This window comes from Erythrolamprus reginae, chromosome 1, assembly GCF_031021105.1.
Source record: "Erythrolamprus reginae isolate rEryReg1 chromosome 1, rEryReg1.hap1, whole genome shotgun sequence".
Classification (NCBI taxonomy): domain Eukaryota; kingdom Metazoa; phylum Chordata; class Lepidosauria; order Squamata; family Dipsadidae; genus Erythrolamprus; species Erythrolamprus reginae.
The window spans coordinates 129,288,778-129,360,866 of record NC_091950.1 but is presented as its reverse complement, the minus strand read 5'-3'; the positions used below and the strand labels follow the sequence as shown (position 1 = coordinate 129,360,866).

The 72,089-nt window shown below is 38.3% G+C and overlaps 1 protein-coding gene across 1 annotated transcript; it reads right to left on the bottom strand.

Moving 5' to 3' along the window:
- Window positions 1-12,858: 12,858 nt before the first annotated feature.
- Window positions 12,859-50,558, bottom strand: TH (tyrosine hydroxylase). Its single transcript, XM_070735653.1, has 13 exons — window positions 50,457-50,558; window positions 41,016-41,222; window positions 36,014-36,188; window positions 33,562-33,650; window positions 32,818-32,885; window positions 30,965-31,015; window positions 30,023-30,168; window positions 27,427-27,562; window positions 27,260-27,329; window positions 24,484-24,540; window positions 23,928-24,023; window positions 23,661-23,794; window positions 12,859-16,446 (listed from the first exon to the last, which is right to left on the bottom strand). The coding sequence occupies exons 1-13, from the start codon at window positions 50,544-50,546 to the stop codon at window positions 16,287-16,289; spliced, it is 1,479 nt and encodes a 492-aa protein (XP_070591754.1). The 5' UTR covers window positions 50,547-50,558; the 3' UTR covers window positions 12,859-16,286.
- Between the last annotated feature and the right edge of the window lie 21,531 nt (window positions 50,559-72,089).

Below are 72,089 nucleotides of genomic sequence, written 5' to 3'. Positions count from 1 at the left end.
AGTGACTTATTAGAATCAATGAGTTTGGGGGAACATATGTTGCTTATGACAGTGGTTCTCAACCTGGGGATCGGGACCTTTTTGGGGGTCAAACGACTATTTCACAGGGGTCACCTAGGACCATGGGAAAAGACAAATTTCCCATGCTGTTAGGAACTAAAGCTTCTATTTTGGCGCCTTGGAACATATTTTTACAATCTGACCAATCAGGCATTTACAGTGGGGATATCCTTGTGAGGTGGGTAAAATGACCCAAATTGTTGAGGGCAATATGCTAAATCTGTAAACTGCTTAGAGAGTGCTGTAAAGCACTGTAAAGTGATATATAACTCCAAGTGGCATTATTGATACAGAAAAACTGGCATTGAAAAAAAAAGCCTGTTTTGTCCCATTTGCAGGAAAATCTTGAGAAATCAGAAAATCAAAAAGAAGCTCCCAAAGTATGCCATTTTAAATTTCTGAGGATGGACTTGAACAGGTACCAAGCTGTTCTGGGGAGATGCCCTATCTTTCCCAGAGCTGAGGAGTGGCTGAGTTGGTACCTCTGTAATCAAGAAGATAGTTTCTGCCATCTGTGGATATGAATCCAAGAGACGTGTCCTTAGTGAGAACCCATCATTCCGCCTCAAGATTTCTAGAAGTACTCTGCTGCTCATAATTGTATATTTTTGGAAAGCTTCATCCTAAGAGGGAGAGGAATAGAACACTGGTGGATAGATCCATTGAAGCACACATATCATTTTTTTCTCTCTACCCAGCCTGTAATTCCCTCTTATTGATGCACATTCAACCTTTAGGAGGCCCTGAATAACCCTGCAGCGTTAGGGGTTTGTTCTTCAAAAGTTAAATATGATCTCTACTGGCCTGGGCTGTTGGGTCACTTAATTGTATGCAGGTTTCAAAATATCCCTCAGAGGCGTTCTGCAGATGTTTATTACTTCCAGCATTCACTCTGCAGTCTCTTAAACTCAAGCCTCCCCATCTGAGCTTTCTAATCCCCCTTTAAACAATATGAGCAGGCTGCAAAATCTCTTCACATATGTATCTAAGTGTGTGTGATTAATCTTTCCTGTTTTCTTGATCTCTTAGAAAAATAGCAATTTCCTAACAAACTGACACTTCTACTTTTTGCACCTAGAGAAAATGATTTAACAGCTGCCCCGTTCAAAGAAAAGACCAAGTACAACATTCATTCAACTCCTCTACTCCTCCTCTCAAAAAAATAATAATCATGTGAATCTGTGTTATTTATTTTCAAAGATAAACTTGGTTTGGAGTGAGTTCTATGTGAAAGTTTAGGTCTATTCTTGTGTATTTACAATTACGCAAAAAAAAAAAAAAGAGGGGGCACCCTTCCTTCAGGTGGCCTTTTCCCACTTGACCAAAGCTGCAATTGGAATTTTGAACACATATTAAGGCAGCCAAACTTTTGAACATTTTGATAACTAATATCTGCTTGCATCCTAAAGTATGTTTGAATCCCTGTGATCCACCAATGCCTCTTTCTCATTCCAGCCGCCTCTCCCACTTACGGTACTAAGCCTACTGCAGGCTCATTACACATCCTTTACAAATATTAGTGAAGCCCAAATATGTTTTGTGGTACATTAATAGTTCTAAATGAAATGTAGTGTAAACATTTTGGAAAACAAGGGCCATCAATCTTCCTGGTCTTGTTTTTATATTTTTACCACCTGTTTTCAACTATTCACAATTCATTTGACCATTTTCCTAAATGTTTTACTAACAATTTATCGTTATGTTATCCCTAATTCCTGCAATATTATTATGCTATTGCATTAGTCTCATTCCCAGTGCTTATCTAAAGCAAGGTAAAATCATGCATCTGTTTCTTCTGATTGTTTAGGCCATGGATTACGATCTAATGTGCTTTGTTAGCAATGTGGTTACTGAGGCGATCATGGAAGAGATTTAATTGGCATCTTTGGCTTCTATAGATACACCTTTCACTTCTGGCACTTTCTTCCTCAGAGGCTTAAGTTGTGGGAAAAAGCAGGTGCCTAATTTTCATGGAGACACTAATAGCAAGAGGCACTTAGATCTATATATTGCTTCACAGTGCTTTACTGCCCTCTCTAAGTGGTTTACAGAGTCAGCATATTGCCCCCAGCAAACCCCTGTAATGCCTTACTGGTGGTTTCTTCAGCTTTTTTCAAGCATTATGTGGACATGCTAGACACATATATTTAGTGGTCTTCTGAAAAAAACCATCAAACTTACATTTAAAAGTACTTGTAAACACGGATTGAAGTAGCACTAAAGATTGAATTAAACCAAGAAAGAGTCAGATTTTGTCAGACATACCTTGCTGGTTCTGTCATCAATGAATTGCAAATTCTCTGCCCCCTCTGAAAACAGAGGGGTCTAACCATATTTTTAAACCATTTTTACCACTTAGATGGGATAGTGACATTGCTTTGACATTATTTCATAGGTTACTTCGGAGAGGGGCAGCATACAAATCTAATAATAAATTATTACTTCCAGGTAGAGCACAATTACACTTTTGAAGCATCATAGAGCTTTCTTGTTGACAGTAGCTCACTTCTATTTCACCCTATACTCTTCTTCCACACCTGTGTCGTGTCAGTGAGGTCATTTTGGGACACAGAGTGAAGACTCTTATAGAAGACCTCTGTTTAGAAATAGCCTGAATAGTCATTGGTACAGAGCACAACTGTAAGCCAGGCAGTATGACAAGTAGCTAACCATACAGGAACAAGCACCCACTTACATTTACTCATCTCACTGCATCTTAGGGAGGTTTATTGGTTGTTTTCAAAATGAAAAATTATGCTTGGCTTAGGGAGTGGAGACAAATTGGACAGAATCCAGCAACTTCCACATCAGAACCGGAAGGGGAACATCAATCATCAGAATTCTCCAGCCAGCATAGCTTAAAGTCTTAATGTTGCCAAATTTGAAGACCTCTGCTCTAACATCAGCAGGATCTCCACTGGTAACATTAGCATCTCTATCAACTGTCCAATCATTCTTTTGCTGACATTAAGGTAATGAGGACATGTTTCATATCGGCTCAGTAATGACATTAGAAGATGCTATAATTGGCGAAATAAGAAAAAATGTCCATGGAATTCTGATAGATTCGAGACTAATATTCCACCAGATTTTTGTTTCTTTTTAGTTAGTTATGACATTTATTTATTATTTATTTATTACTTAGATTTGTATGCCGCCCCTCTCCGAAGACTCGGGGCGGCTCACAACATGTAAAAACATGATCAATTCAATGTCCTTCACTATCATTTCTTAAACTGTTACCCAAGCAGAAGATTCCTCCATTTCCACATCTCTGAAATATTCCAATGGAATATTGGAATATAATAACTTACCCAGGCTTCATGCTCTGGGGAATCCAGAGCATGATACCATGGTCTTTCGATACTGAAGGATATTCAATTGGAGAATACAAAAACGGCATTGAATCCCCATCCTCTCACTCCACTTTATAACTTCATGTTGAGTTGCTACAGAAAAGAGTTGCCAAGCAGCTAAAGCCCTATCAAATGGATGTGAAATAATACTTGGGAAGATCCTCTGATAGCTGAGTCAACACAGTAGAGGAATAAAGGAATAAGATGACATAAGAGTCAGAGCCCAGTCAATTAAAAGATCTCCAGAGCTTCAATGTTCTGAAAAGGAAATTGCTTCAACTGTGATTTGAAATGCAAATCCAATAGATGAACAGAGATTATAGTATGGATCACACAGGGTAGCACCATGTGCAGAGTGTTGCAAAAACTATGCACTGAAATACCCAGTGCAAATTACCAGCATACTCTACCATCTTGTGGTGAATAACTAAATACAATAGCACTTAGACTCATATACCACTTCACAGTGGTTTATAGCCCACTCTAAATGGTTTTACAGAGTCAACATATTATCCCCAACAATGTGGGTCCCCATTTTACCCACCTCAAAAGGATGGAAGGCTGAGTCAATCTTGAGCCTGGTGAGATTCGAACTGCCAAATTGCAGGCAGCTGGCAGTCAGCAGAAGTAGACTGCTGTACTGCACTCTAAACACTGATATTTTGTAGTTATCTTATCAATAACTGCAGACCAATATCACTATGCTGCGTCCCATGCAAAGTCATAGAATCAATTATAAACAAATCAATTACTCTCCATCTAAAAACTAATAATTTGCTCTCTAACAAACAATTTGGATTCAGTAAAAAACTATCCTGCAACCTGCAGCTCTTCCACTGCAAAAATATATGGACAACTCATCTGGATCAAGGGAAATCTATAGATGCAATTTATATCGAATTCTGCAAAGTGTTTAATTCAGTGGTCCACAACAAACTACTCCTAAAACTCAAATCCTATGGCATCTCAGGATCCCTCCACAGCTGGATTACAGCATTCCTGTCAAACAGACAACAAGTGGTCAAAATAGGAAGCACTTTCATCATGTATTTTACTATGTGTATACCCACTAAAACCCTCATTGTGTATTGGATAAAATCAATCAATAAACCACCACAACTCTTAGTGCTCATAAATGCCACAAGAATAAATTCTCAACAATTCTAAGAATGAGATAGACAAACAGATAGGCAAAATTAGAAGGCAAATCGTAAATAGCATTTTCCTAATTTGCTTAATAATTGACACTTCTTGGTTTTTTTCTGTACTTCTTATCAGTACTAGCAAATGATATTAGTGATGAATCCTTGGTACAGTAATGTCCTTTTTCTCAATGACATATGCACAGAATTGCTGCCCAACATGCTGGTGTAGCAGACATCTGTGATGAGAACAACTGCTTCTTCTAACATCCCTTTAAAGCAGCCACTGAACATGATGTGGGGAAATTGAACTGATTTAAATGTCAACTGGAGCCAACCTGATCCAGATCTGTACAAGCCTTTCCATGTGGGCAGGCACCAAACTCACAGCACCTTGGCTCCCCACCTGTTCTGCCTTTCCTTACTCACCTCAGGTGACACATCCTAAGAGTTGATGATGTCTGCACATAAAGGGCTGGGTGTGCATTTTGCTGCTCATTGCTGTACACCTCACAGGCATTTTCAGGAGGTTTACGAAAAGCAGCTGAAACTTTATCACTTTTGTAAATATCTGTAAATGCCAAGATCTTGTGTTCATAAATAGTTCACAGGAAGTGTGTTAAAATGCCAAGAAGGACTGAAGACCAGGCACTTAAGCTGCTGAAAAGCCTTTAAAGCCCGATGGTAAAGTTCATTGTTCATTGTCAACTATCTTTATCATTAGTATTGTTACTATTTAGTGAATCCCTGGCTCTTATTATGTAACAAGAGTCACTTTTGCAGCAGATAGTTAATGAATTCATGAAAATAAACTTTTGCTGAGGAAATCACTGAACTCTATCTCTAAGAGCTTAGTCATATTTCCTTTAAAAGCTTGTGACTTTTTTCCTTAGAGACTTAGGGCCTTAGGGCCCTTTTATACCAGAAATTGTTGTGTTGAGATAGGGACTGAGCCAACAGACATATTCTTATGTATGGTTGATCGTACAGGTAGCCAGATGCTTAGACTGGATTTGGCATTTTTTAGCCATCTATCATCCAAAGACCTGGGATAGCCAGAAGTTGTTTGAAGGATATCATTGCAGGATATAAACTGTTTTGCAATTGACTGGTGGTGATTTTATTATTATTTATTAGATTTGTATGCCGCCCTTCTCCGTAGACTCGGGGCGGCTCACAACAGTGATAAAAACAATATATGGTAACAATTAAATCTAATAATTAAAATCTAAAATAACAGATTTTGTCCATCATGTTGGTGTTGAAGTGGTGCTGCAGATATTTTTGGATTGCATCCAAGTCACTTATTATTATTATTATTATTATTATTATTATTATTATTATTATTATTATTATTATGTCAATACAACACAGCATCACTATGCTGGATTTTATATTTCATCACCAGTCGGGTGCTTCATGAGCACCTAGGACTGTGTGATGTAGCAGCGAGTTATGTTTGCCAATCCCAGTAAAGCGGCCTTTTGCAATTGACAGATGGAGATTTTGTCAATTCTGATGGTTTTCAAATGTCCGCTGAGATCCTTTGGCACTGCACCCAGCGTGCCAAGTACCACTGGGAACACTTTCACTGACATATGCCACAGTCGTTGCAGCTCGATTTTTAGATCTTCGTATTTTACTAATTTCTCTAGCTGCTTCTCCTCAATTCTGCTGTCTCCTGGGATTGCGATGTCGATGATCCATGCTTTCTTTTTCTCCACAATCAGGATGTCTGGTGTGTTATGCTTCAGAATTCGGTCAGTTGGAAGTCAGAAGTCCCACAGTAGTTTGGCTTGCTCATTTTTGACCACTTTTTTGGGCTTATGATCCCACCAGTACTTTGCCACTGGTAGATGGTAGTTCTGGCACAAGTTCCAGTGGATCATCTGTGCCACAGCATCGTGTCTATGCTTGTAGTCAGTCTGTGCAATCTTTTTGCAGCAGCTGAGTATGTGATCGATTGTTTCATCTGTATCTTTACAGAGTCTGCACTTTGGATTGTCTGTTGATTTTTCAATTCTGGCTTTGACAGCATTTGTTCTAATGGCCTGTTCTTGTGCCGCCAGTATTAGTCTTTCTGTCTCCTTTTTGAGTGTTCCACTTGTAAGCCATGACCAGGTCTTTTCTTTATCCACTTTGCCTTCAATCTTCTCCAAGAACTGACCATGCAATGCTTTGTTCCGCCAACTGTCCATACGACATTGAGTTACAGTTTTGGTCCTTAGTTTGCTTCACCTTGAGAAGCTTCCTATTGTTGACCTCCATCAACACTGACTCTTTGCTCTCCTTCACATAGTCAGCTAATGCATGCTTCTCTTCTTCCACTGCCTGCTTCACTTGCAAAAGTCCTCTGCCACCTATTTTCCTTGGTAAATACAGCCTGTCAACGTCACTGCGGGGATGTAGTGCATGATGGATCGTCATTAATTTTCTGGTTTTCCTGTCCAAGTTGTCCAGCTCTGCTTGAGTCCAGTTCACTATGCCAGCTGTGTATCTAATGACAGGTATGGCCCAAGTATTTATAGCCTTGATAGCGTTGCCACCATTCAGTTTGCCCTTCAAAATTTTTCTGGTCCTCTGGATGTACTCTTTGCTGATCACAGTTTTCACATGACCATGCTTGATATTATCCAGTTGCAAGATGCCTAAGTATCTGTAGGCTTCTGGCTATGGCACTTGATGGTTTGACCATTTGGCATTTCAATGCCCTCACTTTCAGTGATTTTCCCCTTTTTCAGTGCCACTGTGGCACATTTATCCAGGCCAAACTCCATGCTGATGTCATTATTATTATTATTATTATTATTATTATTATTATTATTAGTAGTAGTAGTAGTAGTAGTAGTAGTAATAGTAGTAGTAGTAGTACTATTTTTGCTTTCATTATTAATAATTATTAATAATAATAATAATAATAATAATAATTTATTAGATTTGTATGCCGCCCCTCTCCAAAGACTCAGGGCGGCTCACAACACAATACACAATGTACAAATCCAATATTAAAAGCAGATTAAAACCCTTATCATAAAAAATTAATCACACAACTGAAACAAACCATACATAAATTGTATTAGCTAAGGGGCATATCAACTTCCCCAAGCCTGGTGACATAGGTGGTTTTTAGGAGCTTGTGAAAGGCAAGGAGGGTGGGGGCAGTACTAACCTCTGGGGGGAGTTGATTCCCGAGGGCTAGGGCCGCCACAAAGAAGGCTCTTTCCCTTGGTCCATCCAGACGGCATTGCTTAGTCAACGGGACCCGGAGAAAGCCAAATCTATTAAATTAGATTTAGTGTAGCCACATTTTTCAGTGGACTCTGGGCAGCTTATAAAATGTAATACTAAATTAGCTCATTTAAAATAATAAACACACAAACAGCCAAAACCTCCTGGAACAAAAGCATTAAAACAAACTATGACAGACACACAAACACATGAAACACATTAGATCAGGGATCAAAGAAGGTTTTAACTGTTTTTCAGAACTCCAGGAGAAAGAGTGCTGTCCATCTTTCTAGGGAGTGCTGTTCCAGGAGATGAGAACCTAGACAGAAAGACAGGTCCATAAGGTGACCCTGTTTAATAGAAGGGACCTGAAGCTCACCAATTCTTCCTGAATGTACTGAGTGGACAGAAACAATGGGGGAAAGGTGTTCCTCCAGATAATAAAAGGGATACCTGAACCAAAAATTAATGTTTGAAAAAAAATGTGACCTTTTTGCAGGCGTGCTCAGCAAATAACGTCTTCTAATGATCTGGATGGACGATATGGTTAAATACTCAGTCTAATGAAGTAGATCCACTCCCTGCAAACAGGTGGATGGAAGTTCCATGACAAGATATGGGGACCTAAAATAATGATGTGACAAAGATTAGGACCAGATTACGAATATGAATATTGGGATATTACCAAGGAAGTGCACTTCTAAGATTTAGAACTGCTGAAGAAGAAATAGACCTGACTTCTAGATTGCAACAATATTATGTGACAACACTAAAGAAACCAAGTTGGTCAGATAGGAGACAAAGAGAATCTCTAAAGGCCTGAAGGTTGTGTGCAGAGTATAAAGTCTTTTCCATTCCCTAGTTGCCATTTTATTTTCTTCTTTTTATCTATTATTTCTTCTGCTAGTTTTTCATACTAGGAAATATTTAGATTTAAATTTTTAGAGAATGATAATGCCACAACACAACTTCAGTAACTGTTTAGTAATTTAGATAACCTATTTATTTTCATTGGTTGACAAAATTGTGTTGATCAGCACCGTGAATCTATAATTAGTCACACTAGCACTAGAAAATATATTAAAGCAACAATTGTAGTCAAGATTTGATTAAACAGGACTGTGCAATTTTTGTATAGTAGTGTATACTCTTGTCTACTATAGAGATTGTTGCCATTTGAACACAATATTTTCTCCTTCCCAAGAACACTGGAAAATCCAGGCAATCATCAGCAAAGAACACGGTGAAGATTATACTTTGGGAGATTTTTTTTAAAAATTGAGATTATTTTTAGGACTCAGAGGTTTCGAATTTTGAGGAAATTTTGAGAGCTTTAAAAAACATTTGAGATTTTGTGTTGACAGCATGGTATGGAGTATGTGTAATAGACTTTGGTGTGGGAAAAATATGCATACATTTTGAGAAGATTATGGTACTGTACGAAGGGTGATAATGGCAGTGGTTCAGGAGGAGAACACTTCTTCAATCAGTTTCTAAAAGTTTCATGAAACTGTGGGGAGAGAAGCTGTTGAATCTTCTGATCATGTTGGATCCATGAATGATGTGCTTGAGAAGTAAAAAAGGCTCACATTACCCAAAACCATTTCAAATCCAAGGTGGAGCAATCTGATTGGTGGCATAAACTATAGACTGTATTTAATAAGCTTCACATAATTAAGAAAGCCACTGTTGAGATGAAACAGTGGTGTAGGGTTTTTCTGCTTAGGAAGGGGGTTGGATTACAAGACCTCCAAGCTCCCTTCCAACTCTGTTTGTTTGTTTGTTTGCTTGTTTGTTTGTTTGTTTGTTTGTTCGTTCGTTCGTTCGTTCGTTCGTTCGTTCGTTCGTTCATTCATTCATTCATTCATTTATGTATTGGATTTATATGCCGCCCCTCTCCGTGGACTCAGGGCGGCTAACAACAGTGATAAAAACAATATATAGCAATCCAATAATAAAACAACTAAAAACCCTTATTTATAAAACCAAACATACATACAAACATGTTATTCTATTCTATTCTAAACAGAAATTCAAGAATATGGGACACGGGCAAGGAGATTGGATTGTAACCTCCACCTAGCAGGGCAACTGAAGCAGATTTTATTTTTCATAATAGACATGGAGAAACCAAACTCAGCACATTTGAAGATGAACACTTGGAGGAAGAGTCAGGAAAGACCAATAGCTGAAGGCTGAGCTTATTTACAGGCCAAAGGAAATAGAAACATCCATAGGAATCTGCATAGAGCAGAACAAAGATAAACTCCCTCCCCCACACACTTTCTCTCACAATGCCCCTGTCTTATTTGTGGGATATTCTTGTTACAGGTTGATATGTATAAATAGTAATCAGCTGCAGCACACATCTCTCTCTCTCTCTCTTGATTAATCAATGTTTTTGTACCACTGCTAATATGAATGGGTGGAATTTGGGTTTATTTATTTATTTTTATTTGTTTGTTTTGTCAAGTACGTATTGGTAGTATACAAAGATATAACAATATTTATAAACATGATACTAGTAAGAGAGAAACATTAGGTCAGGGATGGAAGGCACTATGGTGCACTTATGCACACCCCTTACTTAGTAATTGGGAGAGGTCAACAGTGGGTAGTCTAAGAGTAAAGTGTTTTTTTTATTCATTCATTCATTCATTCATTCATTCATTCATTCATTTATTTATTTATTTATTTATTTTGTCCAATACACAATGAGGGTTTTAGTGGGTATATATCTATATACACATAGTAAAATACATAATGAAGGTTATAGAGGAGATACTCATGGTAAAATATATATAATAAATAATAGAAAAGAAGGTATAGTAATAGAACATATCAATGAAAGAATAGAAGAAGAGATATAGGAATAGAAGAAAGGTATAGGAGATATAGCAGAGCAATAGGACAGGAGACAGAAGGCACTCTAGTGCACTTGTACTCGCCCCTTACTGACCTCTTAGGAATCTGGATAGGTCAACTGCAGATAATCTAAGGGTAAAGTGTTGGGGGATTGGTGTTCTGGTGATGATACTACAGAGTCAGGTAGTGAGTTCCATTCATCAATTACTCGGTTACTAAAGATGTATTTCTTGCAGTTGAGTTTAGAATGGTTTACTTTAAGTTTATATCTGTTGTGTGCTCGTGTGTTGTTGTGGTTGAAGCTGAAGTAGTTATTGCCAGGAAGGACATTGTAGCAGATGATTTTATGGGCTATGCTTAGGTCATGTTTAAGGTGACATAGTTTTAAGCTTTCTAAACCTAGGGTTGTAAGTCTAGTCTTATGTGGTTAGTTGTTCAGTTTTGAAGTTCCTACAGTTATATCAACTTTCCCCCCAACCATACTGAGAATGAATTTGACTTTGCACAACAAGCTTCTGTTTTTCTCTGAATCCACAAGCACTGGAACGTCTTGTAGAACAGAAAGAATGAAGCATGAATCAAAGTGCAATAAGACCATTCAGACTTTTGGCACTTTCCCACGAAACAGCAACTATAGATCAATACCATTTGTAGGATTCTCTTTTACAATGTAGCCCTACTGCTGAGAAAGTAATAGAACTGATGATTCATCCAATTGTGATAATAGTGGGAATACAAGTAATTGTACTATAAGTTACTGTTGGAGTGTATTGGGGAAATAGACTCTGGCCAATAAAACAACCAAGAAAAATATCCTGTTGTTGCTGCTATGAATATGCAGAAAGATTTTGGTCTCATAATAGTGATGTGGGGAATATTGGTAACTACTATAGAATATTCTATGCAACATGTAAAATGTATACGTCATTGATCAACATATAAGAACATAAGAAGAGCCATGCTGAATCAGGCCAAAGCCCATCGAGTTCAGCATTCTGTTTTACACAGTGGCCCACCAATTGTACATGGGGATCTTAAGCAGAAAGAGAAGGCAAGACCCTCCCTTTCCCCTGACCCCCCAACAAATGGTACTCAAGGGAATCCTGCCTGCCTCACCCAACATAGAGGCGGCACATAGACATCCGTTTCAATAACCACTGATACACTTGGCATCCATGAATCTGTCTAATCCTGCCTTGAAGCTATCCAGGCTGACAGCTGTCACGACCTCTTCTGGAAGTGAATTCCATAAACCAACGACCCTCTGGGTGAATAAATATTTCCCTTTATTTGTTCTCACTTTCCTACCTATGAGCTTTAGGGAGTGCCCCCTCGACCTAGTATTGTGTGATAGAGAAAAGAATTTTTCTCTATCCACCTTTTCTATCCCATGCATGATTTTATATACTTGGATAAAGTCACCCCTTAAATGCCGTCTTTCAAGGCAGAAGAGACCGAGGCATGCATATGTTTCATTGGAAGATTAATTAGTGTGCAATATCACAGTTTGTGTTTCACACTTGGGTATTCAGAACGGAGGAATTGGCGGGACTATCAGAAGGCAGTTTTGGACATACAGAAACAAAAGTCTAGTGGAACCAGAGTGACTTTTCCTTTTAATTGAATGTCATTTAAGTTCTCTGAAAGTTTGCACAGCAAATAAACCTTTTTATGGATCATATTGGATATAGAGCTTAGTGAATTATATGATGAATGCAGTGTACTGCAATCTGCACAGTCCATCTGAATGTATAGGTCCGAAGACCCCTTCCAACACTGGACAGTTGAAAAAAGTAATGAACTAATGGCTACTGTTCAAGAAAAATTGAATTAAAACCACTGTGATTTATGAAACTTTATGCAATAATAAACCACTTAGTTTCAGAAGGTGCTTTTGTTATTTTGCTGCTTCTCTAAGTATACAACTGTGTCAGAAACAGCCATTCTGAAATCAGCGCATTCTTTTCTTTCATTGATATGTTCTATTACTATATATTCTTTTCTATTATTTCTTAAATAGATTTTACTATGAGTATCTCCTCTATAACCTTCACCATGTATTTTACTATGTGTATATAGATATATACCCACTAAAACCCTCATTGTGTATTGGACAAAATAAATAAATAAAATAAATAAATAAAATAAAATAAGACAGTCATGGCAGGTGAGTTCAGGAAGACAAATAAAAACGGCAAGGCCATAAATATGATTTTATTCATAGCAAATCAGCAACAGCTTCATGAGAAACAAATATATTCTTTATGGAGCAAGAGAAACCGATCCACTTCACATAGCAGCAGCAATAGCAGCAATAATATTGGCGCCTGTTCTTTCAAGCTGTATGGTGAACGCACACAAAAGTACCATGAAATATTCCCAAGCAAGACAAAAAAAGGAAGCATCTCTTCATTGTCCTTTTGAGTCTCACCCTCAACAAGAAGAAATTCAAGCAGTGACTTTCCTCACTAGGAAGAATGTTAACTACTTTTGCCATCTCTTCAGGACATTTCAAGGCATCCTCTTTCCACATAGCTTCCTAGAATTTATAGTCCCTTTTCAGATATATTCATTTTCAGATTTGTGGATTTTATCTGCTATCATTATCAGTCACTATTGCAGTTGTTAGCTTAAGATTTTGTGAGCTATCCAAGAAATCTGGATTGAATAAATTGGGGGGGGGGAGGGAATAGGTAGCAAGACTTTGGTCACATTCATGTAGTTATCTATTATCATAAGCAAAACCAAACCAAAGTGAAACATTCTAAAATTTTGTGAAATCATAATATGCATTCAACCAATGTGGTGCTGTAAATGCCATAGAATGTTTATGAGACCTGAACTATCTTGCAAGTACCACAATACACCCAAGTCCATTGCAATTAATGAAGGCTTCCACTCCCTTGAATAGTTAGCCACTGAGAATTTAACTAAGTGTATGCATTCCTAACAAGGTTACTATAAACGATTCCCTGTTCGCATTGAAAGGATGTTTTTTTTAAAAAAAATAACTTTTATTGTGTGCAAAATGAAAACAAAAACCCTACAACCAATCCTGGTTAAATTTTGTTTCTTTTTCAAAAAATAATAATAATGCCTGTTTAGTTTCTCAAGTGACCCAGCTTCTTTTTTTCATCCACTCTAATAGAGAGAACCTTAGAACAGGAAGTGTCTTAGAATGAAAAGTTTTATGTCTTGATAGTGCCAAGACATATCTGAGCATCGGGTCTTCGGAGAGGGTCTGCATAAAAGTCTAATTTATTATTATTATTATTATTATTATTATTATTATTCATCATCATCATCATCATCATCTCTTGCTCCCTTTACAGAATGTTGTCAGCACCTTTCAGCACTATTAAAGTCTGTATAGGGCAGTGGTGGCAAACCCATGGCACGTATGGGTTAGGGTGAGGGTGAGGGTGAGGGTTAGGGTGAGGGTTAGGGTTAGGGTTAGGGTTAGGGTTAGTTAGGGTTAGGGTTAGGGTGACATAACTCTGTGGAAATGCACACTGTCATCCCAGCTCTTGGAGTTTTGCTGCTCATGCACCCACATCTTGAAGTTTGGTTAGGGCGTGAGTGCATGCGCAGTGTGGGCGCATGCATGGGTGCAATCACATGCGCTGGATGCATGCACATTCATGGGACATACACATCTGCACCTGTACCTTGCAGTTTGGGCACCGGAGCACATTTTGACCATTCAGTGCCTAAAAGGTTTGCCATCACTGGTATAGGGTGACAGAAGGCTTATAACCTACTGGAATAATATCATCCTGAAGTGTTGAAATGCCCATTCAGTCCTGAGTCTAATGCAAGCCATATTGACACACACGCACACAAAATGATAAAATGTGCAACGTGACATCTCGCTCCGAAGCCCTTGCTGCAAGTACATAAGTCAAACACCTGGTGCCAAGATATCATGCCACACATTTCATCACTTCATCCTCAGAGGAGGAAAAGAAACCAGAAGAGCGAGATCAGCACTTTTAATATGGAGAATTATTATCCATTAGCCATTTCCTGCTATTCATTCTACCCAACGCAGCACTCTAGGTCTGTGGACAGACGGTTGCTGCCAAGGGTCTAAGAGTTCAGAAGACTTCATTCTCAATTCTGTGGATTCTTCTGCCTTTAGCAGAAATCACTTATTTCATATAGGCTTCCCAAGGGGCCTCCTTCTTACTGTAACTTGCACTAAGGAGAACAGAATCTGAATCTGGACTTGATTCTAATCCACGGTCCCTATTGGCCAAGTAGTACCTATCTGGTAACACAGTATGATGGGCTGCAGAGTTAAAAGTGCTGCTGTAACATGGTAGCATGAGCAGCATTGCACATGTGATTCTGACCTGGGTCAGCTCAGTTTTGTTGATAGGTCTTGGGCTTCATTTTGATCTGAGAAGCCCGTGCTTCTCTACACCACATGCTTGGCAAGAGATCCCACTGAGTTTCATAGGGCCACCAAACAAGCCTCCCGACCACTGTGCATTAGTCAAAACTTTGCTCATTCTGGAAGGTTTTTTTTTCCCAGATGGAAAGATTAGAGATGATGAGAAAGATGTTCCAGTCAGATGCAAAAAGTTCATTGGGCCTTGTTCTGAGTCATCCCTTGGAATTCTTCAGAGCTCTTGTTACCAGTACAATCTTAGTGTGGGGCAGACCCCTGAGGCTTGTACCTGTCTGAAACCATTTAAGCAAAAGCGCTGAGAGAATTCTGGTCATAACAGAGAATTACTAATGGAATGTTTGGTCTTTCTGGGAAAAACAAAGTCATGGAAGATGTTGCAAAATTACAAAGGGAGGGGAGGGGGGAGTAGAAAAACATGAAAAATATAATAAACTAGTAAGTCGTCCAAGTTCTTTAATGGAAGCCTTCCTCGGAGATGCAAAAATTACAATCTATCTCTCTCTCTCTCTCTCCCTCTCTCTCCCTCTCTGTCTCTCTCTGTCTCTCTCTCTCTGTCTCTCTCTGTCTCTCTCTCTGTCTCTCTCTGTCTCTCTCTGTCTCTTTCTGTCTCTCTCTGTCTCTGTCTCTCCCTCCCTCCCTCTCTTTCTCTCTCTCTTGATTTGGGTGTTTTGTTCTCTTTTCCAACGCAGCAGAATTGAGCACAGCCAAGTTTCAGAAAGTGGAGTTAAACTGTTTCAAACCTGGTAATGTGAGTTGGCCTCTTCTGTGATTATCTCTCATATTTTAAATAGTTTTAAAAATATAATTTTGGGGAACAATTGCTGTTTGGGGGACACATTGCTTTTCTTTTTCTTTAAAGTGGAGTTTACAGTATTCTGTGCAATTATTTCTTACAGCATCTGTCCAATCCAGATCCCTCACTATTAATAAATTTAAAAAGATACCCAAGGGATTCAGGATTAAGTTCCTAAGCATCATTTACTTTCCTTCCTTCAACTACTAAAATGCCTGCATACCAAGGGCACATGGAACACAATTCACACCGTAGGTATTATTGTGGTTTGAGACAGCAACACAAAATCCTTTAAAAAAAATCATAGTGATGTTATTGGCCCAAACAGTGCAGTAAATAGTAGCCATGGCAGGAAACCAAGTTTGCAGGTACAGAAAAAAACATTGGCTTGGAGAGGCTGGAGGGAAAAGGCTCATCCAAATCTTGTGTTAGCTGATAATATTGAGCGCATCGATTAGTGAGTGAAGCTCATCACACACATTTGCCAGGGAGCGACAGATCTTCTGTGGCTGGTCCAAGAGCTCAATACTGTAGGTGTAAGGATCATATTTCACAGAAAATGGCCGCCTGATATGTGCTGCGTACACCCTGAAAAGAACAGGACAGACATCAAAGATGGTAATGTAGGTGGGCTCCTGAAAATGTTAAGAGATAAGGAAGCAACGTAATAAGGAAGCTGTCTGCAAACCAGCTCTCCTTATCCTGGACCTTGGAAAACAACATAGCCAGGGAAGGGTTGCAAAAAAATTTATTACCACACTGTGGGCGTGGCTCATTATGTGGGTGTGGCTTGATGGCCATGTGACCAGGTAGGAGTGGCTTGACAACCATGTGGCCGGGGTGGCTTAAAGGTCATGTGACCGGTGGCAGTGGCTTACCGACCAAGATAAGTTTTCAAAAAGGTGTTTGGACTCCTTGAAACTGAAAAAGTTGATTAAGTCACATTATTTGAATAGCCACAAAAGGACAAATGATAGACAGCATTATTTGTTGAGGAGCACAGTAACATTTTAAAGTTTGTACCCGAGTCCACAAGGTTCAGTATGATAACAGATTAGGCAAGTAGCACAATTTTCTTCAATTGCTATAAAAGTTCAGCTCTATATAATGATTAAAGCGTTTATCGTATAGTATCGTTATAGTACCTATCTGGTAACACAGTATGATGGGCTGCAGAGTTAAAAGTGGTAGCATGAGCATAATTGCAGATGTGATATTATTAAACATATTATTTAATTATTTCCTATTTTAAAAGTAATTAAGGATCATGCTAGAGAAGGAAGGACAATAAAAAAGTATACTTTATTAAATATTCAATAAATATTGCATAAACTTATTAACCCCACTGCGTCCCACCCATGGGGACAGCAGCCTATCACTGAACATAGCCATTGACTATCTAGGAATATGGTAGCTCTGTTTGATGTTCTCTAGGATTATGGGAATTAATCTGGGATCAGAAGCTTAATATTGTCAAGAATCATTAAATACATGCGGTCCAATTCAATTTAGTCGATTCATTTTTAGTCTAAAAATATACAAGAGTATCTAAACTTATCCCTGCCCTTTGCCTGAATATAAATTCATTCTAAGGAAGTTGACATGTCTACCAGCCATAACAGAATTTCCCCCTACTTTTTGTTCAATAAATTTCACCACTTAATTTCTTTCTACTCTTTTGATTATATCATAGGGTTTGTTTTTTTAAAAAAATCCACATTGTGCTTAGGTAAATTAAATATGCAACAGGTCTCTTGCTTGCTGAAGTTCAACCAATAATATAAATGATATATTGGCAATGTATTTCAATGGCAGCAAAAGTTGCTATTGAAAATAGCTGGTTTCTTTGCCACCAAAGATGGAAGACACTGAACTGTTGAAGGACTGAAACTAATTGCGATAGCAAATAGCAAAAAGTCTGTAAGCCTTATAAGCCAGCTCGACAGGGGTGTGGTGGCCCGTGGGCCATGATGCATCATGCGTAGGCCACACCTACCATCATGCGCAGGTGAGAAAAACTGTCTCAAAATGTCACATGATGGCAATGTCACATGACAGGTTTGACACCCGTGAGCTAGAGTTTTCTGTCACACACAAAGTAAATATTAAGTCACCAGACTGAACTGGAAATTTTATCCCATGTTGCACACATGCGTAGCGTTACAATCATTCATATTGTAAAAAAAAAACCCCTAAACCAACATTTTAGTTAAAATGATATTGTAGGCCACGGGTGTCAAACATGCGGTGTCACATTGCCATTATGTGATGTTTTGTGATATTTTTCCCCTTCACGAAGCTAGGGGTGGGCGTCTGCCCCACGCACCACCAGTTTGACAGCCCTGTTGTATGCCCCTTTTCTTCTTCATCTAATGATGAAGAAAATATCTATAATTGTTGCAGTTGTAACCCACATAACCTAATGTAGTAATGAAGGAATCTCTACAAGGCTCAATAATTCCAGATCATTTATGTTATGGCCCCATCTAGTGGCTTTGAGAAATATTAATTTGTTCCCCCCCAAAAAACCAGCCAGGCAAAATATTAATTCCTTCTCTTGTGTTACTGTGTGACTGACTTTGATCACTAGTTCATACTGATATTTAGATTTATCTAGGGGATGCTGTGGGCAAATTTTCTCTTCAGAAGAAATTATGAGAATGATCTTTGAAAAATCTGGCTCCAGTTAGGGTCCCTTTACAACTTAAAATTAAGAGAGAAGCTGTAAGGACCGTGCAACTTTTTACGTCATAGCTATGTGCTACTACATTGGAGTTCTTCCCTGCACATATATTTCACTTCTGTACACTTCTTATCTTGCTGTTTAAAAATATTGGTGGAATGAAAACATATGGAATATTACTTTCGTCCCTAACATAAACTTTCTTGTTTATGACTATTATGACCATTTAATGAGAATCAATGTACTGTATAATTTATAACTGCAACCTACTGAAAAGTTTTATTGAATCTTTTGAGAATAGTACAGTATTTGGAGAAATGCAACCCTGGTTAGTTGAATGGGGTATCAGAATGGGGCCTGGGGAAAAAGCAGATCAGCTGTCCCCAACCATTCTAGCTTGGTGTGGACATGTGGGTGTCAGGCATACACCAGCATGCCCAGTTCCATTTGTGGGAGCTTCATGCACTAGTGCCCTTCACTCACATGAATGGAGCCTTGCGCATGAGAGGAGGTCCTTGCACTCAAACGTGAAATTCCACTTAAGAGAGTGGCAGGCACTTGTGCTTAAGCAGAGGCAGTTCACACCCATATACATGAAGCTCCATTCACACAAGCAGAGGGAATTAGGACACATTAGTGCGCAAATGGAGCTTCACACATGCTTGCCTGCCCCTCACACGAGTGAAGTTTCACACATGCACGCATGCCCATCTCTTCCATGGCCCAGTTTCAAGCAGGCCGTGGTCTGGTAGTGGGTCATGATACAAGGGTTGGGGATCCCTGAACTAGATTACAAGCAAGGATTTGTCATAATCCAGTGACCATTCCCAATATAATACAAGCAGCAATCATTCCTGATTAAATGTGATACTCACGTTGCTAAGATTTTAATATCTAGAAGATCATATTGTTATGATTTATAATACAGTTACCTGGTTTTCATAATTTCTTAAATATCTATTTCACTATTAAGGTTATTCAAGTCTTCACACACTAGTTGGATATTTCTAGATGTCTCTAGGTCTGTGATGGTGGCACATGGAGCTATATTGGGGGGCACACGAGACATTGCCCAATGTCATCTCCAGCATGCATGTGCGTGCTGGCCAGCTGATTTTTGGCCTTGGGAAAGGCCATTTCTCTTTCCAGATGCTTCAAAGTGCAAAAAAATAAGCTCAATGGACAAACCAGAAGTTTGTAAAAAGCAATTCTGGTTTGCCTGTTGTGCTATTTTTATGGATTTTTTATTTTTATTTATTTTTATTTTTACGGAAAAAAATGCCACAGTGGCGCCACAAGCAAAGAGAGTTCCTTTCATGTAAATTTTTTTTAAAAAAATTACGTGAAAGGACCTCCCTTTGCTTGCGGCGCCGCTGCAGCGTCCTTTTTTGTAAAAATTAAAATAAAATATTTTTACGTGAAAAGACGTCGTAGCGGCGCCGCAAGCAAAAGGAGCTGGGGAATCCCACGACGGGATTACGGGGACAGAGCTTTGACGTCACGTATACTGGCAGGTTGCTAAGCACGGCAAGGTGATCACTTCCTGGATTCCGAGGGCAGCACTAGAATAATTGAGGGAGGATGGAATCCAGGAAGTGATCACCTTGGTGTGCTTAGTAACCTGCCGGTATACGTGATGACAAAGCTCCGCCCCCGGAATCCCATCATTTTTTATTTTTACGGATTTTTAATTTTTATTTATTTTTATTTTTACGTGAAAGGACACCGCAGCAGCACCGCAAGCAAAGGGAGGTCCTTTCATGTAAAAATATTTTTATTTTTATTTTTGCGGGAAAAAGGACCTCCCTTTGCTTGCGGCGCTGCTGTGGCATCCTTTTTTGTAAAAAAATAAAATTTAAAAAAAATTAAAAATCCGTAAAAATTAAAAACGATGGGATTCCGGGGGTGGAGCTTTGATGTCACATATACCGGTAGGCACCGTTCCCTGTAGGCTGCGCGCATGAGCGCGTGCACCCCAAAATACCACCCCGCGCACCCTTTTCCACGGGCGCGCAGTCCCAATCCACCTGCCAGCCCGTGGGGGCGGGGAGACGCCGGCAGTAGAAGGCGCTGCCCCCGCCCGCCCAATCCTCTCCCTCTCCTCCTCTTCCGCCGAAAGAAATGCGCGGAAGCTGCCTACTTGAGCCTCGCGTTGCTCCACCCCGCTTCGTCCTGCTTGTCATCCTCCATTGTGTTTTCGGGGGAGAGCGGCTGGAAAGCCCTGTGCCGGCAGGAAAGCCGGGTTTGCTTTCCATGAAAGCAGCGCACCTTTTAAACACGCTGCTTTCCTGTACCTCTTTCCTGGGGAGGGTGGCCTCCTCCCCCCCCCACCCAGGAAAGAGTTGCAAGAAAGCAGCGTGTTTAAAAGGCGCGCTGCTTTCACGGAAAGCAAACCCTGCTTTCCTGCCAGCACAGGGCTTTCCTGCCACTCTCCCCCGAAAACACAATGGAGGTCCAGGATGACAGGCGAAGCGGGGTGGAGAGAAAAGTGAACGAGAGGGAGAGAGAAAGAGAGGAAGAGAGGAAGGAAGGGGGAGATAAATATAAAGGGAGAGAGGGAGAAAGAGAGGGAGGGGAAGAGGGGAAGGAAGGAAAAGAGAGACACAAAGAGAAAAAAAGTGGAAGGAAGAGCGAAGAAAAGAAAGGAAGGGAGAGAGAGAAGATAGGAAGGAAGAGAGAGTGAGAGAGCAAGAAAGAAAGAGGGAAAGAGGGAGAAACGCAACGTGTGGGGGGGGGGGTGCGCGTGTGTGTGCCGCCGATGGTCCGGGAGCTGCAGCGTGTGCGTGGAGAGATGAAGGGAAAGAGGGAGAAACGCAGGGAGAAATGCAGCGTGTGTGTGTGGGGGGGGTGCCGCCGATGGTCCGGGAGCTGCAGCGTGTGTGTGTGTGTGTATGGGGGGGGGGGGCGCACCGATGCTAAGGCAGTCCGTCCGTGGTGGGGCTGCAGGGCAGGCACAGCAGCCCAGGGAGAAAAAGGGAATTGAGATAAAGAGAGAGGGAGAGATGAAGGGAAAGAGGGAGAAAGGAAGGGACAGAAAGATAGAAAGGAAAGAGGGAGAAAGGAAAGAGGGAGAGAAAGGGAGAAAGGAAAGAGGGAGGATGAGATAGACAGGAGGGAGAGTGGGGAAATAGGATAGAGAGAGGGAAAAGGAAGGGAGAGAAAGAGGGAGAAAGGCAGGGAAAGAAAGATAGAAAGTCTGGATGTACCAATAGGTATGGTTAATTTATTATATTTGATTTGTTCTAGCACCCACTTAAGCACTGCAAACTACCTAAGATTAGCCTCTCACAACAGCTATTGCAAATTATAAATCTTTCCCTCTAGAAATACCAAGATGTATTTGAGAATGGACAAAAACAAAGATGGAATGGTCATCATCAATGTGAGAGACAGATGTGAGAAACTGTAATGCGAGCCAGACTTTTTTTACTTATTAAATACATTTATGAATATACAGTGATCCCCCGATCATTGCGAGGGTTCCGTTCCAGGACCCCCCGCAACGAGCGGGTTTTAGCGAAGTAGCGCTGTGGAAGTAAAAACACCATCTGCGCATGCGCAGATGGTGTTTTTACTTCCGCAGCGCTAGCGAGGAGCCGAAGATTGGGGGCCGCGCGGCTGTTTTAAAACGTCGCCGCCGGCATGGGGCTTGCCAGCACCCCCCGGACCCCCAACCCGGGTTTGGGGGGCTGCTAGGAAGCCGCCCATGCCGGCGGCGACGTTTTAAAACAGCCGCGCGGCTTTCCAATGAGTCCCGAAGACAAACGTCAAACTTCCGCGTTTGTCTTCAGGACTCATTGGAAAGCCGCGCGGCTGTTTTAAAACGTCGCCGCCGGCATGGGCGGCTTGCCAGCACCCCCCCCCCCCCCGAACCCGGGTGAGCAGCGAGCAAACGGCGGGTGGCCGGGCGAAGGGCGGGCGAGCGGCGAAGGGCGGGCGAGCGGGTGCTGGGGAGGGCTTCTCGCCCTCCCGCCAGCAAGAGGGGGAGCGAACGGCGTGGGCAGGCTGCGGACAAGCCGTTCGCTCGGGCCGCTTCCCAGCTGAGTACTCAGCTGGGAAGCGGCCCGAGCGAAGCGGCAGCAGCGAGGAGTTTGCGTGGGCGGTGGGGAAACTCCTCGCTGATGCCCGCCAAGAGGGGGAAGACATAGGGAAGCCGCCCAGCAGCTGATCTGCCCGGCGCCATCTACGCATGCGTGCCCATAAAAAAAAGGGCACGCATGCGCAGATGGTGTTTTGACTTCCGGGTTCAAAAATCGCAAATTAGCCTGTTCGCAATGGTCGGGAACGCAATAACCGGGGGATCACTGTATTGGATATTGATAATGTTTTTAATCTGAGACTGACAGACTAAACATAAAGTTCTCAAATACATCTTGGTATTTCTAGAGGGAAAGATTTATAATTTGCAATGGCTGTTGTGAGAGGCTAATCTTAGTTAGTTTGGAGTGTTGAATGATTACTCTGTATTTGAAAATAAACTATTAAAAATATAGAATTATGGCTGCAAGAACTCGCTCATGTGTGATAGCGCACGCCCACACTTACTTTATTTATTTGTTTGTTTGTTTGTTTGTTTGTTTGTTTGTTTGTTTGTTTGTTTATTTATTTATTTATTTATTTATTTATTTATTTATTTATTTATTTATTTATACTTTTATGCCGCCCAGTCCCAAAGAGACTGCCGCTCAGACACTATACTTTTCCGCCCACCCCGAAAAAAAATTAGAGGGAACACTGCCGGTAGGTCTATTTTATGGAGTTTGATGTGCTGATTCCAAAAATATGCTTAATTTTGCTCTATCACATAAAGAGTCTGATATAGAAGCATTTTTATTATAACTTTATTTCTTGATACTGTTTTCTTAATGTCGCCAGTATATTTCCTATACTTTATAAAAATGATGTTGCTACATGGAAACTATACCTGCTACAGAAAAACTATATAGATTTTTGGAATCAGAACAAAAAAATGATTCAGAAAAGTACAAGGTCAGCTATGATGATTACAAAAAATATTTTTTGTAGACCTTTTTAATCTGGAGCAATCAAAATTCCATATAGGTATAACTAGACAAATAGATCCCCATTCTCCAATGATGTGGCCAATTATGATTCTTACCTGAGTTTAGCTTTGGCATCATTAAAGCTCTCTGATATGAAATAAACAGGTTGGTAGGTCTGATCTTGATAAGGCTGCATGGCCGTAACATCAGGGTCAAAATCCCGTAGTTCTGGTTCATCCGACAAAGAGTGCTACATGAAAGAGAGGAGGAAGAAGAAAGCATGTCGATTACTGCAGCAAGACTAACTTGATTATCCAAGTTCAGAAGCAGCTGCTGCACTCTTCTGTTTAGTTGGATGGAGGCAGATGGAGAGCAACACTTACTATGAGCTCTCCATAGGAAGAGAGGAGGCCAGCTCCATAAGCTTTAATGTTTCCGTTTTGCTTGCAGAGCCCAAACTCCACCGTGAACCAATACAGCTGCAGAGAAAAGTGGAATGGAAAAGAAAAACAGTGATGGTTAGCATTTTCTTTTCCATATTAGAGAGAGATAAATGGGGGGGGGGAGTGTTATTGCATGTGTTCCTTTTTTGCATTGCATTTGAGAAAGCAATTAAAAGCTCTTCTGAGAAAAAAAATGATTTTTTCTTTCTTCTTAGAAATCAGTATTTGTTTCCTCTTTGTCATATTTATGCTGGGATATCTACTAATAATATTCTTTCCTGGTATCTGCTACTCCTTATATTGAGCACTTATAACAAATTATTCTATCCCAGTTTGGACCCAGCCAGCTACATTAGCTATAATTCCTAGAAATTCTGATTAGCATAGCCAAAATTGGCATTTTATATTAACATTTACAATCAAGATATAAATATGTAGAGCAGAATTTCACTGAGGCAATTACAATTATTTGTGTGTCCTAGAATTAAGAACTTACTGTTGCAAGTTTTTCAATCTCCTCATCAGTTGCACCCAAAGATGCAAGTCCAATATCCTAGGAGCAAAAGGAAAAACATCATGTAACTATTATATGTTTTTGCCCATGACTATTGTATGTTTTTGACACATTTTTATGAATCATACAATGGGTCAATTCAATACATTCATTACGACTTCCCAACTTCATCCCCTCCACAAATTAGTGGAGGTTCGATAATTCATAGCCAGATTGGCAAATACTTCTAATTATAAGGTGGTAATCTTCTTGAACACTAGCTAGGAGGTTATGATCCTGGCTTGTCAATAAACAGCTAGATATGCTACAACCTAATTGATGAGTTCTTATTTCAACCATATTTGTAAAAGCCCATTATCTATTGATATTAAGTCATGGGAACTCTATGAATCATTGTATACTGAATGCAGATAGGATTGTATACTTTATTGCCTGCTTGCAATCTTGAAATTATTTTTATCATTATTTCAAGATATTCTACTACAGTGATGGCGATCCTATGGCACGGGTGCCACAGGTGGCACTCGGAGCCATATTCAATTCAATTCAATTCAATTTATTAGATTTGTATGCCGCCCCTCTCCGAAGAAAGGCAACGGTTTGCGGGCATGCGAACTGTTGCCCTAGCTCAGCTCCAACGTTTATGTGTGTGCCGGCCAGCTGATTTTTGACTCATTCAGAAGCTCTGGGAGGGCAATTTTGGCTTCCAGAGAGCCTCTGGAGGGATAGAAGAGGATGTTTTTACCCTCCCCCTGTTCCAAGAAAGCCTTTGGGGAAACCGAAACACGAGCCTATTGGGCCCACCAGAAGTTGGTAAACAGGCCGTTTCTGGCCTCCAGAGGGCCTTCAGGGGCTGAGGAAAGCTGTTTTCGCCCTCCCCAGGCATTGAATTATGGGTGTGGGCACACGCGCATTTATGATAGCAGACGCTCATGTACTTTCATCATCCAAGGGAAAAAAGGTTCATCATCACTGTTCTACTACATATTTCTTCACGTATAGTTCATGTTTCTAGATTGCCCACCTCCTTTAAGGAGAGACTCCAGTATACACTAAAGTATATTTATTATTTTACAACTATTGTAATTGTTATCTCTATTTTAACATTTAATAATCTCTTTGGAGTGTTACGATTCTGTTTGGGGTGCTCTGATGCTTACACATGGTTTTAATCTATTTTTTAAAAAATACTAATGGGAGTCTACCCAATGAAGGGAAACTTTGCAGCAGATAGAAGAGGTTCATTTTCAATTGCTAAACAAGAACAAATGGGGATAAATGATAAGAAATTTATTTATTCGACTTCTATGCTGCCCAATCTCGAAGGACTCAGGGTGGCTAATGATATTTTGATTAAGCATGAAGGGGAAGCCCATCCTATTTAAGGCAACATTTGAAGGGTTGGGACACAATTCTGCCTTCAAAGTTTCCAGAAATTCTATGAGAGCATTAGTTGTTATAGTGATGCAATGATAGTGACTTTTAGCATTCTTAGAAGACAGGAAGAAGTTTGGTAGAAATGGAAATAGAAACTACACCCATCTCCACTTTCAACCTTATCCATGCCCCAAATCTTTATTTTAGAAGTTGGGGATGTGCCATTGTTTGGCACATTAATGGGTAGTGGTAAGATTAGCTCACTTATAATTATTTTTTATACACTCCCCATCTTTTAAATTCTGGAGGGGGGAATCCCTTTTAGCAATAGCACTTATGTACTAAACCATGGGACTTTACAGCACCTTCTGGGCACTTTACAATGTCAGCATATTGCCCTCCAAAAATATGTGTCCTCATTTTACCAACCTCGGAAGGATGGAAATCTGAGTCGACCTTGAGCATTGCTCTCATCAAACTCCTGACTGTGGGCAGAGTTAGACTTCAATATTGCATTCTAACCACTGCACTACCAGCTTCAGCTTCCTTTTCAGCTGAAATCAGTTGGAAAATTAACTACCACTTAAATCACCTAAGGGCAATAATGCCAAAAATACAAAAGGGGAAAACTTGAAAACCATAACATTCAACCACAACAACACAAGAGCACACAAAGGATTCCAGCTTAATATTAACCGCTACAAAATTGACTGTAAAAGGTATGACTTTAGTAACCGAGTTGTCGAAGCATGGAGCTCATTACCGGACTCCGTAGTGTCATCCCCTAACCCCCAACATTTTACCCTTAGACTATCCACGGTTGACCTCTCCAGATTCTTAAGAGGTCAGTAAGGGGCGTACATAAGCACACTAGAGTGCCTCCCATCCCCTGCCCTATTGTCTCTCCTGTATCTCATATCTCTTCTATTATATCCCTATATCTTTTCTTCTATGCTCTCATTAATATACTTTATTCCTATATTTTCTCCTCTATTTCTCCTTGATATGTTTCACTTCAAGTATATCCACTATAACCTTCATTGTATATTATTATGTATTGGATTAATTAATTAATTAATTAAATAAATAAATAAATAAATAAATAATAAAAATAAATAAACTCAAAGGAGTAATGCAAGATCTGAAGGCATGGAGAGACCTGGCTCACAGAATTGCCAAGAGTCAGATATGATTGAATGGATATCATCACCATGTTCCTTATGTATATCGGCAATTTTATAATTCTTTGACCTGGGAGCAGCTTCCGGTTGAGTTGAGTTATTTTTCAACTGTCACCATCCCAGCCAACATGGCCAATGACTGCTCTAATGGAAAAAGAGAGATAGTACCTTCATCACAAGGTGGTCCACCTTTTGATTACCTGAGAGAACTGTGCAAATGTCTTATCCGCCAACATTGGTACATGTCCCAGAAGTTCATGGCAGCAGTCCCTTTGGAAAGAAAAACAGCCACTGTTTTGCAGTCTTTGCTGACTCTCAAACAGCAAGCCAAGCACTAAAGAAGCCAATTCTATGAGGTGGTACTCACGGCTCTGGAGAATGCATGGGAGAAGAAGCATGGCGGATGTACTGGGTGCACTGGAACACCCTGAAGGCTAAACTGGCTAAGAAGTCCCGAGCTGAGAGAAGGCCAGCTACTGGTCGGAGTTGGAACCCAGTTCTCTCTGAAACAATCCAAACCATTTGGTTGTATCATTTAAGAAAGGATGAACATTGAGAGCTTAGCTGGGTCTTATCAAAGGGAGGCTGTGTTTGCTTCGAACATGATTTCTGAGATGAAAGACTCTGGGTCTTGCAGAAAAGAAAATTGTAGCTTCTTTAAAGGTCACATTAACTTTAAAGTTTTGATACTTTAAAACAGCCACAACTTTTTTGGGTATGAGAGACATGGAGGCTTTCAAGGAAGCCTGAAAATAATCAGGCCAACAGTAACAGAAACATTTTTTCTTAATGTTTTCAAAGCATGCACAGTCTTTAGTACTGGCCTTTGTGTTATATTGTAGTTGTTCAGGTACATCCAGCGCTGAATTTTATGGAGTTATACAACTGGTCTTTTTCTATTTTTTTTTAAATGTACATATTCTTTTGAAAGTCAATTCATTCCAGATCTATATTATTATTGGAAAATATATTTCTATTGATGGAATTCTATAATGTCTGTTGGAAAATCAGCTGCATTGACAAAGATGATTTGAGTAACCATAAATATGTTAAAGATTACAATCTTAGTGTTTATCTCTTAAATTTAAACTAAAGTACAGTCAGCGAAAGGCTCCACTAACTTTTTCCTACTGGTACAGGATCCTGAGGCCGGTGCAGGCACGCACGCACCTGACATGTGTGCATGCACCCTATGCAAAATTTCACTTCTGCACATGCGCTCGAAGTGATCTCTCATGCAAGGACTCTTGCGTGGGTGAAATTTTGGCAATTTTTGCCTTTCTTTGCTTCTGTGCATGCACAGAAGCGAATTCTCGCACGGAGGCACACACTCACATGTTGGGCATGCGTGCGGCTAGCCCAGCCTCCTGAACCCATCAAAAAGCGCTAACAGATTGCCGATCCCATCTGTACCGGGTGGGGCCCATCACTGAGTACAGTTTTATTACATACAGTGGTACCTCTACTTAAGAACGCCTCTACTTAAGAACTTTTCTAGATAAGAACCGGGTGCTCAAGATTTTTTTGCCTCTACTTAAGAACCGTTTTCCACTTAAGAACCCGAGCCTGGAAAAATTTCCCAGGAAATTTGAGAGTGGCACGAAGGCCCGGCCAGTTTCCTGACATTCCCCCTTTAATCCTGGCCATCTCAGGCTTTTCTGGGCTGCCAGACAACGCTTTCAGTGGCGCTTAAGGAGGCTTTGGAAGTCCAGAGCAAACAAAGCATTTTCCTTTCTCTGGGTGCTTGGAGAGGGAATAAACCACTTTGCTGTGGTGACTCCCTCGCGCTGCTTCCCATATACCCAGCACGAGGTTGCTTCCTTAGCCGCCCGAGTCTTTGGAGAGGGGCGGCATACAAATCTAATAAATTGAATTGAATTGAATCTGGTGCAAAAAGGCAAAAGGGGGTGCTCACCTCACCTGCTTCCTTCAGCAGCAATTGTCCTCCTCCTCTTCTTCCTCCTCCTCCTCCCACCCAAATTCCAAGCTTTTATTTCTTTCCTAATTGGTTTGCATGCATTATTTCCTTTTACATTGATTCCTATGGGAAGAATTGCTTCTACTTAAGAACTTTTCTACTTAAGAACATGATCACGGAATGAATTACGTTTTTAAGTAGAGGTACCACTGTATTTTGATTGAGCAAAATCTGAAGTACAAAAATATTCAAAAATGCAAAATCCCAATGAATAATTTTTGGATCTACTCATTAGTCCAGAAGAAGTGGACTCAAAATGAGCAAAGAATAGATTCCTGAAGAATCCTTTTTTTCTTGGGATGAATGATAGCCTTATGGATGTTCCACTCTACGGAGCATCTTTACATAGCATTCTGGAGGCTTGAACTCCTTCTTGCAGAAACCCTAATTATCTTTTGATGTTTTATGAACAATGAATTTTGCCAAACCCTGGCTGACCATTTTCTTTACCTGGCCAAGGAGAAGTGACTTAAATATTATAGATATAGAGCATTTTTTCTTCTGACAGCAAAACTTAAATTGAATGCTTATTTTAAATAACAGATGAATATACAGAATGGAGATTGCAGAACAGTGTTTTATATTGTCTCGTGTAATTTGTCCTGGATAAAGAGTAGAATATGTGTGTAAGTGTGTGTGTGTGTATACTTTATACACATATGTATACATACATTCATATGTACACTTTATAATAGGTATTTTTATTATTTGCAGAAAATTCCCAGGGTGATATTGCAATGTTGTTCTCCAGTCACCATCTGTGGTTCAGGGGACAGTATTTCTGAGTTTTAAACGTGGCCCTATATATCTAAGTCACGGATGGTCACTCTGCTTTGCTGCCCACAACATTCCTTCAACTAGATCTCCTCCCCACCTCCCAGAGGTCCCAGAAATACGGCTGAAATTGGGCAGCAAATCAATTAAATTACAGAGGTGCAAACTTTCAAGCAGGGTTTCAAGCAGTTCTCTAACCATGATCACATACCTTTGAGGAAGCAAGAGACATCGTCCAGCTGAGGGATGTTGTTTTCACTATAGCCGCTGTACCTCTCCAGTAAATGAAAAGCATCTAGGTGTTCTTTGCAGGCATGAGTGGGATAAAGACTTTTCAAAGTACTATACACTTCCCTCCTTTAAAAAAAAAAGAAGCTATCGTCCATATCTTTCACATGGAAAAGATAGTTACCTTAGAATTCTGGCAATCTGTTTAGGATTGTTGATTGAAACATTATTTCATGTTATGTTTTTATTTTATTTTATCATTTTGTCTTTGAATCTGTCTCAACATTTAGAGACTGCCTGGAAATGACCCTACAGTTTTCATAAGTGTTTTGTATTGCCTCCTTCTAGGGCTCTAAGAGAATACAGTAGTACCTCTAGATACGAGCTGCTCCACATGCGAGTATTCCAAGATACGAGCCATGATGTGAGCGAAATTTCTGTTCCAGACCCGAGCTCAAATTCGGGATACGAGCCGAGCTTCCACTAGGTAGCGCAAGAATCCTTGCTTCTGGTTATCTCCACGGGGAAAAACAAAGTCTAAAGCCATTTGTTCCAGATACGAGCTGATCGACATACGAGCTCCGTTCTGGAACGAATTAAACTCGTATCTAGAGGTACTACTGTATCTGGCTTTGTACCTAAGTTGGAACTAGAATTCACAAACATCTTATTTCTAGTTTGATACCTTAACCACTACATCAGCGTGGAAGACCACGAGATGTTTAAAACATCTAAAAACATAAATAAAAAAATGTATGCAAATGTCTGGGCAAGAATCTTTTTTCTGACCTAGAGTGCTCTCGAATCAAATAATACCTTAAAGATTCAGATGAAAATAGTGGGAGAGCTACTCTGCTAGAAGGAGCAAATAGACTTTTCTGAAAGGATCTAAAGAAATATCTAGAAAAGGTTCCTTCACACTTACCAAGTGGTAATCTCCTCTTCTGTGTATTCAACTCGAGGAATTGGGTCTCCCCTATTAGAAGAACACAAGGAGCAGGTACTTAAAAACAACAGTGTAGAAAATAGTACAGACAAGCCCTACAACATTGAACTATGTCATAACCAATCATGCCTGAAATCTGTCACATGATACCCATAATATGCTAGTTTATAGAATACCATAAAATAAAATTACATCAATTGATTGAAACAAAATAGAGCTATGATAGAACCATGAAACTAATCAATCAATAAAAATACTTAGTTCTAATATAGGTACTATAAGCACATGTACTTTATAATAAAAGACAATTCCTTATTTCAGAAAACTACCCTTTAGATTTATTTATTTATTTTCTTGGTTTTGTCATTGAATTTTTCATTGTAAAGCAAAATTAAAAACATTTCTTTTAGATATGTCATTTTTTCAGGTTTGTCCTCTACTTTTTTTAAAGAAAATATGGTCACTGTAACTAAGAGCAATAATGTACACGAAAGATCAGGTGTGATTTGTTAGATCCTCAATGTTTAGAGATTGTACAAGAAGGAAAACAAAACACTGAGATGCAGTAAAGATTATTGTTGCATCTGGCGAGACCACATGACCATGGAGATGCCTGCTGATTGGCTTAATGACGCCATCTTCAAGAGTTTGAGATTTGCCAACCAGTGATTGGTTAAGGCATTGACAATTGAGACTATAAAAGAACTGTCACACCAAAGGTTGTTTGGTCGCTCTCTTAGATGTTAGCCAGGAGCGAGACATTTTTCTAAAAATGACCCTGACTGGATGTGTTCAATATTTAGTTCCAAATGAAAGAGCCATGTCAGAGCCAACATGGACGTGCTTGCTCTATCTGTCAATAGTTCATTAAAGAAGCTTCACCTTTTGAGGTGAAGGGCTTTCTTGGTAAATGTGTTGTCTCAAAAATAAAAATACATATTTGACTCATATCAAATGACCTAAGTGCCAAAGCCCAATGCAACAACATCGCCAAAAAGGCTTCAAGAGTTGTTAACCTAATCCTACATAGCTTCTGCTCTGGTAATCTCACACTACTAACCAGAGCATACAAAACTTTTGCCAGATCAATCCTTAAATACAGCTCATCTGTCTGGAACCCATACCCCATTTTGGACATAAACACTCTAGAAAATGTCCAGAGATACTTTACTAGAAGAGCCCTCCACTCCTCCACTCCCAACAAAATACCCCACGCAGCTAGACTTACAATCCTAGGTTTAGAAATCTTAGAACTACTTTATTTTAAACACAATCCAAGCATAGCCCATAAAATCATCTGCTACAACATCCTTCCTGTCAACAACTACTTCGGCTTCAATCACAACACATGAGCACACAACAACTAAAATTTAAAGTAAACCACTCTAAACTCGACTGCAGGAAATACGACTTTAGTAACCAAGTAGTTGATGCATGGAACTCATTACTTGACTCTGTAGTATCATCCCCTAACCCCAAAAATTTACCCCTAGACTATCCACTGTTGACCTCTCCCGATTCCTAAGAGGTCAATAAGGGGCATACATAAGTTCACCAGCATGCCTTCTGTCTCCTGTCCTAATGTTTCTCTCTTACTAGCATCATATATATAAACATTGTTATATCTTTGTATACCAGCAATATGTACTTGACAAAACAAACAAATGAAATAATTGATTGAAGGAAATAGTGTCACACACAACTGGCAAACATGGAACACTGGAAGCAAGATGGAAGAGTGTGAAAGAGAAGAATGATGAAGCAGGGAAGGGAGAAAAATAAAATATGTTTAGAGGAATCCATAGATAATGGTGGCAAAGTGGCAATCTTACTGCTTATAGTGGAAAGCAATTTCTGCAATCATTTTCCTTCGCTCACGATAAACTTGGTCAGAGAATCCCTTGGAGGAAAAAAAAAGACCATTTCAGTTTTGCACTCAACAGTATTTTTTAAGAAGATGCAAAATTCTTACTAAAGTTTCAAGAAGAAGCAAGAGCTGATACGAAGGAATCTGAAAGTATCACTTGTCTAAGGACATTACAACACCGGCAATTTTATTTTAAATCTCTTTGCTAGTGTTGCTTAGCACAGAATTTGCCTTTTTACATTTGTCATAAGCATGTTATGACTTCAGGGAAGACAGTTCAGATTTCATTAGTGTTTATGTACAATTGGGATTTTTCCTCAATTTAAATCACTTTGCACTTGAACTGCTCAAATCAATAAGAATGACAATTTCTTATCTCATAAAATGGAATGTTTAGGGCAGTGGTTCCCAACGTGGGGGGCAATTTGCTTTTTAGTGGGTGCAGTTGGAAACTTGTTTAAACCAAGTTAATGGTCTTTTAAGCTTCCTCTGCATGAGTAGTTCACTTTTTGAATAGTAAGAATTATATGTCACTGGTGGGGGAGCATCAGGATTTTAGAGATGCTTGGGTGGGGCATGGACAAAAAAAGGTTGGAAACCACTGGTTTAGGCTATCCTCCTAAAGAAATGATGAAAAACTGTTTACTTACTGGGAAACCACTGGTTTAGGCTATCCTCCTAAAGAAATGATGAAAAACTGTTTACTTACTGGGTGATCCAGATCCAAATCAGGGTCAAATTTGGTAACTAAATGGTGACATAGATCTAACTCCGAAATTTTTCTTGGAAACCAATGAACTGAAATCCAAAATAAGAAAGAGGATGTTAAGTGAAAGCCCTCAAAGTGATATGGTGGTGTTTGTGATGGTGGGAATGTTGAATTTTATCTAAGAAGATAAAAAGCAGAAACATAAAATAGTTGCTCCTATTCATATCATGGCAACAAATACCATTAACTGGATTTATCTGCTAATACCCGGTAGTATCACCTTTATAGCATAATATAATAACTGTGTAATTTTATAATCTTTTTAAAATATCATTCTTTTAATGGAATGTAAATCATACACAAATCCCTAGGAGAAAGGACTGAATAATAAGGAAAAATTCCAAGAGAATAAATCTGACAATAAGCATAGACATTCTTAGACACAGTAGAATTGGGAAAACTGTTCAAACAGAAGCTCTGATTTGGCCATTTGTCATTGGCCCACCAGAAAGCAGACAGGGAATGGGTGGGCTTTGACCATTCCAATGGTCACTACTGGATGATCTAAAATAGCCTTTCCCAATTTAATCTTATCCATATGCATTTGATTTTAAATCTCATAATCGCAGTCAGCACAGCGGTGACCATGCAGTTTTTGAGATTAGTTATTAATTAATCAGATTTCTATGGCTACTCATTTCACAGAAACTGACTCGGGGTAATGTGCAACAATGCAGTAAAAACAGTAAATAAATCACTCAGTAAAACATTTCTATAATAATTATTAAAATGAATTAAAAATTAGAAAAACAAGCTAAAAGGGAGAAAAAGTATAAAAGACGGAGTGATATTAATAGTAAGGCAACCATTGCATGGGTTCACCTGTCCCCTCCTGGTATAACAAGTTTTGAGAAAACTTCAGCAGCTCAAGAGTGATGAGGTCAACTTTATACCTGGGAAGGTGGGGAGTTACATAGAAACATAGAAACATAGAAGACTGACGGCAGAAAAAGACCTCATGATCCATCTAGTCTGCCCTTATACTATTTTTGTATTTTATCTTAGGATGGATATATGTTTATCCCAGGCATGTTTAAATTCAGTTACTGTAGATTTACTGTGGAGGTAATGGAATTACCTTCATTCGGGATGCTCTATGAAATCAAGGATGTAGTCCTCTAAATCTCAGTGAAATTAATAAGAGTTACTAGTTAGATCCACATGTCTAGAAACATATGTGGAAAGTTAGATAGCACTTTGAAGAAAATAGATGCATGTGTTTCTTCAGGTTTTGCTGAATAATCTGAAGATTGCAATGCAAACCACCTGGAAAGTGTTGTATGAAATTGTCAGGCATAAGCAAACCAGAACCACAGGATAAATAGACCCTAGCAGGGGTGGGTTCCAGTTATCTTTGCTGTACTGTTTCCCCAAAAATAAGTCACCCCCAAAAGTAAAACATAGGAGAGGTTTCGTAGAATTGTCTAATATAAGGCATCCCCCGAAAGTAAGAAGAAGGAGACGTTTCATTTCACAGCATTCCTGAACAGAACATATATAATAAATATTTGAAGAAAGTTTAATTGTTGTACATGGAAATAATGGTATGGTAGTAGTCAGAAATTCTTGATAGGATTCACAGTTTGTCTGGTTTTGCTGGTTTGTGATGATAACTACCGTACAGTATATAATAAATGTTCATATTTTTTTGTTCAGCAATAAATGTGAATTCTTCTAGATTGGAAAAAAAATAAGACATTCCCTGAAAATAAGACATAGCACATCTTTGGGAGCAAAAAATAATATCAGATGCTGTCTCATTTTCGGAGAAACAGGGCACTGGTACGCATTGAGACATTTCGCATGCGTGTCCCCTGTGCGATTTTACTTCTGTGTATGCTCAGAAGGACGGTTCAGCCCAAAACACAGGTGAGAAGCTGAGAAGCTGTGCTTTGGACAAAGAAATAAAGGTCGGTATTAACCCAGGGCTGGATGGGAGGGCTTTTCTTCAAAGCAGCTGAGGAGGAGAAGCCAGCCAACCCCAACCCCCCCCCCCCAAAAAAAATCACCAAAAATTCTGCAAAAAAGATGGCGGTGCACACAGACCAGTACAGACAGTACCGGAACCATCACACCAAAATTACATCACTAGCGGGCCGCTAACTGTGCACACGTACTGGTCCACATGGGTAGGAACCCACCCCTGGGCCCTACTAAGAGCTTTATTGCTGATCACCTTTGTGCTGATCACCTATATTACAGGAATCTTGTCAGACAATCTGCTTTCCCTTGGGAAATGGCAAATACAGACTTAATGGTTTGATTTCCATTGTTCCCTCCTCCAAAACAACTCTAACCAGGAATGTCTTTTTACTCCTCCTTTATCAGTGATTCCACTTCATCGATATCTCCTGCTCCTAATAAAATATATAAGCTGCAAAGTCCTACTTACACTTGTCTTCTTTTGTGTTCCTTACATCTTCTGACACCCTTTTAAGGGAGCTGATGAATGTGTTCAGCGCAGAGCAATGGAGTTCACATCGTACAAAATATTCCAGGTCAGTAGAACTTTCTTGTACTTTCTTACAGGGCCTTGTTTCCAAATGATGAATTTTGGCTTCAAAGGTCTTTAGAGATAGAGAGAAGGGAAACAATAACCAAGAAAAAAAAATAAGGAGGTACCTTCCAGACAGTGATGGGTAGACAAATTTTTTACTGCCACACTGTGGGTGTGGCTTATTTTGTGGGTGTGGTCTGATGGTCATGTGACTGGGTAGGAGTGGCTTGCTGGCCATGTGACCAGGTGGGAGTGGCTTGAACTATCATCATTGTTAAAGTGGACTGTTAACTTCAACAGTGTCGCTCGCTGGTATGACAATTTGCTTTGTGTTTCCCGTGCTCTCCTTCCTGGGTTGCCCACGCCTCAGGCTGGGTAGCTAAGCGAATGGGTGCTGATCAGCTGTAGAGAAAGAGGGGGGAAGAAAAGGCCCCCCTGCAACTTCTGCTGGTGCTGGTCTCCCTGCTGCTTTCCAAGGAGAAGGATGGGGGGATTTTAAAATATTGGAAAGCCGAGGGAGAGTTACAAGGTTATTATTGCCAAACAATGCTTTTTCATCTCAGCTGCAGGCAGAGTGAGGGCTTCGCAAGGGGGAAAAAAACCATAGCCCAGACCACTTTGGCACGGCTCAGCTCAGCTTGCCTCAGTTCTCCTTTTTTTTCCCTGCTGCTGCTGTGCGTTCCTTGCTTTTTTCCTCTTTCCTCCTTCCTGTCTTCGGGAGGTGGGAAGGGATCTGGGTAGGAAGGAGAGAAGCTCATCTGAAGCCAGGAAGGAGAAAAAAAGAAAAAAGCGAGGAGCGTAGGCGCAGACACAGCATCAGGGGAAGAAAGGAGAGCCCAGCCGAGACCTGTAATCCCGGAAGTGACTGCCGCTGGTCAGCTGGAGCTGGGCATGCAGCTTCAATTCCACCAGTGGAACTGCGTTCCACCCTGTCCTGCCTGCTGCCCACCCCTGCTTCCAGATAAGAAAAGGAATAAACACTACATAAAAAAAACTTTAAGTAAGCTGCCATTGATCTTTTTAAATTATTTATTACCATTTGAACTTTTCAATGTAATAAAAGAAACACAAAATGGAAAAAAGAATATTAAAAAAGGAAAGAAGTAAGGAGAAATGGTAATAGAATTTTGATTTCATTTTTTGTTATTTTTCTTATTTCAGGTCTCACCATTTTTTACTTGCAGGCAAGTGGTATTTCATGCAGATATACCAATGCACCACTGTTGCTACTTTGTCATGCTGTTTTTGTGCCAATATGTGTGAGCCTGGTTCATTGTTTCTTCAGTACATATTATTATTAAAGTTGTCTCATTTAGTACAAATAAGAAAGTTATACTGTACTTCTTAGTCAGGGCTATAGCCAATGGGTGGGAATATCACAAAAGTATATTTTGACTATATATTTAGGAAAAAAATCAAAATTATAAAGCCCCTCTACAGTGGAAAAGATAATTGGAGGAAGTTTTACAGAGAGCCCTTGCTTACCAACCAATCATTCAGTGACTATTCTAAGTTACAATACACTGAAAAAAGAGATTGACAATTGATCATCAAAGTTGCCACTACAACTTCCCTGAAGTCACATTGTCACAATTTGGGCTATTGGCAACCAGCAGACATTTACAACAATTGCAGCATTGCAGATCACATGATTACCATTTGCAAGCTTTACAGTGACTTCCAACAAACAAAGTTAATGGAGGAGCCAGCAGAAAGTTGCAAATGTCAAGTGTCATTGCACTGAATGGCCACATGGGATTCACTAACAACCATAGCTGGAACTGGACACAGACACATATTTAATTTTACAACTGTATCACTTGGCAATGGAATTGTCAGTCATAGTTGGTAAGTAAAGATTACCTATACCCACATGTAAATAAATACTGGCCAGTCAACTGTCTGAAATACTTATATTCAGTCAGATCACTTCTGAAAAATGTTCCAAGCCAACAGTTACATCATTTGTGGAAGCTATTATTTCATAACAACTAGACGTTATGGGTTAGAAAGGTTCAGTTCAAAGTGCAGCAATGTGAACGCAATAGTTTTAGCCCACCGCTATCCTAGTTGCACTATAGGAATAAAGATGTGCTAGAGAAATGATTCTTGTAACACTGGTGCCACGGCTTAATACCTAAAGCTGTTGTAGGATGATGAATGATTCTGTACTTACTGTTACATCATATAGTGTAGTGACACTACTTTTATTAATCCACTATTAATTCAATTAATAGAAATCCAATAAATGAATGAATGAATGAATAAACAAACAAACAAACAAACAAGCAAGCAAACAAACAAACAAACAAATAAATAAATAAATAAATAAATAAATAAATAAATAAATAAATAAATAAATAAATAAATAAATAAATAAATAAATAAATAAATAAATAAATAAATAAATAAATAAAATCACATCATTACAAGCATGTCAAGATAAATTGAAGCCTGGCTATTTTTAAGAAAGATGAATGTCTTATTTCCCATATAGTTTTTTAATAGCCCCAGCATTATGCTCTGGCCAAGGTGCTGAATGTAAAATATCAAGGGAAGTGCTTTGACTTCTAGGACAAATTCCTTCTGGAATAACTTGGCTAGAACTCTTTAATTGGCACAACTCCTATTTAAGTGTCATGTCCCAGGAGAAGCATCCTGAAAGGAGGGGGAAAGGTTAAATAGCCCCACATCCAGTTCTCCAATCTTCTCATTAAAAAAAAAAACTTCATTAAGACTAAGATTAATCTCTGGGTGAAATGGATAAGGAAATTAGCATGCTTTCTCCTTTCCACATTTTCACTCCTGAAAAATCTACAGACAGAATGTGATTTATTGGTAAATCTTTGGGATAGTATGACAAGGATTTCTAATGTCCCTTGACCTAGCCTCCACACCCCCAAAATAACCACTAGGTTGTTGGAAAAAGATACTTTAGTGAAATCAAGGTTGATTTGTGTGAAAAGATTTATAAACTTATTTTTGTTTATTGATTGCAAATTCCTGGCTTGAATATGTCTCACAACATTTCTTACTTTTTAGAATATGTCTTCCTACATGAGCCTCCATCATGAATTCAGCTCTAATAGTTGTATCAAAATCTGAGGTCTGCCTGCTTCTGCCATAGATATTACATTTCATTGATGCCAAATGTTCTCATCTGTGCAAAATTCCTGCTCATGCTTCCATATCTAATGCTAATAACGAGGCTTTTGCTTCTACATCTTCAAGAGTTAAATTATCTCCTTCTCAGAGATACAATAGGGGAAAGGCTGCCATTTTGACTTAATCAGAGATAGACCAAGGGAAGAGAAAGCAATGTCACGAATAAATTCAATTTAGCTCCATGTTTGGTAGATACATTGTTTGAATGTGGGATGTAGAACAATCAATACCTCAGCATTAATCTGACAGATCTGATTGCATTACACTTGCTTTAGTTGTATATAATGTAAAACAGCAGAGGGAAACGAGGCTGCCCACTGCCTTTTTCATCAACAGGCAAATGTCATTACTCCCATCTGTTTTCATATCTTCTACCTGCAGTGCCGGAGGGATTGGAGTAATGAATCTTTCACTGTGGATGCCTGGTGTGCATTGGTGTTTACTTTTCTTACACACCACTTCATGATTGACCAAAAGAGCTTTGCAGTCCTGAAAATCTCTCTTGAAGGTCTCAATGCTCTTCATATAAATGTCCTCTAGTCTTGCAAATCTTTACACTCTTTTGGAGTGTATAGAACACATATAGTGCACTGGAGTGCCTTCCATCCCCTGTCCTATTGCTCTCCTATATCTCCTATACCTTTCTTCTATTCCTATATCTCTTCTTCTATTCTTTCATTGGTATGTTTTATTCCTATATCTTTTCTCCTATTCTTTCTTAGATATATTTCACTATGAGTATATCCTCTATAACCTTAATTATGTATTTAACTATGTGTATACCCATTAAAACCCTCACTGTGTATTGGACAAAATCAATCAATAAATAAAATAAGTGTTCTTGTTAATCTTATTTAACTGACTGTAAAATAATTTTCATGCACATTTTTGTATGCATATACAAACACAAACAGTTCACTTATTTTAAAAACGGATACTAAGAGACATAACAAATTAACTTTGGGACTTGTCATATCTATTGTCTGCAACATTTCTGAGCTTTCATAGGAATTATGGGAACAATAACTAAATTCTCTCCATCTCTGGATTAGCTTTGTTTGCCTTAAGGATACTGAGATCACTTCAAATTTTTTTTCAGTTTGTTTAAACATTTTCCCATTTAATCCTGTGGTTTGTAATTATTTTTTCTTTTGGAATGCCTGTTAAAAAAGACAGATTTCTGGGTTCCTGGCATTATCGTTATTTGTTGTTATAATGTCGGCCTTTGACCTGACCCATATTAGAAAGATTCTGTTTGCAAACCCAACTCTGGCTGAACAGAAAAGCAAGGAAATAGTGAAAAATCCACCCAATAAATCCTACTAAGGAACTGATATCTCTGAATGCATCCAGTCAGAAGTCTAATCTAAAAAATGTTGATAAATTCCACCAGGGCTGTGTCTGGCTACTTAAAATAAGATGTGCAATCCATGAATTTTTTCAATTCTTATCTTAAAAGTTACTCTAAGAATCTTAACCTGGAATAATGTATCCTTTCTTTCTGTTTTCTTTTCGTCTCTTCCCTTGCTCTCTTCTCCCCCTGTCTTTTACACACACACACACAGACACACACACACACCTGCTTTAGCTGCAACCACTTGGGGAGGGAAATGTCCATTGAGTAATAGCCCTAGAACTAGCCCAGCTTCTATATCCTCAAAGTGTTTCATATGACCATTGTGCCTCATTACAAACATTTGCCTACCCCTAAAAGTCAACCCTGCCTCCTCACCTCAAATATTTTAAGTGCACGAGATGGTACTGAAGTCTTCCCTCCTTTAAGTGTGAACAGAAGGTTCAACATGGCTATCCCATCCTTCTCATCAAAGACTATGGTCTCGGTCAATTCAGCAGCTTCAGACGCAGCAGCGGCAGCAGCTTCTCTCTCCTTTCTGGCATCTTCAATAAGACTCTGACGTCTCCCTATGAATTGTGGAGACTGGACAAGGAGCACAAGAAGAGAAAATTCAGCAAAACCATGGAAAATGGGTCTCATCTCTATGCAATATATGAATAACCTAGTTCTGCTTCGTGTACCCCAAATGTAACTTTCATTTTCCATCTGGATAATATGCTAGGTCAGGAGTTGGGCACTTGTTTCAGCAATTTCATTCCTATAGACATGATGTTTCAATCAATTATATGGGGGTGGGTGGAGAACTCTTCTCAGTCAATCAATCAATCAATCAATCAATCAATATCAACTTTATTTGATTAGTCAATCGACCATATCAAAGCGAGGAAAAGGACCACATCGGTCGTCATAAAACTGTGACTGGTTAAAATACAATAAAATTGGCTAAAATAGAGGGAATTTGAATAAATAATAAGTTAAAATGCAGTATAATATGCTAAAATTTAGTAGAAAAACATGAGAATATAACTCGTGCAAAGGATTATATTAAACAAATCTAAGATACTGATATAAAATATTCTTAAGTGAGTTCATCTCCTTTGCATGCCACCCCAATATGTTCTATAAAACGTATTCTCATCTGAACAGCCCTGACTATAAATTTAGCGGCTCTAGAAACTACATATATTTGTACCCTGAAGAAAATATGATAATTGTTTATTACAGTCCCAGTGTATGATTTTGTCAAGTAGGGGCTGTAAATACTGAGGTCTTACTGAGGAGTATAGTTTACAATTGAGTAGCACATGTGCAATGTCTTCTATTTCTGGTGCACCGCAAATGCATGTTCTCTCAAAATATGGTACTTCTCAGTCATAGTCCCATCCCTACTGTTTAATCACCTCATGGCTCGATTATTGCAATGCACTCTACATGGGGCTACCTTTAAAAATCGTTCAGAGACTGCAACTAGTTCAAAATGCAGAAGCACGAGCTATTATGCACTGATTACCAATTGGTCTCTGGGCGCAATTAAAGATATTGGTTATTACCTATAAAGCCCTGCATGGCATCAGACCAGACTATTTATGAGACCATTTTCTGCCACAAAACTCCCAGCAACCAAGTAGGGCCCACAGGGTCAGCCTTCTCTAGGTCCCATCGGCCAGACAAAGCCATGTGGGAGGGCCTTCTCTGTGGTGGCTCCGACTCTATGGAACCATCTTCCCCCATAGACTCGTACTGCCCCCACCCTTCTGACCTTCCGAAAGGCTATGAAAACATGGCTCTACCAGCAGGCTTGGGGGCCATAGAACAACAGAGAGGAGGGGATCACTTTATTCTCCAGGGCACCAGAGGGCCGGACGAGGAACAATGGCTGGTAGCTGACCAAGGAGAGATTCAACATGGAGATAAGGAGGAACTTCCTGATGGTCAGAGCGATCAACCAATGGAACAACCTACCAGCAGACGTTGTGAACTCCAACACTCTGGACATTTTTAAGAGAAGATTGAACTGCCACTTGACTGGTGTGCTATAGGGTTCCTGCTTGAGCAGGGAGTTGGACTTGATGGCCTTCATGGCCTTCATGGTCCCTTTCAACTCTAACAATAAATAAATAAACTACTTGGCCCCAGAGAAATGAATGTTATTGAAGAATGTTTGTTTGGGTTTTTTATTGGTTTATATTTCTTGTGTTATTTAATGCTACATATTCTATTGTTTTATAACAATATGACTGGGGGGCTTAGAAGTTAAATAAATTAAATTGAATTTAAATTGAATTTAAATTAATATCTGAGGGAGCTTGAGATGACCACATCTTATATGGGCCAGAGAGGCTGTTGTGTCAATTCAGGATTCTTGATTAACTCCAATTATTAGTCTAGATAGGGAATAGGGTACTATTCCCTCTGAAGGAGAAAGTTGATATCTTAGAGGTCACCCAAGACTCACATCTGCTACAAGATAGATAAATGGAGGTCACTATTGGCAAGGTTGTCCAGCTTTGGTTAATGTGCTAGTTGCCAGACAGAAGGCCCTGGCAACAAACATCCAGACTTTCATATCTCTGATTATTATTTTGTGTAGGTCTGTTTTTGGAGACTACTAGGAAGCCACAGTTGACTCAGACTCCAACAGCCCATGTTCTGGCAGAATATCTAACATTAATGTTGCAGGTACTGTCTCAGTAGCCAATGGGCTTCCAAGTATCATTCAAACACTATATAATCACTGGTAAAGTCCAATATATAGTGGCACCCAGGAATTAAGTCCCCAGAGAGGGGTGGCATAGAAGTCCAATAAATAAATAAATTGATAAGACTGTTTGCTTTCAGTGATGCCAACACACCTCGTGTGCACTTCCCTATGAGGGACAGGGAGCAGAAAACTATGTTTTCACTATATGTTCTATAACAAGACCACTTTTTATTTGGATGGCATCTTCTGCTACGCTTTTTAGGAAGGTACTAAAGACTGAATTGTTTTGAAGAACATTTAGTTTTTAATATTGCTGAGTTAAGTGCTTGGAAGAGAGAATGTATAATTTTCATCACAATTTTTCAATATATCTGTATCAAACATTTTAAAGTTTTTTGTGAATTTGTGAACTGTTAAAAGCCTATATTGAATGGCCAAAAATTTATATACTATAACAAATGTTATAGTATATAAATAAATAATACACTGCATTAATAAAAAATTACTGAAATATACAGGACGCTTAATTATGTCAAGTGGCAATCAATTTCTTTAGCCTGCTGATACTGATGGTGAAAGCAACAAGCTGTTATTTTCCAAAATGTATGCAATCTTTTTGGTATTTTTTTAACAAATTTATGGCAGCGGTTTTATAACAGTTTGTCCCAAATGGAGAGGTGGGCTTCAATTCCTCGCCATAAATCTCAGCATTGTCCCACTTCAGGGAGGTTTAAAAAGCAAAAAGCTTTAATCTCGCATATAATCAGCCACCACTGACATCAAGCATCTTATAGAGAAAGAGTTGAATGTTAGAAGAAAGAAGTACCCATCAATACAACTCCAAAGGTTGCCTTCTGAAAAAGGGAACTTTGTATTGGCCCTTTTAGGGTGGACAATGACCCAAAAGACTCCCTTTGGTAAGTTGAGGAGTTTTGTTGTTGTTCTTTGCTTTTGGGGAGTTTTATGGAGAAAAAAGGATAGTGTGCTTTTGAGATAATTGCCTGTAAGCATGCTCAATTGTTTGCTTCCCACCCCATCTTTCTTTATTTTCAAAAGGAATTTTTGCACATCTAGGAGCAATAATAATAGTGGAAAAAAGAGCATAAATGCATAAATAGCAGTTTTATCTGTTCAAAAGTGCATCCAACCCATGCTTGTCAGTTTTCCAGCAAAATACTTTTGCCAAGCTTACCATTAATATGATGTTGTTTGCAAACTGGAGGTATTAATTAGAAATCAGGCCAACTGGGGTGTGTTAAAAAGCAGCTAGAGATTAGAGGAAGTTTCCAACCTGATTAGAAACTGGAGAGCTTGTGAATCCTGCCTTAGGGGAAAAAAACACCTTTGACTGGTTCCACTATCTTAGCCTTAGGAAGCAGCTAATGGCAAACCACTTTTGAAAAATCTTATTAAGAAAACTGCAGGGACATATCTGAGAATCAGACACCATCAAATGGAAGAAGAAAACATCAAAAGGCAGATATAAAGCATTTGAAATAATTCCCATATATAATGATAGTATTAAATAGTCACTTAGAGATGCATTACTAAGTCCCATGCAGATTTGCCTCTTTGTTATCATATAATATTTCCTTCCCCGGCTTCATGATGTATAGATAGATTTTAACTCCTAAAATCCCTGACTACCTTCACTATTGGTGAATAAGCTTCCTGGGCTTGATTGTTGATACCTGTGCTTGATAATTGTTGAACAAGTCAGAAAGCATGAAATTACCAAAGGTCAATGTGACAGAGCCCATAAAATGAGAAGGCTCCTTATTGCCCTCACACCAACATCTAAAGCTGACGTAGAATGCGTTCAAGGAAACAGGTGAAACCAGATATAGAAACAATGTGAACATAGTATAAGAAACCAATATATACCTACTTACCTACAATTAATGCTATTTGTAGGATTTACTTTTGAATGAATATACATAAGCATATACTCTTAAATGAGGTGATTTTGTCTAATCTATGAGGTTAAAAAAAACCTTGTTGATTTTGTTGTATAATATCCCAGCTTCAGTGGTGGCTTGCTCCCAATTTGGCCTAATTCAGCGAACTGGTAGTGGCAGAGGTGGGCTCCTCCTATCCGCATGCCCAAAGAACTGGTAGCAACAGGATTTACAACCCACTACTGCCTAGCTTGTAATGCCTGCCATTCCCAACCTAGTGCCTTCCGAATTCCCAGAATCCTATTGGCTCCAAATGATTGGTTTTTCTAGGAATTGCAATCATAAAATTGCAATCATAAAATTGCAATCATAAAATTATTTATTTATTTATTTATTTATTTATTTGTTTGTTTGTTTGTTTGTTTGTTTGTTTGTTTGTTTATTTGTTTATTTATTTATTTATTTATTTATTTATTTATTTATTTATTTATTTATTTATTTATTTATTTATTTATTTATTCAATTTTTATGCCGCCCTTCTTTTTAGACTCAGGGCGGCTTACAACATGTTAGCAATAGCACTTTTTTAACAGAGCTAGGCTATTGCCCCCACAATCCGGGTCCTCATTTTACCCACCTCGGAAGGATGGAAGCTGAGTCAACCTTGAGCCAGTGATGAGATTTGAACCGCTGACCTGCAGATCTACAAGTCAGCTTCAGTGGCCTGCAGTACAGCACTCTGCCTGCTGCGCCACCCCGGCTCATTATTCTCAAATTATCTAGAGAATGCTAGGTTGAAAAAACTCCTACATGGAACTATGGACTTTTGGTAGGTTTTATGATGATATTGTTTCAGTGCTTTAGTTATTTAGCTTAACGTATTATTTAAGTCCAAGCCCTAGGCAGGGTGTTTCTGTGAAAAACCTGTTTTGTTCATCTTTGAGGAATAAGATGCATTCATCTCTACCTCCATTTGAACAGAAGGTACAGATTACTTCATTTATTAATTTTTTTATCAATTTTAATATTTATTAATTATTTATTCATTTATTTCCACCAGCACTCAGACAATTTTCCCTACTGAGGAAGATTGATGGTCATTTTTGCTTTTATTTGCAGAAAAAAGTGGGGAAGAATCACAATTGCCTACTACACTGCCTATCAGATATAGGTTAATCTCATTTGAAATGCAACCTGCTACATTAAATAAAGAAGAGAGGATAATGAAAGCTGAAAGCGGCAGGTTTTATTCCTAACAGTACTTTTTTAGTCCGTGATTTCAAGCCGGTGTTTCATTATAGGTCACGCAACAGCCATCTGGGGCCAAAAGGCCTTTCCACCTTATTGCATAGCATTAGTTCCCTATTTATATTTGGGAGGGGAAAGAAATTAAAGATAAATACGCTAGCTTTAAGCTTCCCTTTTTTTTAGTATGAGTTCAAGCAATGCCCTTGCATTTGCTCAGTAAAAAAACCCCCAACCTGTGCTTTATAAAGTGATGAATCAAGACTGTTTGCATCTAAAAGTTACTTGGCTAGCTTTCCGTATAAATAAACCCTGGAATCTGCCCTCCCTTGAAGGGTGGTACAGGACTTTATATCTTTGCTTGTATAGGAGAATTCCGTTCCATTCTTTGTACAAAGGCACCAGTGAATATCCTATAAGGATGACATAGAAGATTGACAGCAGAAAAAGACCTCATGGTCCATCTAGTCTGCCCTTATACTATTTCCTGTATTTTATCTTAGGATGGATATATGTTTATTCCAGGCATGTTTAAATTCAGTTACTGTGGATTTACCAACCACGTCTTCTGGAAGTTTGTTCCAAGCATCTACTACTCTTTCAGTAAAATAATATTTTCTCATGTTGCTTCTGATCTTTCCCCCAACTAACCTCATATTGTGCCCCCTTGTTCTTGTGTTCACTTTCTTATTAAAAATACTTCCCTCCTGAACCTTATCTAACCCTTTCACATATTTAAATGTTTCGATCATGTCCCCCCTTTCCCTTCTGTCCTCCAGACTATACAGATTGAGTTCATTAAGTCTTTCCTGATACGTTTTATGCTTAAGACCTTCCCCATTCTTGTAGCCCGTCTTTTGACCCGTTCAATTTTATCAATATCTTTTCGGAGGTGAAATCTCCAGAACTGAACATAGTATTCCAAATGTGGTCTCACCAGCACTCTGTAAAGAGAGATCACAATCTCCTTTTTCCTGCTTGTTATACCTCTAGCTATGCAGCCAAGCATTCTACCCACTTTCCCTACTGCCTGACTATTTCCCTGGCACTTGACTAATCTTGCAGAATTTACAGAGAAAGCAAAACAAAGCCAAGATCACTGTTGTGGTCCCTACAGTGGAGGAAAGCAATTTAGAAACCTTCAAATGTTTTAGAGCATAGCTTCTACAGTTTTCTATGACTGACCTCACTGGCTAACATTAATATAGAAGCTGAGATTTAAAACACCCTGACGGTTGCATACCTTGCTTATTCCTGCTATTAACAAAATTGTAAGGACTGCGCATTCAGCCAAAAGCACACAGTTAATTAAAATGAGCAAGCCGGTTTGGTGTAGCGATTCAGATGTCAAGCTAAGACCTGGAAGACTATGAGTTCTAATCCTACTTTTGACACAAGGCCAGTTGGGTGACCTGGAGTTCTTCCCTTTCTCTCAACCCTAGGCAAGCAAGAAAACTGGAAGGATTTCTTCCGGGCAGTCTCCAATAGTCAGAACTGACTCAAAGACACCCCTGTCTCACCCCAAAAGAGAGACACCTTGAATTTAAGCTCAGTGAAACTCAGATATACAGATACAGTGTACTACAAGTTCAACTAAAAAAATGGAGAGATTTTAAACATCAAATCCGCTTGCCTTACTAGCTTCAAAAGATTGTTGTGAGGCTTGAATAGGGATAACCCTTGTTCATCAACTGATCTCCTTGAAGGAATATGATTTCTATTTCATGTTTTCTGTCACAGGCAGCTAATTGCTTTTCTGTTTTTAAGCTGGTGATAACAAAAAAAAAAATTCAAAGGTAAGTAGCATTCAATATAATGGGGGATTCAGAAGCTACGTAAAATATCAAGAATTTCCGACTTCTGAAACTTGAATGAATTAGATATGTAACTAAATAATTGCAATTAAAATACAGTATGTTGACTACTGAATTAAATCCATGTTGTGGTTTGACACAACATCGTTAGCTATAAACCAACTAAATGTACTAGATTCATAAAATGTGTTATGCCACAAGAAATATAAACAAGACCTAGCTTCACCCAGGTTGTAAAAATGCATCTGCTGTAATTTCACACAAACTGTTTAAACTTGTGGTTGAATACAACCAATATTTTATTTCAATATCTCTGAAACAAATCCTCCCACCTTGATATTAACTCTTTCCTCTTTCCTAAATATAAAATATTTAATTATCATTTTTCTTTATATATTTTTAAAAGTTGCATGAAATCAAAACTGGAATATGCTTTTTAAGGGAAGTGGCCGTAAGAAGAGAAGTTATGATCTTTTATTTAAATGCAAGTAAAATGTAGTTTACAATTTATTTCTTATTATTCTCTTGTAAAAAATGTTTTTAAAAATATCTAAAGAGCTGTTGTAAGACCACTTCTGCTAATCCTGTTTTAGATCTTTTGATTCCCTGCCCCCCCTTCTGCTTTCCCAAAATATCTTTGTAGTTATAAAAACTTCTCTTGGATTTAAAAATAATTCCATTGTTGCTTTTAATGGGGAAAAAATTAAAAACCTCTCCTTCTCAGGCACATTACTGTAATTTCATAGACAATTTTAATTAAGGTCTTTACTCATTAATTGCAAAGAATGTACTGTAGGAGAATGTATGGTTTCTCCTGAAAACTGTATAAAGCAGTTTATTATTTGTATTACTTGGAGAATTTGACACATTGGGCAAATAGCAAAATTTGCTTCACTGAAGTGACTTTATTACTCTAAATCAAAAGTAGTGAACATCTAGAGTAAATATGAAACTGTTAACCCAAAGAGAATAAGAATTATTTCAACAAACAGTTTGTCCTTCCGATGGTAACATCAGTTACCAATTTTACATTATATTTGGTGGTTGTTTTTAAAAAAATAACCAAGATAACCATTTTATTTCAGGACCATGAAGGGTGAAGTCTTAATACTTTCTTCCTATACAAATAATCCTCACAATTAAACTCCTATTTGCTGCACAATGTAAGATTTTGTGCAAAAGCTACAAGTTCCTTCCTGTGGTGAAATGCAGTTTCTTGGAAGATGGGATAATTTTCATTGGGTCTGCAATATAGGAACAAAGTATATTTTGCTATTTCCTGTGAAAATGCAACTAAGAAAGCAAGAGAAATGTATTCAATCATGTTTTATGCTCAAGCCTAGGTTGAAGTAGTTTATCTGACATCTTCATAAATATTCCAAGTTAATGAAAGGTTGGGTGTATTTTTATATACTAGAGTTTTATATATTAGAGTTTTTTGACAGTCAGTCAAAAATATAATTAAATTAAAAAAATAAGAGCATCTTTGGTGCTAGAAGTGCAATGGTCACACATAAAGTTATAGCTAGCGATATCTATAAAACTGTAATACGGTCTGATATAGTTAAATCAAGTCTCGCAGGGAGTTATAACCTTCCTTCTGTGCATATCTACTAGTGCAGATGCTGCAGCAAGGAAAAAAATGCAGAACTGAATTGAGATTCAGTGTGACAAAGAAGGTATTAGCAATTTGCCATTGGATACATATCTCTATTCTCTCAGGCAAAAACAAGCAAATAAAGCAAGGCATATAAAACCCACCAAATTTCTACTGAACTAAAATATTGTAAAACTCCAATCCAAGGCAATAGTAAGTCATGCAAAGCAATTCAAGCATACAATACTAAAAGAAAGCCTTCTGTCATTGTTTTAGTTTTAACCTAGCTTTCCACATTTTTCCCATTTAAATATATATATATATATATAGTCACTTTTTCTTCTATAAATGGCATGCTTCTTCCAGACAGCTGCATTGTTCTCTGGTACTAATAATTAGTGCCAACATTTCTAAGGACTAAGGGATTCTAAGGCTTTGGGATTCTGCCACAATAGATTGATGCTCATGATACAAAGTTAAGTTTCTCTTCCTCCCCTACATTTGCCTGTCTTTGCAAATCAACATCTCATCCCAGGGATGGCTGAGAGCATCTTTGCTTACCATGATGGCCTCGGCTTGTTTAGAGTCCAGCTCCGATACAGCCCGCCGGAAGCCTTTGGCTGAAGAACTGGAGGCGTTTGGGGTTGGCATCCTGGCTGATGAATTGGCTTAGCTTCCAGCACTGTTTTCCTTTCTTATTCTGGGTTTTTATAGGGCATGTCTGACGTCAAGGACCCTCTCTGATCCCCCTCTGTCCACCTCCCTCCCTTCAGCCTCAGGGAGAGAAAAGAGGAGGGGGGAAGAGAAGCAGAGGAAGAAAACACTTGTGTCCCATTAAATGTAATTGCCACAAAGATGACAGGCACCCAGTTCCTGCAAACTCACAGTTGACTCCCTGGCACCCAAAGTATTTGCTCAGTTATTTACCCTGGCTTTTTACTACAGCTTCCTCTAGTCATATGCATGCTAAACATTCTCAGTCAATTGTCCACAGTCTGCCTTTGATAAAATATGGCTGTATTAGCCCTGCCAAGCAATATGTGAAGAGGTGAAAATAAATAACAGCAATATTTTACTGGTTGCCTGAGTTGAGTTGTGTGGTTAAAGAAAGGGGATAGGAAGAGGATTTGGGACCGGGGTCTGAAATTATTCTTAAGTGTTTGGTAGAAAACTTTGGAGGAATTCTGTCAAGTTAGAAGAATTTGTCTAAAACATAAGGAGCAGAAAGGTTTCTGATCTTCCAAAGCAAATGCTAAACAGCTACAAACGCAAATGCTAGACAACCACAAAAGGCATACAGTGTTCCCTCCATTTTCGCGGGTTCGAACTTCGCAAAAAGTCTATACCACGGTTTTTCAAAAATATTAATTAAAAAATACTTTGTGGTTTTTTCCCCTATACCACGGTTTTTCCCGCCCGATGATGTCATATGTCATCGCCAAACTTTCGTCCGCCTTTAATAATTTTTTTAAAAAATAAACTTTAATAAATAAACATGGTGAGTAATAATCTAAATGGTTGCTAAGGGAATGGGAAATGGTAATTTATGGGTTTAAAGTGTTAAGGGAAGGCTTGTGATACTGTTCATAGCCAAAAATAGTGTATTTACTTCTGCATCTCTACTTCGCGGAAATTCGACTTTCGCGGGTGGTCTCGGAACGCATCCCCGTGAAAATTGAGGGAACACTGTACTTTCAAGCCTTCGGGAATACACACTTGGGGCTTACCTACACTGAATATATCTGCTAACACTGAAATAGTGGCTTTATTCTGTAAATGTTCCTCTGCTCTTCCACCCACATGATACTCAATACCGATACTAAATACCGAGGCTGGGGTTCTATCAGAATAAAGATGTTTGACTTAAATTTCAAAGTTGACAAACATTAGTAAAACTACTCCCCATGTTAAAAATTATAGTTGCCTCAACAACCTCAGTAAGGTTGACTGGAAGTTCTGATTATTTTATTTTATTTTATTTTAAAGAAGTTCTATATTTCAGAAAGCCAATCTGTTGTTATTTTTTAATCTATATCCATTGCCTGATCATCCATTTCAAGTCAGGCTTAAAATTCTCCAGAATAAATTAATGAAATGCTCACTTCTGCCTAGTCTGCTAATTATTATTAATGTAGTCAAATATTTCTGTGAACTCAGAACTTTTTAATGGATCCTAGTACAAAATGTCCTATGTGCTTTAGATCAAGAATAGGAGACAATTCCCAACAACTACTATGAACATGGTCAATAGGCAGGAATACTGAGTGTTCTCACTCCCTGAAATAAACTGTACGCTTAAAAAAAAAACTTGGTGGGGAGGGAGCAGTCTTTTTTTTTTTTTCGTTTCTTTCCAGCCCCTTTTCTGTAAATATGTTGCATATTTGTTGATTCAATGGCCTTCTCCATAGGAATAATCAAAAAAGAGGGAGAGGACGAAAGGGAGAGAGATTTCCACTTTTAAAAGGCAAGTTCATGAGGTGGAGAAAATTCTAGAATTCAGAATTAGGTCATAAGCTGTATATTGAGTTGCGTTTAGAAATGCTGTGTACTTTCTCTGATTGATCTACTGCCAATTGCTCAATCCTATAAAAGGCAAATCTACATACATTTTATAAATAGAGCAAATAAATATATTAAGACCCCTTTGGTGTTATTGTTGGCTTTTTTATTTTGTCATCAGGATTACTGGATCAAGAATAAAGTTACTATTACATATTACCCATATTTTTTCACAAAATAATCACATCAATAACAGATAGCCAAATTTGTCAAGTGTGATTCTATCTGGTTTTATATTTTTCCAGTATATGTTGGTATTGTTACCTTTTTGAGTGAGCTTGACTTTTTTTCCTTTTAAGACCAACCTATAAAGATCAGCACTCATTTTAGGAGGCACTGCTAACCAATATTTATACATTTCTAATATGACAAGCAGCTGTTTCTAATGTGCTTTATTTTCCCTCACGTATTTTGGTGTGTATTCCTATTCCAATACACACAATTTCATAGGTATTCTTAAGTGTTAGGTTATATTGGGGAAAAAAATAAAAAACTACAGATATCACTGTTTAATTATGTTCTAGTTTGTGTAAAGCTTTGAGAGGTGAAAATTAAATAAGCTCACATTAAAATGTGAACTAAGTGGATTTTCTCTGAAGGTTAACAGTCCCATCCAATGTTTGAGACTAGGGAAAAATCCTACAAAGGCCCCTCAGCAATAGCCAAATGGTTTCTACCTTTGCTAGACAGTAAAGTAGAGATAAAATGGATGGCTGTCACTATGGTCCAATGTGCTGTTTTTTTCTCTCATCTCAGTTCAGAGAACAAGAAGGGCCAGAGGCAAAGCAAATGAGTGGGAAGATTCATTTTTGTCTAGTCTAAATCAAGAGTGGACGAATTGACAGTGAACCTAGATCCGATAATATTTTCAACATTAGAAATTTGAACCTTCAACTCCTGGCTGGGGACTTCTGGGAGTTGAAGTCCACACACATCCTAAAGTTGCTAAGGTTGAGAAAATTAATGTCTAATTATTATGAAGGAAAGACCGACATGAAGATTCTACCGGTTAGTTTTTACCCAGCAGAAGGATGATAGTTTACTGATTAGAGAAACAAGATTTAGCTAACTTTTCAGATTCACTGATTTGTCAATCGCTTGAATGAGAAATCTATTGGCCAGATTTGTCAATTTTTCATTTCTTCCTTTGTTCTTCCTCTTTTCTGGTGCCTCATCAGGGGTAGATGTTTTGTAGAATGAAACTTAATTATTTTGTTTCCAAAAGATGGAAATGACTAGCAGATTGGGTAAAATTGCTGGAGAGGCTGGTCTTTTTTGGAATTGTAACAGAAATGGATATTTATCGGTAATAGCGATTTCTTAGAAGTAAGCATGTTTTTAAATGAATAATTGAAGTGAACTACCAAGTTGGCCTCCTAATTTTTCCTATGACATAATCTTCAGCATTTTAATTCCTAGAAGGAAGAATTTGTTAAATCCTTGCTGGAATGAAGGACTGCAATCTTGTAGTAAGTAACGGTTATTTAACAGGAAGTAATGGTTTACAGAACTGAACAAGACAAAACATGGCCGTGCCTGGCAGCTATATATATGCCGGGCTGCCAGGCTGAGCCAACCAATCACCTTGCAGTATTTTCCCGCCCAAGGAATGTGGGGCGGGTACAAGGCCTAACTGTCCCCTGGACACAACAGAATTGCTGTACTATAACAGGGCAATATCCAGCTGATATTTACAATCCTTAGATTCCCTATATGTAACTACTAGTTTCTTTGCTTTAGTTGCACATAACATTAATTGGTATCTATGCCTATCTTAGTATTTGGGATTTTATAGTCAAATGGGATAATAGAGAGAGACAAGTTGATAGATAGAATCTAAAGAGAATGATGAATGTCACTTTGTTCTCCCAATAGATCTTATCTGAAAAGATGATTAGAGTACAATGCATCAAGGAACTTGTGTGATGTGGTTCCTGTGACAAGCAGAAAAATGAAACTGCCCTGAGGGGTTGACTTAGTGGAACCAATCAAATGGGAGAGAAACAGTTCAGACTGAGCTTAAACACAAATCCAAAGGAGATTAAAGAAATGGCATGATCAAGGCCAACAATGTGAATCCTTGGGATGCTTGCTTTGACTTCTGAGCATTGTTTTGGAGATATAAAGAAGGGAAAATATACCTTCCAGGCATATGAATATTGTAACCTTAACATTTCATGTAAAATGTGTCCATCACTCAAATCCTTTCTTATGGGTTTTGTATACATTCTTGGAAAGTGAATAATTACTTTCCAACAATGTAATAAGAGCTATCTGCCTAGTTCAGGCATTGCCATCATATATTTTTGCAGGTGTTTTTCTAAGAGTTATAGCATAGAGTTCTACGGTGTGTTCATAGTTTTCTAAGGAGATCTAGCATGATATAAGGTCTCCTGTTTGAGCAGGGGAGTGACTAGAAGACTTCCAAAGTACTTTCCAATTCTATTATAATTGATTGGTGATTGATTGTCTGATTGTCCCACAAGTGTTAGACTACTGTGGAAGACAAATATAATGGCAGAGAGGCATAGATTATTTCCTTGATTCTTCCCCCACCCCCTGTGCATTCTTATATAAAAATGGCTTTTTCTTTCTGCATTTTTTTTAAAAATGTCCTGATTCTTCCAAGATTCAGCTTCATCATGGATCTCTAATTCAATTATCTGGGAAAGGGAGAAATAGTTTCTTCTCACCCACACTGGTACATTTCACCCATGCCCTGTCTCATTTTTCGCTTTTCAAGACTAAAAAGCAGTAAATGCCACAAGTCAACAAAATTGTTCCACCCCTGCGATCAACTTAAATGTTCTCCTCTGAATCTTCTCTAGATCTCCTCTATCCTTTCTAGGTGCCATCAGCCTAAATATTATTGATACCTTCACACCATTGATTTACATATAAGGACATTACAACAATTTTCAATACCATTTCTTATTATCTGAAGTAGTGTAGGCTTTCCTGCCTAACAGGAGATTGGACTAGAAGACCTCCAAGATCCCTTCCAAATCTTGTTGTTGTTATCCATAACATGCTATTTGTTTGTTTATTTTTATACAGTTGATGTATATTGCTTTTACACCTTCATGAACTGCTACCGCACGAATCCCAGCAGCCGATAAGGTCCCACAGAGTTGGCCTTCTCCGGGTCCCGTCAACTAAACAATGTCGTCTGGCGGGCCCCAGGGGAAGAGTCTTCTCTGTGGTGGCCCGGGCCCTCTGGAATCAACTCCCCCCCGGAGATTAGAACTACTCCCACCCTCCTTGTCTTCCGTAAACTACTTAAGACCCACCTATACCGCCAGGCATGGGGGATTTGAGACATCTTTCCCCCAGGCTTATTATAATTTATGTCTGGTATGTATGTGCTGTTTGGTTTTTAATCATGATAGGGTTTTTAGTTTTTTAATCATTAAGTTGTTTTTCATTCCAGTGCCAACATCTGGATAGAACTGGTCTTATCCATTAGCCCAAGGACAAAGCATAACATCTAATGCAATGAAACAGCTGCCTTGGTATTAGATGCTGGGTAATACAGCAAGGGTTGCAAAATGTGCTGGGTGGTATATCCTTCATCACCATCAACTGAGTGTTGCAGATGACAAAAGCCTTTGGAGGAAAACAGATGCTGATTGCCAGCTTTAGTCCAAGCAGCAAAATATACTGCTCAAAAAAATAATAAAGGGAACACTTAAACAACACAATATAACTCCAAGTAAATCAAACTTCTGTGAAATCAAACTGTCCACTTAGGAAGCAACACTGATTGACAATCAATTTCATTTTGTTGTCAGCACATTCAACTTTGTACAGAACAAAATATTCAATGAGAATATTTCATTCATTCAGATCTAGGATGTGTTATTTGAGTGTTCCCCTTATTTTTTTGAGCAGTGTATTTCTGGCCAAAGCTTGACACAGAGTAGAGAGACTGAAATATACTCTCCATTTGGAGTGTCAGGTAGTGTAATATGAATATTGTCCCATCTTTTTCATTTATGTACATAAAATTAATATATCATCTGCAAAAAAAAAATACATAGAGGACAATTACTGGTGATGGAAAGAGGAAACAACCAACAGAAAAGTTTATACAGATCTATTTGTGAAGCCCAATCTCCCTACAGTTTCTCCTCTCTGCCTCCCCCTCTCTCTCCTATAATCGTGAATAATTACAGTCTGTCACTTGAGGCAATTACAGCACAGTTTGGCATTCACTGAAAACTCTGCCATTCTCTCTTTACAGCTCCAATCAAGAAAAGCAAAAGCAATAGAGTTTAATAACCCATAATGATTCTTCATGGCTTAGCACCACGAGCAGCAACCTTTCTCGAGCTTGAGAGACAACAGGAAAAATAGAATTAAAATCCTGCATGGTTTACATGAACTTCAGACCCTTTCATTATATAGCAACTCGGCTGCAGATTGCAGTCTGAAAATGGCAAATGCTTTGTGTCATCCCAATGAAATGAATGGTCCCACTCCAGAAGGAGGGCTCTAAAAACATGCCCCTTCAGGATCTATTTCCCCCCCTGCAAATAAACACAGGCTGCTTTGGCTAAACCAAAAAAAATGCTTTAAAACCAAAAGCAGACTCAGGAGCCCCCCAATTGAAATGAATAGAGGAGTAATCAGACTCTGCTTAGTTGTTTCGCTTTCAAGGAGATTCTACTCACACCTCTCCTATTATACAATTCCTTAGAGTTGTATTTCCTCCATTTTATAGAGGAGACTCACAAATACAGGACCTGAATTCAATGGTAGAGCAGAAACATTTGCTTTTTGCAATGTCCTGCCTGTCAAAGACTACTTCAGCTTCAACCACAACAACACAAGAGCACACAACAGATTAAAGCTTAATATTAACCACTCTAAACTTGACTGTAAAAAATATGACTCATTACCGGACTCTGTAGTATCATCCCCTAACCCCCAACATTTTACCCTTAGACTATCCACGGTTGACCTCTCCAGTTTCCTAAGAGGTCAGTAAAGGGCGTACATCAGCTCACTAGAGTGCCTTCCATCCCTTGTCCTATAGTCTCTCCTATATCTTGTATTTCTTCTCTACTGTATCCTCTATAACTTTCATTGTGTATTATTGTGTTTTGGACAAAATAAATAAATAAAAATAAAAATAAATAAAATAGAATAGAATAACAACAACAGCAGCAGCAAAAACAACAACAACAACAGAGTTGGAAGGGACCTTAGAGGTCTTCTAGTCAAACCCCCTGCTTAGGCAGGAAACCCTACACTACTTCAAACAGATGGTTATCCAACATATTCTTAAAAACTTCCAGTGTTGGAGCATTCAAAACTTCTGGAGACAAGCTGTTCCACTGATTAATTTTCTAACTGTCAGGAAATTTCTCCTTAGTTCAAAGTTGCTTTTTTCCTTTTCTAAGGAGCTCCCAATTTTCATCCATGCATAAAAATTACCTCTCGACATAACACTGTATAGAATTAAAAAAAAGTATCACACTGAACAATTTGGATTTTAATTAGTAAAATACAGAAATGTTTAACGAAAAGTTGAAAATTTAGCATTAAATGTTCTTTTCTATGTTCAATCTGGGTGTAGTATATAAAGTGATGCCTTTTATAAATCCAGTTTTTAAAAGTTATACAAATCATTTTTTTGTTTTTATATTTGTGTATTTTTTACAATATCAAGACATCACCTGGTTTCATGATAAGAGGGCTGAATGTTGTTGTCCCTCACCTTCACCCTACATGTTATATAATTGGATGTTATTAAGTGGTTTTGATCTCAAACTATTCTTAGTTTCCTCAGAATGTGGTGACCACTGATGGGAAGTGCTGGCTGACATTTCTTTTTCTAAAAAAAGATACAGACAATGTTTTGGCTCTGTTAGATTATTGGCAAGTGATTTTTTTAAATTTAGTTCCAAAATAAGAAATAAAGCATATCTTACTTTTCACATGGAAATGCTGATGTAACAATTAAAATTGACAAGGCCCAGGAAAAGGGCAGGAAGTAAACAAAGCATTTCAAAGAGGATATTAATGACTCAACAACAGAGCTAAATACAGAAGTTATCTTCAGTCAATACAGAAACTTTTAAGCATAAAACAGGCATTAAAACACTGACAGCAAGAAAGCAGGACGATATTTAGAAAAAAGTAATGATGGAAGAACTATTCTTGGCTATATTTTGAACTAACACTATGCATTTTCAAAATGAATGGATAACGGATCATTGTATAAACTTAATCAATTCCAAAGTTGAGCCACCTGCCTCAGATTGCTCGCTGGATGCAATGACTATCTTTCCATGAATTGCACTTACTCAGTAGTGGCTACAAGGCCTTGGATTTAAACTGAACTTTCTTGGATTTTGTCAATCCAACAAGGTACAGTAGATCAAACTATGAAACCAATATGTTGTTGTATTATTATTATTATTATTATTATTATTATTATTATTATTATTATTATTTGTATGGCACATTCACATCACATTTCCATTAAAAACACAATAAATAAAAATATAAAATATTTTATAAAAATATGAAATGTGAAATATTATACAGGCAGGATTATTTTTAATATAATAGCTACAATAACAGAATCTTGAAAATGTGAATGTACTTCCCTTTCCTTACTTTGTCTTTATGTGCAGAGTAGACACAAAATGACCACTTGTGAACCAATCACCATGTCAGACAATAAATAATGTTCCAACTCTATTGGAGACTAATTTATCAAGCAAGCCTATCAACAGCTGTATTGTGACAAGGAAGCATGGGTGATTATAGTTGGTGTGTTGATTCCGTCTTTTCTCTTATTCCATCCTGCTTCCTCTTTGAACTGCTTTTGTTGCCTTCTAATTTTTGACTGTGTTGAGTTCTGATACTGAAGAGGCAGGAGACTGATAGTGTGACTCCAACCCATATAACACCTACACTCCGCAAACTGCACTGGCTACCTATTAGTCTCCAGTCACAATTCAAGGTGTTGGTTATTACCTATAAAGCCCTACATGGCTCAAAGCCAAACTAGTTACGGGACTATCTCCTGCTGCACACCTCCCAGAGACCAATAAGAGCAAACAGACTTGGCTTCCTCGTCGACTAAGCAATGCAGGTTGGCGGAACCATGGAAGAAGGCCTTCTCTGTTGCTGCCCTGGCTCTATGGAATCAACTTCCCCCTCCTGATGTCTGTACTGCTCCCACCCTGCTGGTCTTCCACAAGGCCGCAAAGCTGGGAGGCCTAGAGACCATGAATTGACATCTATCATGACCAAATTGTGTGAATAGTATGCATGTATGTTGATTGGATTTTTAAACTGGGTTTTCATTGGGATTTTATAGTTTTACAGTTTTATAGTTATAGTTATGGACTTTTATATTTGACTTCTTTTATTGTATTGTATTTGCATTTTATGTCATTGTAAGCCATCCTGAGTCCTCCGGGACTGATTGATTGATTGATTTTATTTTTATGCCGCCCTTCTCCTTAGACTCAGGGCAGCTTACAACATGTTAGCAATAGCGCTTTTTAACACCAAAACCTCTAGCGTGCACGCATCTCCTAATGAGATTTTGCTTCTGTGCATGCACATGAAGCAAAAATATGGTAGTATGTGTGCACATGTATGCAAGAGGAGTGAACCTGTCCACACAGTGCACCGTTCACTACTGGTGTACCGTAGCAAGCCCCTACTGATAGCAAGCCCAATGGCTGTAACGTATGTCTGATTTGTAAGTCAAAGACAGGCTTGTAATATTATTATTGTATTGAGAGTTATTAACTGATTTGAATGTGTATGATTGAACTATTATTATTATTATTATTATTATTATTATTATTATTATTATTATTATTATTATTATTATAAATGTTTATTTATAGTGCCCTTTTAACAAAGGGCATAATAGCATGTTAGCAATAGCACTTTTTAACAGAGCCAGCCTATTGCCCCCACAATCCGGGTCCTCATTTTACCCACCTCAGAAGGATGGAAGGCTGAGTCAACCTTGAGCCAGTGATGAGTTTTGAACTGCTGACCTACAGATCTACAGTCAGCTTCAATGGCCTGCAGTACAGCACTCTACCTGCTGCGCCACCCGGGCTCCGTTAGATTGGGTGACATAGAAGTTGAATTAATAAAATAAAATAAAATAAAATAAAATAAAATAAAATAAAATAAAATAAAATAAAATAAAATAAAATAAAATAAAATAAAATAAAATAAAATAAAATAAAATAAAATAAAATAAAATAAAATAAAATAAAATAAAATAAAATAAAATAAAATAAAATAAAATAAAATAAAATAAAATAAAATAAAATAAAATAAAATAAAATAAAATAAAATAAAATAAAATAAAATAAAATAAAATAAAATAAAATAAAATAAAATAAAATAAAATAAAATAAAATAAAATAAAATAAAATAAAATAAAATAAAATAAAATAAAATAAAACAAACAAACAAACTCTTATTGGTTACCATGAGCAAACAGCAGCACCTGCCTGCCTCTGCCAGAAGGTTTAAATAGGGAGCCCTTTTGGAAAGGAGCCAATCAGAATTTCCCTGCTCATCTTTCCAGTCAGACTGGAGTGAAAACTTCCCAGCTTCTCAGGACATAACAGACTGAGCAGACAGGACTTGCATTTTTTTTAAGGTTATAGTTTCCAGGTCTTTTAAAAAATAATACTCCAGGTTACAGCAAAAGCTTTGTTAAGCGGTATCGGCGATCATCTGGTTTCTAATAAGTACACATCTACCTGATCTTCTATATTCATTACTTCATTCCATAAAGGTCTTACTGAACTCAGTATGCTTTCTTCTTGCTAGCTGTCCAAATGACATTTGCTATATGGAAACAAGGGATTCGATAGTTGAAATAAGACTGGAGAACGCCCGTAATATCCAAGAATCTATAATAAGGGGACCTGATACCACCCTGTAAACAGAGCTTTTCAATAACCTATTCCTATGCAAGAGGGAAAGAAAAGGATTGAGCTCTTGCTTCACAATCAGGAGGTTGTTAGTTCGATCTACGGAGAGGGGCGACATACAAAACCAATAAAATAAAATAAAATAAATCAAACCTAGGTAGAGGCAGATGTAGGATCTCCTCCATGGGCAGGGGGTTGGACTAGATGACCTGCAAGGTCCCTTCCTAATCTGTTAATCTGTTTGTATGCATCTCACAAGACCACTCCCCTCCCCCAAGGGATAGAAGAATGTATTTATATTGCCCATGGCATCACAAGGAAAAGATGGGATTGGTTGGGAAACACACTCCCATGGGTCCAAATCTCTTACCCTCCCCACCATCCTTCCAGTGATGTTGGGAGGCTCTTCATCTCAGAAAGGATATGGTGGGAAAATTTCTCAGAAGTCCACACTTGCATGTAGTTTATTTTTAAAGTTGGATTCTCAATAGGTAGTGTATCTTTTTGTTTTCAATGCCATGCTGAACAAATTCCCTCACCACTGTCAAACTATTCACTAAGGCTACTATTAGTCTTCTCATCATTCCTATCACCCATCTCCTCCCACTTATATAACTTGTTCCTTGTGTCTTTATGGTTTATATTAACACTGATTGTGTCCTGATTGCTTATTTGTACCATATGACAATCATTAAATGTTGTACCTCATGATTCTTGAAAAATGTATCTTTTCTTTAATGTACACTGAGAGCATACACACCAAAGACAAATTCTTTATCTGTCCAATCACATTTGGTCAATAAAGAATTCTATTCTGTTCTGTTCTGTTCATGGTTATTAAATTATAAAATATATAAAATTATGGAAAACAGTTGCCATTTTGAAAAACATTAGGGAAAACTATTGATAGGTCATAAATCAACTACCTTAAATTAGATTCCTCTGCAATCCAGAAAGGATTATAACTCCTCTGACTGTCAATCACAATGTCCAGTTATCTGGGGACATCCTCAAGATTGGGAAAACTATCTTCAATAAATGTTTACATTATACAGAATACAGAAATAATCAGACCCAATTCTAGACTCAGGTTTAAATAAATAAAGTTAGAAATGGACAGATTCTTCATATCAGTGTTTACTACACAATTTCCCCCAAAAAACTGTATACGTAGTTATATTCAGAGAGAATAATTTTCCTTGCCTCTTATGAGATGGAGGATAAGGATATATTCACTCAGAAGAATATAAAAAGCTGTTGAATACTCAATGTTCAGGCTGCAATATTTGCTACCAGATATAAAGGTGAATAATGTCATTGATGCTAGTTTTATTTTTGTCAACTGTTTAGGCTATGTTTGGAATAACATTTTTCTGAAAAAGAGAACTGTAATAGTTAAATTACTAGCTAGATAAGAAGTCAAGGGAAAAATGCAGACTAATATAATTTTGAGTAGCTGAACTGCAATTCCTGTAAGCCCTCAATAATATCCATGTTGTTTGAAAAACATATGGGGGGGGGTGTGAGTCAATCAAACATCTGAAGGCCACAAGATTTTCTACTCTAATGTGGTCCTAACCTTCAGGGAAAATTATCAACTACATAGAAGAAATTCTTTAAAATATCTGCAAGGACCCAGATTGGGAAATCTTGTAATAGGAAAACCCAAATATTTCAGGAACTTGGGATTTTGCATATGTGAAGACAGTGTGCCAAACTCATAGAAGTCTGGTCTTACGTTCTTTGAGAAAGTTATTGGAAAAGTCTTCCTAGTGTAGCTTTTTTTGCTTCAACCATTCTTTTGTTAGCCTTTTGCCACTGGTACTTCCATCTTATCATTGCAAGCAGCAAGTAGCAAGATACCACATGAGATGATAGGATGGTTTAATTTAAAGTTAAGACACTTCTAACTACTACATGTTGTGAAGTATATTTCCTGATCCATTGTTCGTTCTTGAAATATGGGGATTTATTTTCCAGTCCATGTGCAAATAGCATCATTATATAGCATCATTATTTCAGCCTGAGCAATGTTATTCGATCCAGATTTGTTTGATTCCAGTTTCCATCAGCCTCAGCCTGCATCTGTGGCACTTAGGATTCTTATCCTCATCAATCCCTCTTGATAATTTCATACTTTCCTGAGAGAACTATTGCAGTTCTCCTTTGCCCGAAGAGAATCGCCATTTCAAATTTTGGACAGCTCCCAAGGGGACGTCTTTCACCAGCCATCCCATCTTTTTATCACTTGCCTTTGCTTTCTCTCTTCCTGCCTCCCACCACGTTCTGCAGCAAAGAAGGCCCAAAGAGTCCACACAAGTGATTTAACAATAATTGTGGGCTCACAATCTTTCCGAGAATCTAAATTCCTCTGTGACATTTCCAGTCTCAGGCTCCCACTGACTCAGCTTCTGATTTTGATATTTAAAGAAGGATTACCTTTTGTTATCTTTTTTCTTCAGATAAGATTGGATACTAAGGGAAAGTTCTTTTAACACTTTCCTATGCCTTTGCCTTTGATTTTGGACTGACCAGATCCCTGACAAATCTCTAATCTCCAATCACTTGGCATCAAGCGGCCAAAGCCATACCAACTCAAAGACTTATTCACACTGCCCCAATAAAGCCACCAGCAGTTGACTTCCTGTAGAGCAAAGATGGGGAAATATGGCCCTTTTATGACTGGCTCAGGAATTCTGGGTGTTTAAGTCCACAAGTCATAAAAGGACCATATGGTCAGGTGATCCTTTGGGACATTCATGACCTGGATAACTGAGAATCTCTAGAGAAATCTGCTTGGTGCATTTTAACATTAGGTTAAATGTTGAAGTACTTTAAATCATTCTTTTAGAAAGTAAAAGGTCTGCAGAAATATGCAAGTTGCCTTCATTTCTTGACAAGACTCAACATTCTGGCAATATTCTTGATGCATGACTGACTTGAGTGAATGCCTGACAACATAAGAGGACTGACTTCATTGACAAAAAAGATTTATAATAAAGGATTGATTCTCTTAATGAGCAGAAGGATTTCTGGGAAAGGTGGCTCTGACACACATACACCCCACCGCACACTCCCTTCTTACATTCTAAAATACATGTTTGAAAAGAGATTTCCCATTAAAATGTCACACTTCTTCGAATTTGGGCTTCCAATAATCAAAATATGCAATTCTTAGTGAAAGACTTAGCTTGGAGTACAGCTGATGCTAAACCTGTTTCTCCGATATTATGGAATTATTATTTGGGAACAATCGTAAATATGGTAATTGAGAATATAGATTCAAAACATACCATAATTTGAAAATATTGTTTTAATGCTATTATATGTTACAATATGGTATTATTTTTCAAACCCTGAAATTCCAGTATCAGGTATCCAGGAGCAAAATGGCTCTGAATTTTATGAAAAACAGCCTAAAATATCTTTGACAATGTAGAGATCTTGAAAAAATAAGCTAAAAATCCTCTTTGCTTAGGATTGAAAAATAAATTTTAAAAAAGCAATGGCATCAGAGAGCAAACCTATCCACAACTCCATAGAGGAAATATGTCCTTACTTTGGTGCAATGAGTTTCATGATATCTTTAAATGTTTATCTAGTCTAGGTGAAAAACTGAACTGAATGCCTGTAGGGCTGGCTTTTATCATTTTTATAAAAAACAACAATGGACTTACCTTAAACATGAAATGAATTTTTTAATCCTTGAGAGAACTCGCAAGGCATGAGGATTAGATGAGGCTAGCAAAAGGTTTATAGAATATTATTGTTTCATACTTTTTGTAGAAACATGGCAAATGTCACTTCAGCCAGATCCTAAATATCACTAAAAGTAATATAAATTGAAAGTGGAAAAAGGGAAAACCACACACACAGAGAGAGAGAGAGAGAGAGAGAGAGAGAGAGTGAGTGAGAGAGAGAACTAAGTGACTCAGGAGATTAAATCTCAGTGTTAATTATATATGAATTCTCTAAACAAAGATATATGATAGTATCTTCCATTAGTTTTCTAGATGTAGTTACATAATCATATATTAAATAACATTGTTTGAATATATGTTTTGGAACATGCATAAGATATAATAGTATAACTTTTTGATATCAAGTGTTTAAGAACATAAGAAAAATTTTGGATCAAACCAGAGGACCTGTCTTCTTTGCTGGCCATGCTAACACCTCTTTGGTAATTCACCCATCAAATATGATTAAAAAAATAAGCTACTTTCCACTCCTTTTTCCCAGCTAATGTCCAGTGGCATGTTGCCTTTCTTTTTGCAGATAACATACAGCAGAGGTGCCAATCATCACAGTGTTGTCACATAACATATCACAACTTTTTCCCCTTTGTTAAACCAGGTGTGGGCATGGCCAGTGTGTGACACATCCAGGCCATGGGCCAGGAGTTTGACAGCCCTGACATACAGTATTCATTTTGGCTTATTTTCAACAGAATTTATCTCTGCTGTGATGTAAGAATTCAGCAGGATATCTCTGAGTTATTTGGCTAATTCTCTCTTGGCAATGGATTAATTATACCTTTATTAATAAACCTGGTTCCTAAAATGTTATATTTTTATATAATGGAATCATTATTTTATTTGTTTAAACATATGTGAACCATTTTTAGGTGCAATGGCTGGAGTGGTATGGTTAATACTTCTTTGCCTTCATTGTACATTTATCCTTTATCATAATATGGTTACATATCAAGCCATCTCAGAGGTGGGTCTTGATCAAAATAGGCAAAATTGCAGACCCAGTTATTTATTTATTTATTTATTTATTTATTTATTTATTTATTTATTCATTCATTCATTCATTCATTCATTCATTCATTCATTCATTCATTTATTGGATTTGTATGCCGCCCCATCTCCGTAGACCCGGGGCAGCTAACAATAATGATAAAAACAGCATGTAACAATCCAATTAATAAAACAACTAAAAACCCTTATTATAAAACCAAACATACACACAAACATACCATGCATAACTTGTAATGGCCTAGGGGGAAGGAATATCGTAACTCCCCCATGCCTGGCGGCATAAGTGAGTCTTGAGTAGTTTGCAAAAGACAGGGAGGGTAGGGGCAGTTCTAATCTCTGGGGGGAGTTGGTTCCAGAGGGCCTGGGCTGCCACAGAGAAGGCTCTTCCCCTGGGGCCCACCAAACGACATTGTTTAGTCAACGGGACCCGGAGAAGGCCAACTCTGTGGGACCTTATCAGTTGCTGGGATTTGTGCGGTAATGCAATCCAAGATGCTCTTCTTTGTATCTGTAAAAACATACATAAAGAGGGGTCTGGATTATGAGTCCATAAACATCATCTGGCTTGTTTGGAACCATATTTTTACAAAGATTCCTGAATCTATCTGTTATCTCATGTCGATTGGGAACATATTTAGAGACATTTTCCTTTAGTGAACAATCCATTTGATTGTATGAACAAATATAAAAAATAAATAGTATTGAATTAATAAAATTTTCAAAGATAAATACTTAAATAAAGGCAAAAGTTCTTAACAGTTAGCGACCAAATGGCTAAACAGAAATTCTGATAAGGAAACTATAACAAGTTTTGAAAGCAGCAAAAATAATGGTGCAAAAACAGCCATTTGTGTCTCACAATATAAAACTACAATGTCCTCCTGTGCATAGAAAAACCACCATTAGAGGTGATCGCTTATGAAAGATCTATTTCTGAAATGATCAATGAAACGGCACCTACTGAAAGGTAAAATGCTAGTGTGTGTTCAGTGTAATAGATCCAATATAAGTGTCTCCAGTTTTGATTTCCAAAGAAAATTAAGAAATAGGTATGCATAAAGGAAATTCTCCAATTTCTGTCATAGAGATTCAGGGATGACTACCCCAAAAGAAAAAAGCATATCACTAGTCATACTATGAAAAAGGGAGGGAGAGAGAACAGTTAGTGAGCGAAGGACTGAATTTTAAATATTAATTAAGTTTTGTCCATGATAGAGGTGAGTTCCTGCTGGTTCTAACTGGTTCTTTAGAACTGCTAGTAATTTGGTGATGATGTCAGTGAGCCGGTTCTGTCAGTGTCCCTGTGGGCACCGCCATCTTGGGTCAACATCTCTCACCCTCCCCCCATCCGTCCAGTGATGGTTGGGAGGCTCTTCACCTCTGAAAGGATATGGTGGGGAAATTTCTCCGAAGTCCCCACTTGCATGTAGTTAATTTTTAAAGTTGGATTCTCAACAGATAGTGTATCTTTTTGTTTTCAATGTCATGCTAAACAAATAATTCCCTCACCACTGTCCAACTATTCATTATTAGTCTTCTGATCATTCCTATCACCTATCTCCTCTCATTTATGTAACTTGTTGCTTGTGTCCTTACAATTTATATTAATATTGATTGTTTCCTGATTGTTTATTGGTACCCAATGGCAATCACTAAGTGTTGTACCTCATGATTCTTGACAAACACATCTTTTCTTTTATGAACAATGAGAGCATATGGACCAAATACAAATTCCTTGTGTGTCCAATCACACTAGGTCAATAAAGAATTCTATTCTATTCTATTCTATTCTATTCGACTACTGTAACGCTCTCTACATGGGGCTATCTTTGAAAAGTGTTCGGAAACTTCAGATCGTGCAGAACGCAGCTGCGAGAGCAGTCATGGGCTTACCTAGGTATGCCCATGTTTCGCCATCACTCCGCAGTCTGCATTGGCTGCCGATCAATTTCCAGTCACAATTCAAAGTGTTGGTTATGACCTCTAAAGCCCTTCATGGCATTGGACCAGAATATCTCCGAGACCGCCTTCTGCCGCACGAATCCCAGCAACCAATTAGGTCCCACAGAGTGGGCCTTCTCCGGGTCCCGTCAACTAAACAATGTCGGTTGGCGGGCCCCAGGGGAAGAGCCTTCTCTGTGGCGGCCCCGACTCTCTGGAACCAACTGCCCCCAGAGATTAGAACTGCCCCTACTCTCCCTGCCTTCCGTAAACTCCTTAAAACCCACCTTTGCCGTCAGGCATGGGGGAACTGAAACACCTCCCCCGGGCATGTACAATTTATGCATGGTATGTTTGTGTGTGTGCTTGTTAGTAAATGGGGTTCTTTTTTTAAACTTTTTTAAATATTTTAAATTTATTTGGATTTGTTACGATTGTTATATTTTGCTGTGAGCCGCCCCGAGTCCGCGGAGAGGGGCGGCATACAAGTCTGAATAATAAATAAATAAATAAATAAATAAATAAATAAATAAATAAATAAATAAATAAATAAATAAATAAATTCTACTCTACTCTACTCTACTCTATTCTATTCTATCCTATTCTATCCTATTCTTTTCTATATGATAATCATATTGAAATTCAACATTTGGATTCTTTTTGTTCCCTGGACTACCCTGCAAAGTGAGAAACCCAACTGTAGATTTGTAGCGATGGAATGAAACTTCCTCAGTCCATTTTTGATTCATAAGAGAAACCTCTTAAGAAGGAAACTAAAGAAGAAGCAGAAACTCAGAGACAAAAAAAAACAGCCTGCAGATCACAACCTCGATGTAATATACTTAATGAAAAATAAATTTCAATAGAAAATCACGCTGGCAGAGGCTGCATTAAGTCAAATACATCAAATAAATAGATAAAATGATGAGTACTACAGGGCCCAAGCACCTACGTCATGTCATATATAAAAGTAGTAAAAAGCCTAACGTATCTCATCATAGCTTCTATCACATTGCCACATTCAGTCTAAGCAAACATCACTTTCAATGAAAAAAAAAACTTGGGCGAGCATATTTAAACAGGAAAAGGGAAATGCAAAAATGCTTTCCTGCTGATTCCTCCACCAATGACGCAACTCTTGCTTGCAGCAAGCGCATTGAGTCCCTATCCCTATTTATTCAGTACAAATTTGGGCTGAATCATTGATAGAAATAAAACACACACTACCAAAAGGAACACAGAGCAGAGAATCACAGGGAATGGAATGGACCTCTGAGTCCTTTTAGTCCAGCCCTTTGTTCAAGACAGGAGACATTATATCTGGGGTTTCCAATCTTGGCAACTTTAAGACCTGTGGACTTCAACTCCCAATTCTGGTCTTAAAGTTGCCAAGGTTGAAGACCCCTACATTATGTGAACTATACTTCAATGTTTTACAGGTATGGTGAGACCAACCCTCTGTTTTTCTAGTCCTTTTTCTTTTGTAAGATTGCATTAAGAAATGTGAATATTTTCCCCCCTTTAGCCTGTATCTGATTTCTTACTAGTTAAAGGCAAGGCAAAAGGAGTTGCCATGACTCCTTTGGGAAACTCTAGAAAATAAAAGGAGGAACTGTAGCAGCATGACTTCATCTAGTTCCTAAAATCTCAGTATCAGATGAAAGGTCCAAATTATACCTTCATAGATATGGGCAGATAAATAAAATGAAAAGAGCTCATTTCATGATGGGATGGTTCATTGGCTCCTGGTTTTTTTTAACTATGTTACATGGTTGATAGTAAGGCCAGCAAGGAATAATGTCTGGAAACTGACCAAGGAGATATTCAACCAGGAAATAAGGAGAAACTTTCTGATAGTGAGAGCAATCAACCAGTGGAAAAGCTTATCTGCGGAGGTTGTGAGAGCTCCAACACTTGAGACTTTCAAGAGGAGATTGGATGGCCATTCGTCTGAAATTGTGTAGGGAAGAGTCCTGCTTGAGTGGGGGGTTGGACTAGATATACAAGGTCCCTTCCAACTCTAGTAATCTATTATCTATAACAGTGATTTTCAACCTTTTTTGAGCCGCGGCACATTTTTTACCTTTATAAAATCCTGGGGCATACAAATAAATAAATAAGTAAGTAAGTAAGTAAGTAAGTAAGTAAGTAAGTAAATAAATAAATAAATAAATAAATAAATAAATATAGTTTCTAAATGTATTTATACCTCACTCGCCAGGGCCACACAATGACAAATGTGGATGAGAGGCGGCCTGCTATTGGTTCATCGCTAGTGGTCGGGATGAATCCTAGGTGGTGATTGGTCAGTGAGCGTTCCCTGTTCCTCCATTCTTCCTGTCGCTGATAGCTGGAGGGATTGTGAGGGGGATTTTTATGTTCAGATGGAGGCGGCTGGTGGCGGGGTGGATAAATGGTCTCCATGGGCCATATCTGGCACATGGGCTATAGTTTGGGGACCCATGTTTAATTTCCCCATGGCACACCTGACCATGTCTCATGGCATACTAGTGTGCCACGGCACACTGATTGAAAAACACTGATCTATAACACCCAAAACACCGTTTAAATCTATTTGGGGTTGGATTGTAACTAGACAAGTCCTATGTAATTGACTGAGGCTTAGTCTTGCTTGGTTTTCTGGAGAAAGGTTGAACCTGATAATTTTCATTTTCAGTTATACAAAAAAATCTATGGAAGGTTGTTTCAATGTATGATCACTGTGCAAATACGTATAAAGATGGAAAGATTCAACTATCGTTATGGAGGAAAGGTTGGCGAAATTGTCAGATATTACTGAGATGGATAAATTATATTCTTTGAACTATAAGCTATCTACATTTATTGGTGACTGGGAACATACTGTGGATTATTTTGTATGCAAAATGAAAAAAATTAAGTTGTGATTGATGGTGAGACAGGCTAGATCAGTGAGGGCGAACCTATGGCACAGGTGCCACTGGTGGCACATGGAGCAATATCAGCTGGCACGCAAGCTGTTACCAAGCTCAGCTCCAATTTGCATGTGTGTGCTAGCCAGCTGATTTTCGGATCACCTGGAGGTTCTGGGAGGGCATTTTCAGTTTCTGGAGAGTCTCCGGGGGAATGTGGAAGGGCATTTTTGGCTTCCCTGGGCTCCAGAGAAGCCTCTGGAACCTAGGGACAACAAAAAACAAGTCTACCGGCCCACCATATGTTGGAAAACGGGCTGTTTCAGGCCTCCAGAGGGCCTACGGGAGGCGTGAGAGGCCATTTTTGTTGTTCCTAGGCACTGAATTATGGATGTGGGCACTCGCACCTGCGCAATAACAAACACACACACGCTTTTGGCACCCGAGGGAAAAAAGATTCGCCATCACTGGGCTAGATTATGAAAAGAAGAGTATTATAATATAATTTTAGGGTGAGAGGTTATAATATAAATATGTTATGAAAGATACTGTAAACCCTTTTTTGTATTTTATTTTAATCTTTTCTATTGTTAACTTTTTCCCTTTCTTTGAAGTTTTTGCTTTATTTTTGTTTTCCTAATTTGTTCTTTTTTATTCCTTACTTGATATTAGTTTGTACTTGTACATAATCTTCCTTTTTAAAAGTTTCAATTAAAATCACATTTTAAAAAAGCAAAGCAAAAAAATTAGAAGAAATGCTCCAGAAGAACTCTTACATGTATGAGTCCTTCCCTTCTTAATTAAAGTAGTCCAACTTTTTTCTAGTTTCTGTGTGAGACAAAAAAAGCAGTGACTAGTTTAAAGGTCACAGCAACTTTAATGAGTCAGCTTCTTCAAGCAGGCATATTTTCAAAATATGTGGAGTCCTAAAACTTAACACCCCCTGCCACAAAAGAACAATATAGTGTAAATAAAGATACAAAGAAATGTTAACCTCCTTTTTTCATAAAATATTCTACAAAATGCAGATTTAATTTTCTAAGACTAAATGACAATATTGATACAAATAGAAAATATCAACCGAGGAAAACAACGTTCATAATTTCC

What these genes read in the sequence shown, in the direction of transcription:
- TH (XM_070735653.1), bottom strand. Translation starts at nt 50,546, where the DNA reads ATGCCAACCCCAAACGCCTCCAGTTCTTCAGCCAAAGGCTTCCGGCGG. An exon ending in GTGCACTTAAAATATTTGAG is followed by an intron (nt 36,189 to 41,015) that starts GTGAGGAGGCAG and finishes CTATCTCTAAAG; the next exon opens with ACCTTTGAAGCCAAAATTCA. An exon ending in GAAGAGGAGATTACCACTTG is followed by an intron (nt 30,169 to 30,964) that starts GTAAGTGTGAAG and finishes TTTTTTTTAAAG; the next exon opens with GAGGGAAGTGTATAGTACTT.